This window comes from Chenopodium quinoa, unplaced genomic scaffold (assembly GCF_001683475.1).
Source record: "Chenopodium quinoa cultivar QQ74 unplaced genomic scaffold, ASM168347v1, whole genome shotgun sequence".
Taxonomy (NCBI): domain Eukaryota; kingdom Viridiplantae; phylum Streptophyta; class Magnoliopsida; order Caryophyllales; family Amaranthaceae; genus Chenopodium; species Chenopodium quinoa.
The window spans coordinates 1,292,744-1,355,777 of record NW_018742810.1 but is presented as its reverse complement, the minus strand read 5'-3'; the positions used below and the strand labels follow the sequence as shown (position 1 = coordinate 1,355,777).

Sequence of the window (63,034 nt, the reverse complement as noted above, 5' to 3'; positions counted from 1 at the left end):
TACCTCATAGTTTAAACTTAGTTCAAATCTTATAAGAACCATATTTTTAAACATGAAGTGAAAATTGGATTTAAATTAGGAAGTTGCCACATGGTTTAAACATATGGAGTAAAAAAATAAGGTGAGTGTCACGTGACGCCTAAACATGTTTAGCAACGCCTTTTAATATCTAGTTTTATTACAAAAGCTTTGTGGTGGTATTAACAGCCTGCATAATCATTATAATAATAAATAAAAATATTAAACAACGAGCGATGGTGATGATATGGAATAATAATTAAATAAGTAATGATAAATGGTGGTAATGAAAACAATTACGGAGTATATATGTAATATTTTGATGAAATTCTTATGTATATACCATCTAGGATTATAAAATCTTACTATTCCCTCCATTTTTTCATTAGTTTCGTTTTGATTCTTGACACTATTCATCAAATAAGATAATCTTCTAATTTATTCATAATATATTAGATATATAGGTCTGTTTTGTTCACCTTATTTTCACTTATTTCATGTGTTGATATGTAATAATAAGTTTAGATAAGTTCAGGTAAATTTATTAGATAAGTTCAGGTAAGATAAGATAAGTTCAGATAAGTAAAAATCAGGTAAATAGAATACACCCATAATATAGTTATGTAGGGTCTTTTTTGACTCGTCTCAATAAAAAAAATTATTAATATTTAATATTATAATTTTTACAAAAATGCAATGAAAGATATTAATGATCAAACAAGTGAATTGACAAATGAACAAGTCAAAATGAAACCAATTAAAAAGAACAGAGGGAAGACTATTCAAGTCATACAACTTTATAGTTTATATGCGGTATGTAGCTCAGGAGCTATAAGCCTAGGATCATAAAATTTTAATGAAGAAAATCACGTAAATGTTATGGGATGATGAACTTTCATTTACAAGTATTGAAAATAAGAATTCCTTATAATATTACACACAAATTTAATACGGAGTATCATTCTAAAAATTTTATGACAGCTTACAAAATACGAGTAGATTGTAAAAATTTGTGATCAAATCTTGTCTACATACATCCATCCATCAATATCATTGCATATACTTCATACTTCGTATATAATTTATCTTACTCTCATTGTGGCTATCTTCATCATACAAAAACAATAATGGAGACCACACTCAATTACCCAATTCCTTCTTTAATCACTACAATCATTCTAGTAATTGTATTGATTATATTGTGGAAAGCTGTAAATGGAGTTTGGTTAAGGCCCAAAAAAATGGAAAAGCTGCTAAGAAGGCAAGGTTTTAAGGGTAATCCCTACAAATTGATTGTTGGAGATGTAAAGGAGATCATAACCCAAACAAAAGCCGCATTGCGAAAACCTATTAGTTTGGAAGATGATCACCTGCCTCGAATTGTATGTTTTATTCATGATATTATTCAAAAGCATGGTAAGCAAAGTAATCATTTTTTTTTTTGGTTATAAACATTGCATAATTCTATACTTTTTTAAGTTTATATGTAAATTTTCGAAGATTCGATAAAACTGTGTGTTATTGTAGGTGAACAATGTTTTGCTTGGATGGGTCCGACTCCTTGGTTGATCATCACAAATGCAGAGAAGATAAAGGATGTGTTGATAAAATATGAAGATTTTCAGAAACCAAATCATCCATTCACCCAATTACTTATGGTAGGGTTGTTTGGCCTTGAAGGTGATACGTGGGTTAAACATAGAAGAATAATCAACCCGGCATTTCACATGGACAAACTGAAGGTAAGTTGTTTATATTATATCGATTGTATATTTGTAGTCGTGTTGCATTGATTGTTTATGAACTAGTGATGCTGACAATTTATTCTAGGTGGGGTAGTCTGACATAAGGAATAATATTATATTTTTTTATAGTTATCTTGATCATCTATCATTTGGTCACAATTTATAAATGTTGTACATGATTTTTTTTAATTTTTTTTTCGTCTGTTACTTTGAAATGAAGAGTATGTTCCATTTAATACACGAGAGTTGTAGCTTGATGACAACTTCTTGGGAAGAGATAATTTCGAAAGGTGGATCGAATTCAACAGAGATAGATGTATGGCCTTACCTTGAGAGTTTAACTGGTGATATAATTTCTAGAGTAGCCTTTGGCAGCAGTTATGAGAAAGGGAGAAGAATATGTGATTTGCAAAGAGAACAAGTCAATTTATCAATTGCTAGCCCACAAGCATCAAATTACATCCCCGGATGGAGGTATGACGTAGTACTCTTACTCCGTACATTATATATACAGTATATGAACATGTTCTGTTCACCTTATTTCCAGTTTTTCCAATGAATGATGATGATTTTTTAGATTTTTGCCAACAAAGAAGAATCGTCGAGTAAAAGAAATTTGCAAAGAGATAGAAGAATCGTTGACAGAAATAATAGATTCAAGGAAAAAGGAGATGGAAGCAGGGGTAGGCACCAAAGATGACCTTTTGGGCATACTACTAGAATCTAGTATGAGAGAAATTAAAGAAAATGGAAATGAAAAGGGAAAAGGTTTAACTACCAAAGAGGTTGTTGATGAATGCAAGATTTTCTACTTAGCTGGCTCAGAGACAACTTCTACTCTTATTGTTTGGGCACTCGTTCTGATGAGCAAACATCAAATTTGGCAAGAGCGAGCTCGGGCTGAGGTTTTGCAGCTGTTTGGCAAGGATGAAATCCCAACTTTCCAAGGATTGAGCCATCTCAAAATAGTAAGTTCATTCTCTAATCTTTCTATCTTCTTCTTAGAGGCTAGGCTTATTTATAAATGTTGTTGAATAAAGGAGTAATGATCGAGAAATTCCCTGTTTCTCACAGTGAGAAACGAAATTTGTTTCTCATGGGGGCATTTTCGTGAATAAATCAACAACTTTATTAACTTTTTTATTATTGTGGGCTCCGTAATTGATTAAAGTTGTTGGTTTATTTACAAAAATGTCATGTGAGAAACAAATTTTGTTTTGTTTCTCACTATGAGAAACTGAGGCTCTCTCGTAATGATCATGGTAGAGGCGACGAGCTTTATTAAATGATGAGGGTCCGATTGATTTGAATGTTTTTAATTGATTTGAACCCACTTATAAGAACACTAGATTTGTCAAATCACTAAACACAAATACACCTCTTTGTTGCAGGTAACTATGATTTTAAATGAAACTCTTAGACTTTACACGCCAGCTTATATGCTCTTACGCAAAGTTTACAAGGACACAAAGTTACAGGATGTGTTGGTTCCAGCAGGAACAGAAATTCTTTTGCCACTATGTATTATTCATCAAGATATAAATCTATGGGGTAGCGATGCTAAAGAATTTAATCCTGAAAGATTTGCTCAAGGTATTTCTACAGCAACCAAAGGCCAACCCATATATTATCCCTTCAGTACTGGTCCTCGATTTTGCATTGGCCAAAACTTGTCCTTGCTAGAGGCGAAATTAACATTAGCTATGATTTTGCAACGTTTCTCTTTCGCTGTCTCACCTACTTATATTCATGCACCTCATGGTACATTAACTGTAAGGCCTCAACATGGAGCCAACTTAATTTTAACCAAAATCTAGAATTGAAATAAATCAATCTTTGATCAATACAATGTATATGAGATAATGTATATGTAATAGCTCGCTCCTACCTTTGTTCGGATTTGATGGTCATAAAGGCTACATTTAATTTGCCTTATTTTAGTAACTTAATGCATATTTTAGATCATATTAGCAAACATAAGTTTATATTTAACTTTATCATTATTATGGCTAGATATCTTGAATTCCTTCATTTGAAATATTTTTTTCTAGTGAATTATCATATTCTGTAAAATCAAACACTCAAATAACAAAAATAAGTTCAAATCAAATTAGTTAACCAAAAATAAAATGAACTAAACAAAGCCTAAATGGCTAATTCAATCATATAATACCTACTTTACTTCATCATTACTTGGCATTTGGTGATATTTATTCCATTTACATTTAACGATTACAACACGTTACTAAGTATACCCACATTTACATATAATTCATTCCCCCCAAAATCATTAAATTAAGGAAAAATTTTGAATCCTTAATTCATCTCTTTTGAAAGTTCATGAACTTCATCCTTAATTCATCTCTTTTGAAAGTTCATGAATTTCATGCCATAAGCAAAGCCAAACACGAAGAAAAGGACCCAACCAAGATGTGCCACAACAATGTAAGGCAGGAATTCATACTCATAACCAAAGTATTCTTTCAGGAAAACCTTAACGGATATGTTGTTGCTACCTCCTGGCACAAGAAGAGTAGATTCGATGTCGCCAACTTGTGATGTCACGAGACCATATAATGTCAAGGAAACTGGGGAACCCCAGTAAAACCATCTCCACCAAATTGGTATTTGCTGCAATGAGACCAAATGTAACGCTCAAAGTTAGAAACTAAGGTAAGTGCTGATCGAGGCTGCATGCAACGAGCTGAACTCGGGTTTATTCTATACATGTTAACCTAATGCTTGTTGCCTAACATCTCCCTTAAGCTTAATAAACCAAGAATAAATATAGGTCATATTGAGTCAATTTATAACATGTAACTTCATGTAATTAACTATTCTTTGATGTAATGTTGTAACAATGTAACATGATTATAAGAGACCAATCACATAAAACTAGATGTTTATTAAGTAGACATTTCATAGATATCTATAAGTAGCAAGTGACATACCGGTCTAGGAATCAAAAAACCAGCAAATATGTTCCAAAAGCCGAGGAAGAAATTCATTATAATGGCGGAAATTTGATGACCCGGTGAAAGAGAAACGAGCATCATTCCATATAGTGTGAAGTAAAGGAAGCACATTAAGATGAAGAAGTAGAAGTACAGGAATTTCTCGATGTTCCTTTCAAATCCAATCATGCAGTAGAGGATAAGAGTGTAAACAAGAGTTTGTATCACATTGTAAATTCCCTCTATTGCAACCTGTATGATATGAAAACAAATCCGAATAAAATTTAAATTACACTATCAACGTGCAATTAATTTCAAACCAGAGCAAATACACTTGTATTTATCTCTAATGTGATACACCTTTGTTACATTACCTGAGCAAACGTATAGGGTAGCACCGAGTACATCCTTGCTGCTTTTTCGCGATAAAATATTGTCCTTTCGGTAGCAACAACAGCTTGCACAGCAGAAGTGTTAGTACCTCCAAGGAATAGTACAGCCGAATACATGGCACCTAGGAGATTCATCAAGTCTTGTTCTTTAGATCTGTTCCATGACAACAAATACGCGTCATATAAACTAAAATAATCTTGGGACAGTACGGATACTTCATGATCAATAATTAAGCTAGGTAAGAACATAAATAAACTCACATTTTGCCTCCTTGATTCCAGAACAAAACACCAAAGACAAGGCCTATGACAACAGTCATGACAAATCGAGCAAGATTGTATTCTGAGTTCCTCCAATAAGACCAATATTGCTTCCAGAAACAAGCCTTGAATTGAACTAGGTATGGTTGAGAGTATTCAGTTGGGAAGTAGAGATCATTAGAATTCGGTGCAGGAGTGCTAAGCTCTCTAATCAATTCTTGATTCCTCCTGCAAAAATGTATAATGTCTTGTTCTCATCATAAATTACTGAATTAATAGATAGTCATGCCTTGACATTTAAATTTGTAACTTACTGATAAAGCGGGGAGTTTGCATAATTATTTGCAAAATCAACATCTAGTTGAGACTCTACTTCAGGACTAGTGATATCAAGCACCCATGTTGCTGGATTATAACCATCTTTAATTTTTGGCACTCCGGAAATGGCCTACAATGGACCACATAGAAAATTAACCACCGAGTCATTAGTAAGATTCAAAGATCATCCAAGCAAAAGGCGCGATTCAAAGACAATACTCTAGTCCTATCTGCAAGTCATAGTCCATGTTCTGAGTTTAAATATCCAGAAATATACGGCTTATATAATAATGGATTATGATTGAATATCGTATGATGTCATTACTAATCTTAAGAAATAGGGAATAGGGAAGATTATATATTAAAAGGCAATGCAAGTGAATAGTTCGATCTTTGTGAAACAGGGGAGTAGAGCTACAACTACAAGTGCATCAAGTGAATAACGTACGTTCTTCAATGTATTTGATGAGCTCACAAGATTATAATAATGTTTTATGATTGGATATCGTATGATGTCTTTATTATACCTAGCAGATAGGGAGATGACACATAACTACTTCGTTTTGTCAAGACATTAAACTAAAGATGTTGATGCATGGTCGAAGTTAGGCATTAAAGATTAGAGGGGAGTAGAGCTAAAACTACAAGTGCATCAAGTAAATAACATACTTCAAAGTATTTAATTAGCTCACAAGAGTTGTGACCAATGGGTCCTGCATAGATTATCTGTCCTCCCCTTTTCATCAATAGAAGCTGCAATAATAATATACAAGTTACATGTATTATAAAAATTATTTACATGAAGAGAAAAAAGATATTTGTAGCTGTTTAATGAAATTGAAAACGAATGCTTATGCTTAAGTAATACCTCATCGAAGGCCTCAAAAATATCTATACTTGGCTGATGAATTGTGCAAACCACAGTTCGTCCAGTATCCACAGTATTTCTCACAGTGCGCATAACAATAGCCGCAGCTCTAGCATCAAGCCCGGATGTTGGTTCATCCATAAATATAATGGAGGGATTAGCAACTAACTCTACTGCTACTGTCAATCTTTTCCTTTGTTCTATTGAAAGGCCGCTCACCCCGGGAAGGCCAACTAGAGCATCCTTTAATGGTTTAAGCTCCACCAGATCCATTACTTCGTCAACAAACAGCTGTTATTGTTAAAATACGGGAAGTTTTAGCTCTTCTTAAGAAAAAACTAGTGTTCAAATTTTTCATTGCTTAGTTGATAAAAGGTAAAAAAGCTAACAATATAATGTTTGTTAAATTGTAATAGTACTTCCATAGTTAGTAATCAAAGAACGTGATCGATCTTTTATTTGTTAATGATAATGATTTAATGAAGTATGCGTAAAGGCAACAAACCTTTCTTGCTGTTATGTCCACTTCTGCAGAAAGACGAAGCCAAGCCGAGTATAAAAGGGATTCATAGACAGTTACGTGGGGTGAATGGATGTCATTTTGTTCACAATAACCACTAATCCGAGCAAAAGTTGCCTGATTTTTGGGGTACCCTGAGATCTTGATGCTTCCTTCGACATGGCCACCAGTTTTTCTTCCGGCGAGCACATCCATCAATGTGGTCTTCCCCGCACCACTTACACCAACTAGTGCTGTTAATATCCCCGGCCTTAAAGCACCACTAACATCACGTAACAACTGAAGACGATCTTCATTGTAACCTTGGCCTTTCATTTCCTGTTGAAGATTATTAAGTCATCAATATAATACTAGTACATCAATTTTCAATAACCAAGTTAAATGTTTTCAATTGAAATCCGAACTTACAGCAGACGTATCCACATAGTAATTTACATGGTTGAATGTCAGTGAAAGAGGTTGAAAATGCAAAACCATTCCTCTTTTTGGACCACCATTGACGAAAGAGCTAGTACTACTCTTTACAAGAGTAACCTCCTTTTGGATCTCATCATCATCATCATCATCTAACGGTATAGTTCTAGAATGACTAATAGCTGAAGAAACATTGTTATTAGTAAAGTTAGATAACAATATTATTGTACGTATTTTTGAAGTCAAGAAAAATGAAATCAAGGACTTACGATTTAAGTATGTCAATGACAGTATATAGAATAAGTTGAAGATGAGAAAAAATCCTAATAAAGCTCCTATGCAAATCCAAAACCAATATTGTTGTTTAAAAAAGCCTCTCGACGATAGTATGACTTTGCCAATGGTCTGTTCATTGATTCTTGAATCCATATTAGGCTGCGAATTAATACCGTAAACATAAGCATACAATAAACACATATACAGATTAAGTATATATCGTATGTACGTACCACATGAAAGATTAGATTGGTCATTTTAGGTGGTTCATTACGAGTATTACCTACGTTTCTTATTTTTTGCAACAAAAGAATTTTTCATGTCTCACAAATAATACCCCTTTATTACAAGTTTATAAGGTAGTCTCTAGAAAACAACATGATCATGAATGATTTATTAAGGAAAAGGAGGCAACAGAAAGTGCACTTACTGTGCTCCATCGTTTGTCAAGAAATTCATTGATAACTATAGCATTTTGTCCGTACATCATAGGCGAAAGGTAGTATGCCCATTTCATCCAAGGTGCAATGTCATCTGTAAAACACACACAATGTGAATTGCGGTAACAACAGATCATAACAAGTTCCCAATGCTAGGAAAATACGACGTAGAACATCCCATGAAGAATACGGAACTTGGAACGAAAGCAAAAAATTGAAAGCACGCATTGGTGAATTGATTACCTTTTGCAATAATGAATCCTCCTAGAACAAAAACAGACAGCAAGGTTAAGGTACAGATAGTACTAGCAATAACCATTGTCCTTCCAACGGCACCAAGCAAGCGAAAGAAGGACATTGCCATCAGATTTGTGCAGAAGAGTGCTAGCCACTGGCAAAAAAATCTGATAAAAATTGCACATAAACTTACTTTGGCTAAACACCACATAATTGATCATGGTTTTCATGATATAACAAAGCATGCATTTACGAAAAAAAAATTAAAAGCTCATGTCTACCTTACCTACTAATTGCTGGAGCAAAGCCAATTGTATAATAAGTGATGACAGTCCAAATAGTAGAATCAACGAATGACAGTGGTATTCGTAGGACACAAACAGGCAAGGCATAAGCCCAAGCAGGGTAGAAGAAAAGGTCCCTTTGTTTGTAAAAAACCGAAAGGCTAAGGACTGTCATAGGAAATTCAGCCATTCCATTAAACATCATATTCATGAGACTGAAAAATAAAGCTCCCAAGTATTTCCCTCCATCGGCCACTGTTTCATGATGCATTGTTGTCCTTAGAAACACCGTCATGGTAATCAATGACATGATTGTTAATTGAGTAGTTTTGAAGACGTACACAAAAGAATTCCTCTTCATCAACATCCACTCCCTTGCGAAACATGCCTTTAATAGTTTCCAACTGGAGGTACCATACAACTCTTTCGAAAGATCCGATTGCGTTGCTTTAGATTTAGAGTCATAAGGAATGCATAGATCCGATGCTAGTTTCTGCCCAATTCGGAAAGATTTGAAGGCTTGAGCAAACTCGTGAGCAGAAATATATTTATGTGAAGACTGGTGCTTAGGTGACCAGTATTGTGCTTGGTCTTTCTTTGAAGTAACCTCTAGCAAAAATTCAACGACTTCTTTTCTTTCCGGGCACTTGAATCCCATGTATTCAAAAAAATCCAGAACATCTTCACACGAACCTTGATAGACAATGTGACCTTCAATAAGAAGAATGATATCATCAAATAGGTCATACGTCTCAGGATTCGGTTGCAGAAGAGATATGACGATTGTTACATCCAACATATGAACTATATCTCTTAAATTCTTGCATATTCGAAAAGTAGTGGAGCTATCCAACCCGGTTGAAATTTCATCCATTAAGAACACTTTTGTTGGTCCAACCAACATTTCACCTACATTATAGTACAATCACCCAAATTAATCAAGCACTTTTGTCACATAAAATTTAGGAACATTCTTGATATCATAAAAATAAACGTAATTGAAGGTACACCCTGATATATATAAGTTTATATAGTTGAATGTGCATATATACCTAAGGTTAAACGTTTCTTCTCACCACCCGAGATGCCCCTCCTCATCTCATCACCCACCATGGTATCCGCGCATATATCCAATCCAAGTAACTATTAATAGATAAAAGATGGTATTTAATTTAGTGTACTGAGATTTTAAAAGCTAAATAAGTTTTTTAAAAGTAAGCCTTTTGGCCAGTAAAGATTACAAACCTTGAGGACATAATCAGTAATTAGACCACTTTCGTGACCTGGAATCGCTATGGCCTTCATGAAGACGTCAATATCAAGATCAGGTGTGATCCCTGATTGCTTCTCTTGTCTTAACAGCTCTTCCAACAACTTATACCGAGTTCCAACCCCTAAACATCGTCCTGAAAAATCGAGTGTCTCCCTTACTGTCATTTCTCCAAAGTGAAGATCATGTTGACTGATATAAGCACTCGTTCTATGGGGATTAATTTCTGTCAACTCATGCCCATTGTAGGTTATCATTCCAGTTACCTGTTGACAGTAGTTTACATAGTATGTATAGGATAATGTTGTTACCAACATCCATAAATAAACAATTTTAAAAAAAATACAGAAATGAAGTTCCTAGCTAGAAATACACGACAGAATCACGCATTTGTAATAAATGTTTATTTTAGCTTCCACTTTTGTCTGCTTATGTATATACACACAGCTCTAAGATTAAGATGTCAATTTCCTATGAACTTCATTTATCACATATCCATACCACACTTTATCAGTTTATTAAGGGAGTTATTAAGAATAATACTACACATGAAATATTATCAAACTCAGTGACGTGTACATAAAAAGATTTCGGATTGAAAATTAAAAACACCTTAAGGTCTTCATCTAGCTTCCCTGCGAGTGCTTGTAGTAATGTAGTTTTTCCAGAGTCTGGAGGTCCCAAAAGCAATGTCATCCTAACATTTAAACATCAATGCACAGTGAATTTAGTAACGAACATTAATATTTATAATTTAGTATGCATGGAAATAGTTTGATTTTTATGACTTATAATTTACTATGCAACTTTGATTATTGTATTAACAAAATTTATGAAAAATTGATCTCTTAAGTTAAACACTAAAATGAAAGACTAGGAAACTTATCTTGGTACACATTTGATTGATTTAGGCACATATTACCATAGGTGTGCCAAAATCATTTCTCTATGCACATTCTATAACACGAGTGAGTATGTTTTCATGATACATTAGCGAAAATAAACGAAGAAAAATTTCAAAACAAGAGTATACCTAGATGGTTTAACAATTCCACTGACATCTTGGAGTATCTTGATGGTCCTCTTCTTTGATGGGGTTAGTCGTATCAACCCAAGAATTGTCTGCCAATGTCGAAATTCAAAAAAAAAAAAAAAAAAAAAAAAAAACAGTTTTCTTACCAGGCCAGCTAAACAATTCACAGAGTATGTCACAAATAATGTTTTTGATAGTTAGTTATGCTATTTTTAATGTGTCTATTGCAGCAATATCAAAAACACATCAAACTTATTACTACAGTATAACTTTATAAGATATCAAGAGTCTTAATTTTTTGTCTAATTCTCTTGTCAATGACAATTCTTGTTATGGCCTATGTCAAAAAAAAAAACACTAAAATAAATTAATGATTAAATGTATAAATAAATTCTTGTCAATATGCCTTGATTTAAATTGGAAAAAAAAATGAAAAAGTCCTCTGTCCCACATAAAATTAATATTGACCTTACTACACTCCCTAATAATTGTTTCTTCTTTGATTGCATATCCATGCAAATTGCCTTTAATTTGCCTTGTTCAAAAATGTCCATGTACTAATAATTATAATTAAAAGAGGGGGATAAAGTGACAAATAATATCTATGTTGATTGAATCTAATGTACTTGACAAGACGACAATAAATATTATTACCTCTAGAAAATTCATAGAAGAATTAAGCAAAGTGGGCAAGGCTCTGCTTCCTACATGTACTTCTCCTTCCACGGACAGATGCTCGTATCTCAATTGAATATTTGGAATTTTAATTGCAGCCCTATAAATATCAATAAGAATCCAGATTATTGTATAAATTGCATGACGTAGAATATATATATATATATATATTAATTATTGAAAATTACAACAATTTTCCATAATTTTCACTATTATAAACTCTGGAATAATAAGTTAATGGTCAAAGATTACACGTACTAAAACCCGTAAGAAACTAAGTTCGTAGGTAATTAAACATTAACGCACCATAAATTAAAAGCATCAAAAAAATCATTATTTGAAACAAACTTTTACGGAATACAGTATTAAATTAGCCAATTCGTTCCTTCAAATCAATTGTCAATGTGATTTTTTTACAGGATTAAAGTTATTCCTACAAATTAGCAATAATAAAGCTATGGATGATGGTCCGTTGGTCCCAAACATTCCATTAATTCCAAGATGCCAACTCAGGATTAAAGTTAATCCTACAAATTAGCAATAATAAAGCAATGGATGATGGTCCGTTGGTCCCAAACATTCCATTAATTCCAAGATGCCAACTCAAATAATGAAAAGATAATTTACTTAGTCGTGTTCACTCTGTTAAATTTTTTTCCATGATAGGATATATAAACCGGTCTTGGACTTCAATCAAAAGCTTACTTCAACTATCACTTTTGGTTGATTTAGTCCTTTAACATGGTATTAAGAGGTCATCGTGACATTAAAATCACAGGTTCAAATCTCATTCATTCCTCATTCTCAAGTGGAATATTTAGCGTTGGGTATGAGTGGGACCCATACCACACCCACATTTCAAGCCCAACGGGCTTTCATGTGAGGGGGCGTGATAACATGCATAATCCGATCTAAAATTTCAACATCAACTTAAGCTTTTGGTCCCACAGAAAACCGATAAAAAAGAATAATGATGAAAAATACTACGTATAAAGCAGCCAATCGTGAAACAGCCAGAAATATTTCGTACGGAATGTGTGGTTTGTTATTATAAACTATAGATTTTTTTTTTTGTTGAGTTGTTAATATAAGCCACTCATCTCTTAATTACTCCCAAGTATGACAGTTACCTATGACCCTACCCTTAATTATATACAGGTGAGGCTACTCAATCTCAACTTCTCAAGTCTCACTCTATTCCGTGAAAAACTGAAAATCTTCCTATTAAGTACTCCACTTGATCATATTTTCATTTAGTTTAACATACGAAGTATTTGTCGATGTACATTTTAAAGTATTAAAATCTTTAATTACATTTTAGTAAATAAAAAAATCATATAAAAATTTGATATTTTTAAAGTATTTATCGATGGAATTAAACAAAACTCCATTTTCCCTAATCCCTAATCTTTTTCTTACACTTGTATATTAGAAAGAATTTAGAAGGTTTTCTTGTTAATATTGTCTAAATTTCAAATGAGAATAACATGTAAGATATAATAGAGTATTATTTACGTGGTTAAATTTTTCTAATTTTAATGCTTAATAATCTTTTCCCCAAGTGTATTGTAAGATTTGTGATCAATGTGAGTGATTCACATTGATTTAAAAAATAAATAAATAAATAAAAATTTAATCACTTTATTGCCATATACGCATGGATCAACTTTCAAGGTGAATTTGCTTTTTTTTTTTTAAAAAAAAATATAAGAAAAGTATAATGAACATTTTCACTTTTTAAGGGTCATGTGGTGTTTTCTTTCTTTTAAAAAAAATCTTGTAACTATAAACAAGTAAAATTGTCTGTGAGGTTTTCTTTAATCAAATTGCTTTGGTACTGATAATTTTTTATAATATGTATGTAATCGAAAATACTATGTATTAATGATCAAGTGATCAACGATGTACATCGACAAGAATGCACTAATGTCTTTTTCATTGAAAATTCTAATATAGTCTTATGACTTTTGATTACCATAATTTTCTTAAAATGAACGTTTGAGATTGTTTGTTTTTTTTATTTATCTTTAGTTAGTAATTTTAATTAAAAATTATTTTTTTAATTATTTTATATATTTTTTAATTTCTAAAATTTCAAAAATATTAAAAAATAATTTCTGGCAGATTTTTAAAAATTAAAAAATAATATTTAAAATTTTTAAAAATTATGATAGTCAAAAGTTATAAGACTACATTAGAATCATCTCTTTTTCATGTTTATGAGTATAAGCACAAGGTGTAAATAATAAGGAACAACCCAAAATAGAATACCAGGCAAATGAATTCATTGGACAAAGCGAGTAATAAAAATATGTAGTAAAACAAAAACTCACCGATCAATTCTATCTCTGAGTTTTCTGAGGAAATTCTCAGTATCTTCTTGAATACCTTTGAGGAGAGATTCAATCAAAACTTTTTTCTCTTGCTTCCCCAACTTTTGAAGATCAATCTCCTTAATATCAACTTTCCCATCATCAATCACTAGCCTCAACAACCCTTTTCTTATGCTTGTATAAGTAGGCAGCCGCTGTAAAGCAGCCCACCTCCGCTCCACCTCCACCTCCTCCGCCTCCACCGCCCCGGCCTCTTTCTCCGTCGTATCATTCATACTATCTACATCACAACCATTATCATCACAATAGTTGGAATACGATATACATAACCCTTGTTGGCAAAGATACTATTACTGAAAAGGTTAAAATTTAAATCATTTGATATACTACCTTTATTTCATATTATTTGCAACGATTTAACATAAAGTGTGAGTAAAAAATGTCTAATTATTGTAAATTATATGAAACGGAGATAGTAGAAAAATAAAAACTCAAATTGACAACCAGCAAATGAACAACTTGTATCAACACAATAACGTACCTGGATGGGTTACTCTCATTACAACTACTTTGTACTTCGTTAGCTAAAATGTTTTTTTTTTTTTTTTTTCTTGTTTGTTTGGAAATATCGAAAGAAAAGTTAATATTGATGGTGTGCGGTGCACAGCATTTATATAGTGACTCGGTGAGAAGAAGCGGCAAAACATGTCCAACGTCTATTAAAAAGCAAACTTAGTATGCACCAAAAAAAAAAAAAAAAAAAAAAGCAAACTTAGTTGCCAAAAAAAGAATTTTACTCCGTATTTTCTTAATGCCAACTAGTTCAATTGCTATTAATTAAAATTCAAAAAGCAAACTTTATGGTAGTTGACATAATAAATATAATCAATGACAAAAAAAAAAACCCAAAGTTTGGATCCATGGGATTATTCGATTAGGAGTATAGGGGTTACTCTGTTATGGCTATACGGGTTACTTTGTTAGTAGTATAGGGGTTATTGTGTCAGTGTTATAAGACTTATTTTGTTATTTAAAAGTTGTTCAATAAGTACAATAAGTAATAAGGGGTTATTTTATCAGTATAATACATGTTACTTAACTATTATTATAGAGATTAATCTATTCTTTTTACAAGCGGGCAAACGGAGTAGTCAACCGCACTGAACACGCACTAGCAAATTAATTCAATTTCTATAAAGAAGCAAACTTAGTTGCAAAAAAAGGAAAAAAAACACAAATAAAGTTTGGATCCACACTTAATATTACTTCATCCGTTTTTAATACTTACAACACTTTTTTAAAATGTAAATGTCACAATACTTACAACACACTATGATTAGAATTTTCTTTTTTTAAAAAAAAAAAATAAAAAAAGTTGTACTATTACCCTTATTTTAACCTCATGACCCACTTAAGTATACTACGAGTATTAACAACCTCTCAACCCCATTATTTTAAGTGTTTTAAAATCCACTTTTCTTCCATTTCTTAAATACCGTGAAATCCACTTTTCTTAAATACCGTAAAAAAGTGTGTTGTAAGTATTAAAAAAAAAGAGGAAGTACTACAGTATGAACCAATTGCTACTCCGTATTACTCCCTCCATATTTTTTTTTTGAATCTACACTTGTTATTTTTGTCCATTTTTTAAAAGCTACACTTTCTCTTTTGGAAACCTTTACAATTTAATAATATATCTTTATCCACTAGTGGTCCCTACTCACTTCTTTTTTGTAATAAAGATTGGTTCATAAATAAAAAAATCATACGACATCTACAAAGAGATTTAAATTTAATAAATACATGACAATTGAATCAAATAAAATCTTCCTTTCAGCAGAGCTACGATCGTTGTTGCAAATCGTACATTCTTCATACCCTCTTTTATATCGCTGTGATTTACAGCCTTTTTCGACGGGGGGGTCTATCGATTTGTTGTAGTCGTGAAGAAAATTTTCGTCTGATTCATCAATTGTAATCGAAGGATTAACCTCTTTTTCGATCCCGCATATATCTTTACCCATAAAACAACTTGTCCCATACTAAACTCAAAAAACAAATACAAAAACAAAACTAGAACAAAGCCCACCATAGGGGCACTTTCTACGCTCAAACCCACTATAGGGGTACTTACTACCTTCAAAAAGTGATGATTTATTGAATTCAATAACAAAAACATAAAAAAAATAAAGGAAAAGGGGAAATCAACACTATAGGGGGAAATTTGACTATTTCCGGCATATGAAACACTTTTTTTGAAAACCTTAAAGAGAAAAAATAGAGAGGAGACGACTAGAGTTTTGGTCCCCACTCACTCTTACAGTCTTACTTTATCATTTTTCACTCCTTCAATGGTCCCTACTTCCTCTCACACCGTTTTACTTTTCAATAAAATAATAACCCGGTATATTTTTCTTACAATTTTTTATTACTTTATCCACTCTGCTAACATTTTATTTTATTACACACATTTTATTTTATTACTCCTCTTAAAACTGCGTACAATTCTAACTCTAGCTTAAAAAAAATAATAATAAATAAATAATAAAAAAAAATTAAAAAAAAGAGGGAATAATAAAAGAAACTTAGTTGCCAAAAATACGAGTAGAATTTTAAAAAGCAAAGTTTGGATCCAAATTTAATACAAGTATAATATGGCCCAATTGCAATCCGTCATACCCATTGAACACATGGTTAACTAAAGCAGCATCATTAAAGTCCATTTTTGCAAGGAAAAGCAAACCTACATCTCGTATTCGTAACTGTAATACCAAGCTTTCGAATATCTATGTATGTTAGGCCTTAGAGGAGTTAGAGCCTAGTGGTAGAATATATTGGCAAAATAAATTAGTGTGTAATAATTTTCATATTAATATTAAGAGAATAACACATCTTTAATTCTTTATGATTTAATCATATCTTCTTCTCTTCTTTAAAAAAGTATTAGAAAATACTTATTAATAGTATGAGGACAATTATATCCTTAAAATATTTGTTTACCTATATGTCCATATTAATATGATGTTAATTGTATTTAAGTTTTTCCTTGTGTGATTTGTTAGTTTAACTCTTATGAATAGTGTTTGGACAATTATATCCTCTAATATGTTTATTTGCTTATTAAAAAATAAAAACTTTTAAGAATAGTGTGTGGATATTTATAAACCTAAAAATATGTATTTACATACTTTCCCTCATTATGTTGTCAACAACTGAAAGGGCTCTCAGGAATTGGCTAACTATAACGCGCACATCGTGTGCGTTAACCACCCTACTTATGTCAAAATTAGATATAGTGTAACATATTCCCATCAGTCCACTCCTAGGAAAATTGTTAAACAAATTACTACATCCGTTTCATATTTTTTACAACTTTAGAATATTTTATATCTCACAAATAATACCCCAAAGTTGCAAAAAATATAAAATGGAGGTAGTATTATATGTGGCTAGCCACATGATGTAAACATTTCACATATAATTAATTAATTAAGTAAAGGGGGTTACCAGACAATTGTCAAATGGGGTTACCTTAACGGGTAAGGGGTTATCATTAATAACATAATGGAAAAATAGGGTTACTTTTATAAATAAGTGCAGTTTTTTTATAGTAAAAATAAAATAAGGGGAGTTACTCGGGGTTACTTATTTTTTAATTTTTTCAAACAAAAATTTTAGGGATTAGTCGTCTAGTATACCCAAATACCCAACCCAAAAATATTTAATGAAATTGAGTGAGGATATTAAAGTAATTGTAGATGAACACTATAGCCTTCTCGATGGGCTCATATAATAGAGATATGTTCTCTCTTTAAACTCATAAAATTTATTCTTTCTCTAAGTTTATATGACTCTCCTATTTCACTCTCTAGATATATATAACCCATTTTCTCTTTCCTTTTTCACTTTCAAACTTTATTCACCATTTTGTGTATGATGAGAATTTATATTATAACTTTCAATTTTGATTTATTTTTACTCATTTTATTACATAATTATCGCAACACTTTAACTGACACAAATGTTAATTCATAACTTTGACTAACACATAAGCCAATACATAATTTTGACCATTAATATTTGTAATTATATATTATTAAGAAGTATAAAAAGTTAATATAATAAAAATATATATGAAAACTTATCCAAAAGTATTTTTCATGGCAACATATGTTTTTTATATATTGGTAAAAAGTATAGTCAAAGTAAGCATATGGACAGTACAAAAGTCAAACTATTGCAATTATTACGAAACAAAAGAAGTTTGATATTCTATACTTTTAAGTTTTTTTTATTCTTTTTTGTTTGGTGAGATTCAATAGTAAATGAGCAATTTAGGGTATAAATTTCTGATTTTATTTTCATATGCTTAATTGGTAAATTAAAGTTTTTTTTAACAAAATTTTATATGTGGTTGGCCACACCGTATGGCCGGGGTTACTTCTTTCATAAGTAACTCCTGACCGACTAAGTAACCCCTATAAGTAACCTCTAACTCACTGAGTAACCCCTATAAGTAACCCTTGACCGATTGAGTAACCTTGAATAAGTAACCTTTATAAGTAAAAAAACACCTCTTTTTTTTTTCCTTACGAGACTAAGATATCTTGTTTAAATATTGATGATTCTCAAGATTTCAACCCGTGAAACCACGAAAGAATATTTTGTGTAATTGATTCTATTCATTATTTATCAATAAATACTACATACAAAGAGAGAGTGAGGGATATCTCAGTTGGTTAAGTTTTCTTCCCGATTTCAGAGGATTCTAATATCGATTGCCATAAGCTAGCTAGCTAGGACTGTTCATTGATCCAAGACCGGACCGGACCGGACCAAAAACCGAAAAATTGAATTTCAAGAACCGAAAATCGGACCGATTAAGCTAGGACCAAACCCAGACCGGACTGAAAAAATTGGTCCAAAATCCGGTCTGGACCGATTTTAGAATTTTTATTAAATTTTAAATATTTTATGGAAAACTTGAAAAAAAAAAAAGGAAAAACACTATTTTAACGTCTTTTTTTGTATGTATAGTTCAAAAAACCTTATACGACTAAAGTTTTTCAAGTTTGTTAAGGATAATCTGAAGCATTATTAAAGATATTATGTATAATTTTAAGGAAAAAACCGGTCCGGTCCAAAATCGGTTTTTATACGGTTTTGGACCGACCGAAGACCGGAAAAATAAATTTCTCGACCCGGAGACCGGACCGATTAATTTGGTCCAGTCCGGGGTCAGTCCGGACCAGTGCGGTCCATTATTCCAGTTCGAACCAATATTTAAACACCTCTACCATCAGCCATGCACCCAAAAAAAAAAAAAACCTTATACAAGGAGAAGATTAGTGTTATTAAAGTATATGATGGACCTGGCCCATTTAGCATGTTATGGACATCTAGCGTTTTATGGACCATGAACAACAACGTATATAAATTCTCATTGTTTGATATCCATAGTATTATTCGACTATCAATGAAACTACTTTAAATTTCTCAATGAAACTACTTCTAAATTTCTCAATATTTACCATAATATCAGCTTCCATAATTTATGAGGGATTTTGGCACTATATGGTAAATATCATTTTTAAAAAAGAAAAATTGTCGGGAATAATCCCATCTTAGGGTGTCCGCTAAAAATAATCTCACCTTTGGATTATTTTTAAATAATCCCACCTTTATACCCAATCAGATCCCAAGTGACCGATTACCTGTTAAAATGGTAAAAAAAAAAAAAAAAAAAATAAATAAAAAAATTGAGTTTAAAGTACACGTGTCACCATACAATTTGTCTAAAATTTAAAAAATCTGAATAAAAAAAAAAGGCAATCAGCCAGCCACCCCTCCACCAGCTCCAGCCACCGCAACACTCGATTGCCGAATTGCAGCAACCATCATATCGGAGCTCGCGTCGTCGTCGCCATTGTGGGTGGTCTGGGCGGCCGAAATCGAGGCAAGGGAGAGTGACGATGGAGGCTGGAATCGTGGCGGGGGAATGTGAGGGAGGCCGAACTCGAGCCGGGGAATGGGGAGGAAGGCCGGAATCGGGACGGGGGAAGGGGAGAGCTGCCGGAATCAAAATGGGGGAAGGGTAGGGGAGCCGGGATTGGGGCGGAGAAAGGGTTTTCTAGGGTTGGGGGATGGTTGGTTCTAATGTGTTTTCGTGACGGTGGTAGGGAGGTTGGTGGTTCGAGGGAGGGGGAGGGGGAAGGGGGCGTCGGCACTTGGGGAGGTGGTCTGGGCGGTCGACGCTGGGGGGCAGGGGACCATTAGCAAGGCCGGCAGGAACGGACGGCGGGAAGGGTGGCTGGGGCTGGTGGGTGTTTTTTTCAATTAATCAATTAATTTTTTTTTACCAATCACAGGCCGACACGTGTCAGGTAACTTGTTATAATAATTTAGTTGACGGATTGGGACCATTGGGAGCAGATTGGGTATAAAGATGGGATTATTTAAAAATAATCCAAAGGTGGGATTATTTTTAGAGGATGCCCCAAAGGTGGGATTATTCCCGGCAATTTTTCCTTTTGAAAATTATCCTCATAAATTATAGAAGCTGATTTTGGCAAACCTAATATTGATATTGACATACCTCTATGTATAAGGTACATAGAAAATTGTGCTCCAATAAGAGGTGCGCCTAAATTACTTTTTGGTGTGCCAAAATCACTTCCCTAAATTGTACTCGAGCTAGCCCAGGTTTCTCACCAACGTTTATCAAGGGGTAAAGTTGTCAATTCTAGTAAATACTGAAGGGTATATGCGTAAATTCCGTTGCACCATCGCTACCCTCATAAGTAACGTCGTTAGATGTCGTCTGCTTCATACCTATTGCTGGTCTATTAAACTACAATACATAAAGCTTCAACAATCATGAAGGAACACGGCGGTGAAGATGTTCAACAATGGAGGAAGATCGGGGGCGAAGATGTTCAACAATGGTGGAATTCAAAGAAAACCCTAAGAAAAAGTATGGAAATAAGGAGAATGTTCAACCCCAAAGGGTGGGGTGTTTGTCATGAATAGAGGAAGGTTATGGAGCTCAAAAATGGAGGAAAATTATGAGCCTCAAAAATGGAAGAAGAAAACAGGGACCAGTCACCAGATGGTGTTAGATTTGGTGAAATTACTGTGAACTTATAAAACTGTCCACAAAATGATAGAAAATATTTTTTTAATGTGGTAGCACCTATTTCAAGACTCTTTATTTACCAACTTGCCATTCGATAAACTTTCCTTATTTATCTAGGGGAGAAACTTGGATTTTCTCATTATACTCCAATCTATATAATAAATCAAGGTTACAAATAATATATATGATATCGACAAATAAATCTAGCCCTCTTTCAATTCTTTGTTCGCCGGCAGGCAGTTATTCTCCAGTCTAGCCAATGTTGGTGTTTCATTGACAGCCTGCTTATGCACCTCATCAACAGGTTCATAACACCAACTACAAAACATATAAAACAAGACATTGAAGAAGCATATTGCAGCAATAAGCCAATAAAAATAGTCATATCGACCTTTGTTGATGTTGCTTGAAACCCAACTTTCCTTGCCTCTTTTTGTTGTAATATCATTCACCAAGTTCAATATTAGGCTAGATAATAGCCCTGCAACACCCATCCCAACTCCGAAGAGGCATGTTGCTATGCTTGACATGCTCTTGGGCATTTCGGTGTAATAAAACTCGTTTTGCCCTATCGCGTTGAAGGCCTCAGCTAAGCCACTTAAGCAATTTTGGGGTACTAGCCAAAAGGCAGACATAAGGATTGCATGCCTATTGTTACTTGCCAACGCTTCACTAGTGGCTCGTTTTCTTCGTATGTTTTCCACAATTCCGGCTACAAACATTGACATGAATGCACAAAAGAGTCCGATCCCCATCCTTAACTTTACACTTAGGCTAATAGGTTTGCCATTGATCCTTGATGCCAGGGGAAGGAGTACGCGATCATAGATAGGAATCCATAGCACTATGACCATGATTTGAAACGTAATAAAAGAAGCCGCTGGAACTTCAAACTTTGAGCCTAGGTGCCTATCCATAGATAAAGCTTGGACCACACCAAATGAACTCTGGTTCGCGTGTATGGACATTAAGACCCCAGTCGACCATATGGGAAGGACTCTTATAAGAGCCTTTAGCTCTTCAACTTCCTCTACCGTGCATAAATTCCATGGGTTTTTCGCTATTCCATCAGACCCAATGTCGCGGTAGACATCTTGAATGATACAAGCTTTATTCAAGCACCTATAAAATGATATACTAGTATTAGATAGAAGCATGTTTAGTTGTTTATTCCATAGCACAAATTAAAACTCATTATATTGGCCTAACAACTAGTATGAATATTACATTGCAAGATGCTAAGATATATAAAACACTAGGTTAATTAGATACTTATGTACCTAGGTTAACATATAAAAGTCGAAACAATATTAAACAGAACTTAATTAAACACACTTATAAGATTGAAACATACCTTATTCTATCTCTTGGGGAAGTTATTGTCGAATTTTTCTTAAGATAATAGTAATCCGCATTTGATCCTGGAGGTGGCAGAGTAATTTTTCTGTTTCGAAAAGCAACAATTGCAACTCTAACAAGGCTAATAAAGAGATTACTCTTAACCTTATTCATCACATAAAGAGGAGTAGCAAGCAAGAGGCAGATGGTCGATAAGAGCATAAGAATAATTGGTATGCCGAACCCAATTTTCCAACCCAAGTGATCTTGAATGTACACTATTACTGTCATAGCAATTACTACAGAAAAGCAACCACATGCATAGTACCAGCTGAAAAAGAGTTCCAAAATCTTTTTATTCTTAGGATTATCTCTTCGGTCTACTTGATCAGCGCCGAAAGCTAGAGAACAAGGCCTTACACCACCAGCACCAATTGACATGATGAGAAAGGCAAACACTAGGATGGCATATTGCCCTGATGTTGGGGATTTGCAGTCATGGGCTAAGGAGTCGCACGGCGGAGGCTTTGCATTTGGGATCATTGTTGTTAGCCAGAGTAGAGTCATCCCCTGCATTAAGGAAATTTCTTACAATTAATACATCACATATGTATAGGTACGTTATAAGGCTAAATTTTCTCCAATGTCGTTACTCTAGTATATATTGCAAGATTATTTCAACAATCGAGGGGTATGAAATTTGGACCAGCAGTAACCTTCTTGCCACGTTGGTTTGATACTATGTCAAATGATCACCAATTCAACCAAGAAATTAAGCTCATAATTGAAGGCCCATGATTATATGCTCTTTCAAGTACATTAATTAAACAATAGCAATATAAATAAATAATAATAAAATTGATTGGTTTTGATTTATTGACATACTTTATATTTACCAAAAATGTTGATTCATGTGCCACAACATGTCAACATGGCCTAATTTTACATATTTATGTTTTGCAGCAGCTTGGTCCCCCAATAACATTTACAAAAGTAATTCATAACCAAATATATAGCTACATTCCTCATTTATTTCTAAGGAAGCCCCAATTTATCATCTTGATAGACAAAAATTGCTTATTTAGTGGTATTTCTGTAAATAAATCTCAATTAGCATAATATTTTCGTAAATAAATCAACATTTATGGGATTCATATTTAATAAAAAAATTATTAATTTATTTACGAAAATGCCATTAAATAAAAGTTTTTTTTGTTTATAATGATGATAAACTTGTATTACCCCTTCATTACTTCTCTGTTTCTAGCTGCTTTTGCATGGTATATGAATTCACGTAGTGCAGAAAAGATCATATCTTATGACTCTTTTAAAGTTCTGGCTGGTGGGTTATCGATATTGTCAAATAATTTGGACTGTTTTGGAAAAATGTTCTTGTTCAAATATAATTTGTTACGCATAAGTTATTAAGTTGTACAATCACATTTTCAAGGAGTTATTAAGCTATAAACCTATGTGATGCTATCTTGGTTCGTATCGAGTTACCATGTTGTATGTTGAGTACTCCGTAGTTAAATTTGATGGGGCAATCAATTTTGTTAGATGTAACTTTAAAATGGTAGGTGGATCAGAGTACGTATGAAAATAAAATTTTCTAATTTGAATAGAAATGAGCATATATTTTGCCAAAATTATGCAAATAAACTACTCATAGCAGAATTGTTGCCAGATAAACTTGCTTTTTTAAATACAAAGAAAGCAACAAACTTTGACTTTAGGCCCTATTTTGTAACCATTAATTGTTGGCTAGTTTAATTTACTTGACTTGTTTAAACACCTTTTGTTTTCATAAAGAAAGCAAAATGCCTGTTTTAGGTTTTTAACCAAGTGTCTAGCATTGATTTTGTTACATACAGTTATTACTCCATTCGTTTGTATACTTATTCTGTAAACTTCAATGATAATAAACCTTTGTCTGTAATTATTACAATTATGTAAATTAAGACAGTATTAGACATATGAGCATTATTGGTGAGTACATTATCAATATCTAATTGTTAAAAGACCATCTGACTAATAATGTATTTACCAAGTTGAATTAAATTAGATCTCATAAACTAGTTTAGATTCCCTCTTAATTTTAATAGCCAAAAAATTCTAAATGATACTAATATTATAAATAAAAGAGAGAGTAATGGTTAAAAAAAATGTCTTTAATACCGTTCAAAAAGCAAATACCAAGAATTAAGCTTATTAAGAGTGTAAGGGAAAGGGTGATGAAATCAATAATGGAAGGGAGCAGGTGAAATCAACAGTGGACTACTCGTATTAGTTTGCTTGATATATAAGATGACAAAAGAAAAAAGGCAAAAATAAAAAAACACTAAAATATTAAAGTAAACAGAGGGAGAATCATTGGCAATATCGATAAGCTAAGAGGCAAAATGAGACTGCATACCATATTACCATATAAAACTTAAATGAGGATCATGGAGTAGAGGAAACCGTCCCTCCATCTCTCACATGAGTAATTTGGGATCGATTCTCACCCCTTCCCTCCTGTGAAGAAAGGGCACCCCCATATTTTACCGTGTGTATATATATATATGTACAACACTGATATCTAAAATCTTTTAGTGATAGCTTATAGAATAAAAAAACAAAACAATTATTTAGAGAAAGATAGAGTATAAAATTAAATAAATATATAGCGAATAATATCCATGAATATCAATATCTAAAATTAAATATAAGTAAAGAATTCGATATTAAATATTAATAGAATTACCAAGAGACTGAAGACGGAACCCAGAGCAATGGTAAGGAATCGACCCAGATAAGAATCAGCCACAAAAGCACCAATAAGAGGAAAAAAATTGGTAGCAGCTGACCAAAAGTATATCAAATTTTGGCCTTTTGCTAAACTCATCTTGTAATCCTTCATCAAATATACGATCATGTTTGGTAATAACCCATAACTTGCTACCTTTTCAAATGACTCGTTTGCTGTATGTGTCACAATTCCAACATTTTAAGTGTGTTAGTTATTGAAATTAATAGTCACGATGAAAGCGTAATTCGTGATGAGTTAATATATAGTCACGATAACAGTGTAATCCGTCATTAATTTAAAAAAAGAAACATGCATGCAACAACAAGTATAAATTTACCTATGATGAATGGCATGGTAATGAAGCTACTCTTTTTCCATTTGGATGGTTGTTGTTGTTGTTCTTGGTGATCATCTTGTTGCCCGTTAATGTTCCTTTCTTCATCACTTGCCCCCATTTTAGAGAGAGAGAGAGAGAGAGAGAGAAGGAATAAATTAAACTTAGTTGAATTTGATTGTTTGGTAAGGGAATCGATTGAGCTATATATGTAGTCATTATCAAGACCAAAAAATATATATAGTCATGAATCTCGTGACAATTTAATAGCATAAATAATCAAACAAAGAGTACAAGGCTAATAGTCAACGTTTATGTAATTGAGTACTTCCTATGTCTCTTATTTTTTCGCTCTATAGTAAATTTTTATGTCAAATTTTGAAAATTTTTATTTGTCCATAGATTCCCTTGAATTGATAAGAGATAATATAGTCATGTGGATTTATTTCATTGTATATATTATTAATATTAAATTTTTATTATTTTTACACAGATGAAAGTAAATAAACATATATACGTTTTAAAACGTGTTTTAGAGACCGTAAAAAATCAAATTAAGCAAAAATATAAGGATAGAGGGAGTATGTAATAACAAACAGTGGTGGATCTTAGACCAAATATAAAGAGTTTGCTAGTTTTAAATCTATAAATTGATTTTATGACCACTATACCATGAAGCTTTTTTATAGATTTTTTAGGCAACGCATCTTTTTTATCTAATGACCTGAAAACGTCTAGAGAGGGGAAGTTGTTAATTTGCAAGCCCTAACAAAGATTCGTCTCTGCTTACAAGTTACGACGATAAGACACTAATATATACTTGTATGTAGGGGTGGGACTTCGGTCTGGCAGTTCGGTTTGACCTCGGTTTGAGTCGGTTTCGGTTTGGAGCGGTTCGGATTGAAACGGTTTAGTTTAGCTGGCGAGTCGGTTTGGTTCGGTTTGGGTTAGTCACGGCTCGGTTTGGTTTCGGTTTATTTCTTTGCGGTTTAAATTCGGTTTGGGTCATAAGCGGGTCGGTTTATAAACGATTCGGATTATGTCGGTTCGGTTTGATACGGGGTGGTTTAAGGGGCGGGTTTACCCGGGTCAATGTCAGTTCGGTTTACAAACGGTTTGGATCAAGCCGGTTTGGTTTGAAATGGGTCGGTTTAGGGGCGGATTTACCCGGGTCAATATCGGTTCGGTTTATAAACGGTGCGAATCATGTCGGTTCAGTTTGAAATGGTCCGGTTTAGTAGAGGGTTTACACAGTTCAATTGGTTCGGTTTATGAACGGTTTGGATCATGTCGGTTCGGTTTATAAGCGGTTTGGGTCATGAATTGAATTCATAATTGTTTTAAAGATCGCGTCATGACCATGATTTAATGAGTTGATACTTATAATACGATAAGTCGATAATTAAGAATGTACAAATATTCAATTAGATTGATCAACAAGTGTTTTAAACTTTTAAGTTTTAATAATCAGATACGTAAATATGTTTATCGATTGTAGATTTGTAGTACATACCAATAATTCAATGAGGCAATGATACTTATGATAGTATGATAATGATACCAACCATACATTCGTACGATATGATATACATAATAATTAATCTATAATTACATATACATAAACAATATCGTATTGAATCAATTTCCATTTCCAAACATTGCATTTCTTATAAATTATAACTTACACGAGATTAAATGGATTCGTTATTTAGTTTGTTACTTTATTTAGATTACTAACTCAAACAACTTAATAAGTTAAATGGACGAAATCACGAAATCATGACCATGATTTAATGAGTTGATACTTATAATACGATAAATCGATAATTAAGAATGTACAAGTATTCAATTAGATTGATCAACAAGTGTTTTAAACTTTTAAGTTTTAATGATCAGATATGTAAATAACTAAATATGTTTATCGATTATAGTACATACCAATAATTCAATGAGGCAATGATACTTATGATAGTATGATAATGATACCAACCGTACATTCGTACGATATGATATACACCATATACATAATAATATAATTACATATACATTAACAATATCGTATTGAATCAATTTCCATTTCCAAACATTGCATTTCTTATAAATTATAACTTACACGAGATTAAATGGATTCGTTATTTAGTTTGTTACTTTATTTAGATTACTAACTCAAACAACTTAATAAGTTAAATGGACGAAATCACGAAATCACTAATTAAAGTGGTGATGAAAGCATTATGCAATACTAATGTACGAATAGTCAAATATACAACGGTTAGATTGAATGCCCATGAAAAACAATGGTTAGATTTTCATTACTTTATTAGTTATTAGTATTATTACTTATTAAGTTATTATTAGTTTTATAGTTTATTATATATACTAATATACAATCACAGACTCACAGATGTCAGATATTGTCATATTGATGAGAATTAAGCCATTAACTCATTAAGTCATTAACTATGTCGTATTGAATCAATTTCAATTTTGAAACATTTGCGTTTCTTACAATTTATAACTTATAAGTAATAAACTAATAATAATAATAATAATAATAATAATAATAATAATAATAGTAATAATAATAATAATAATAATTATAATAATATTATAATAATAGTAGTAGTAAACTAGTAATAATAATAATATTAACAAATAATTATACTAACAATAATAATAATAATAATAATAATAAATAATTAAAAAAAACGGTCAAAAAGACCTAGAAAAGCACAAAGAAAATCTAGACCGTTAGATCTAGATGAATATTCTAGAATCTACAAAAAAAAATAAAAAAAAAATGAACGGTTAGATCTAACTTAGATGTTGAGATTGAATATGGACGGTTAGATCAACTGAAGTAAAACCTAAACCTAGAAAAAAAACCCACTCTCACTCTCTCAACCATTCTCATTCACTCATTCAGCCGTTTCTCTCTCAATCTCACAATCTGTCATAGTTTCTCTCTCTAACTTCTCAGTTTCTCACTCTTTCGTTCTGAAATTCTCAAGAATCTCAAGCTCAATTTCGTTTCATTTGTGTTTTGGATCTACATTTCTGATTTCTAGCTTTACATTCTCGTTTTTTTTGTTAATTTTTGTTGTTTTCGTTTTGATTTTTTTCGTTTTTGTTCCGGTTTGTTTATTTAGGGTTTTTGTTTTCGTTTCATTTGTGTTTTGGATCTACATTTCTGATTTCTCGCTTTACATTCTCGTTTTTTTGTTAATTTTTGTTGTTTTCGTTTTGATTTTTTTCGTTTTTGTTTCGGTTTGTTTATTTAGGGTTTTTGTTTTCGTTTCATTTTTGTTTTGGATCTAAGTTCTGATTTCTAATTTCTGATTTCAAATCTTCCTCTCCTTCAAGCCGTCAAACCCTAAGGTAATTTTTTTGTTAATTTATTCGATTTTTTTCGTTTTCGTTTCGGTTTTTTTTTTTTTATTTCAAGTTCTGATAATCTACATTCTTGATTTTTTCTTTTGATCTCCAGTTCAGGTAGTTCTCCATCTTCAAATCTCCTTCAAGCCGTCAAAGGTAATTACTTTTTCCTTTTTGTTTTTTTTAATACAGTTTTTCTGTTTTTGTATTTGATTATTGTTGTTGTTCTTGCTTGAATATAGTCGAAATATGCCTAAAATGAGTAAAATCTGTTGTTGATTGTATTTTTGTTTTTTACGGGAAAATGGTAGATTTGTGCTGTTTTGTTGTTTATTATGCTCGATTTAAAAGTAATGATGATGGGTTGTTCAGATTATGTGATTATTATTGTTGGAATACATGCATTGTTTATTTATTGGGATTTTAGCTTTATATTTTTAACCCATATTGTTGGAATACAAGCATTGTATATGATTGGCTTAAAGTTAGTACTTAAAATGTACACATATGTGACTGTATCGTATATAACTTTCTATATTCTGTTAGGATATATGTTGTAATAACGTTTGTTGTATAATTCTGAATTTTGAAACATTGACTAGTGCAAATAAAATTCTGAAATATGAACTATCTATTTAGTTGAATTTTGGTATTGAGTGAATAGGATTCACTGTCGTGACTTCAGTGTCAGTCACATGAGACAATGCATGCTTAATTGCTCACTATTAGTAGAATCTGTCACTTAATTTGGTACTTATAAGTTATAAATGCTGTTTTTTTTTATTTCAGTCATGTCTCGCGAGTATGATGAATTTGACTATGAGAGGCAATCAAATTTAGATACTGTTAGCTCTCAAGCTGCCTCTGTCTCGGTTGATGATGCTAGTAATACCGGCACTATCAATCCTTCTGTTAATAAACGTCAAAGAACCGCAGGTATATGGAAGCATTACACTTTTTTTGTAAAGACGATAGGTAATGAAAATGTAGATTATGCTCGTTGTAAATTGTGTGGCAAAGAATATAAAGCACCTGGTAAAGCGGGTACTTCAACTTGTAGAGCTCATATTAATGCATGTTTGGAAAAGCATGGTCTCCAGTCCGGTAACGAATCACAATTTGACCAAAAAACTTATTTACAAAAGTTTGCCCTTGTCATTTATTTTCAGACTTGCTGGCAGTATTTCTTAAGTTTTTGTTAAAATAACCATTGCTCGGTGATGTAAATCTGAGAGCAATTTTAAAAAACAAAAGCTATAATTTTGAAGTTGCTTGAACTTGTTATGAGCTGCTGCCTGCTGGTAGTGCTTTTGCCTTTTGGTTGTTGTCTCTGCTGAGTTGTTATTGCCTATATTGTTGCCTGCATGAGCTGGTTCCTGCCTCCTGCCAGCTTGAGGTGCTGTGTTGCTGCCTTTTGTGTTATGAATTTATGATAAGTTTTGTTGCTGCTGTTTCTTATGCTTGCTGTTTTAATTTTTCTTGAATCATCGTTGCCCTTGTCATTTATGTTGAGACTTCAATATATATGTACTTGCTGGCAGCATTTTTCAAGTTTTAAGTTAAAACAGCCATTGCTCAGTGATGATACGATAAACGTAAATCTGAGAGCAATTTTGAAAAACAAAAATAAGTTCCTGCTGAGTCCCTTCTGCTTATATTATTCCTTGCTTCGGATAAGTTGCTGATCTGTTATTGCGTGTGCTGGTTCCTGCTTGTTGCTGCTATTTCCTCTGCTCTTGGGTGCTGGGCTGCTGCTTCAAGATTCTGCTTCAAGAATCTGTTCCCAAATCACTCACATTCTCACTCCTCCCTTCATCTTATCATGTATCATTTTTTGCAACCCTAAACTTGATGATGTTTCAGTTGATAAATCTGAAATCTAATCTGGGTAGTAGTGATAGTAGTTTCATTATGTATTGGTATATGTATTGTGAATTTTAATCAATGAAAATGGTGACTTTTTTTAATTGCTTGTTGATATTACTCTAATTTTAATGTTATTTATCTCCAATCTTATGTTATCTTATTGGATGATCATGAATATCAAGGAACAATGAAGATAATTTGGGTGGACTTTATTACTGGAATGAAAAGATACAAATGATATATCTTGTAATTAAAATAAATAAGTAATCTAAAACGATATTAATAATGTCGTTGGCCTAGATCTAGGTGATATAAACCTTTGTATAAACCTAAGCCGTTTGATTAGATCTACATTTATTAACATTAATTATTTAATTGTATTTACTATTTAGCCATTTAGGTTGTAAATAATTCAATTTGAATTAAGCAGTTTGTAATTGGATAAGTTTAAACAGGTTGCGATTCGAAAACAGTTCGATTTTAACGGTTTAACGGGTTATGGCAGTTCTGTTTAGACGGTTAGCGGATTATAACGGTTCGGTTTATACGCGCGGTTTAAACGGTTTCGGTTCATAAACGGGTCGGTTTAAACAGTTAGCGGATTACAAATGGTTCGGTTTAAACGGTTTTTTTTTCGGTTTAAACGGTTTCGGTTTATAAACGGTTCGGGTCATTAACGGGTTTATAAACCATTCGGTTCGGTTTCGTTTCGGTTCGGATTTGCGCAGTTTGGTTTGTTATCGGTTTACGGTCCGTAACGGGTTGACATTGAGCGGTTCAATTCGGTTTCGGTTTGATATTGAACGGTTCAGTTCGGTTTTCGGTTTACATTTATCGGTTTATAAACGGATCGGTCCGTGATGGTTCGGTTCGGTAACGGGCGGTTTCACGGTTCGGTTTGAAAAGTCCCACCCCTACTTGTATGAATTGATGAACAAGTTCACTTTTTTGGGAAAAAAAACAAGTTCACTTTTCATTTACAGTGGATGTACTACAACATTTTTAAGAAAAGGGAGAGTTCTTTGGGATGAATTCTCTACCTATAATAATTTGAGTCATAAATGATTCTAATAACACGCGTTGGTATTAAATCATAGTTTAGATAGTATTATAGTGATAGCAAAATATTTATTCAGTAGTACCAACAAATGCAAAAATGTTTTGTTGGTATCAATATGATTTCTTGTTGATATTTAGATGATACCATATAAACACAATTTAATACGAATGCCAATTTTTAAATGAGCTGGACCCACGAGCAAATTACGAAAAAGCCCCCATTTGAGTCTTCAATGTCTCAAATTATTTGAGGCAGAGAATTTCCCATTCTTTATTACAAGTCCCAAGTAGTGATTAGAAAAGTGAAAATGAATAAAAAGATAAACGAGTTAGTTTGAAGAAGGACAAATCGGTAACTTAGTTTGAATACGTCCTAAACAATAATTGTTGTAATAATTGTAAAACTTTCTAGGTTAAAAGTGTGGTAATAATAATATAAAAAAGGGTGAAATATCAATTATTAAGACAAATTTTGAGGGGGGGGGGGGGGGGGAAACAAATCCATACTCTAACCTGTATAATTTTAAACAATTTTAGTCAGCGTGTTTATAGCAGTGTTTGTTTCATGTACATGTGAATATGTGATGGCCTCTTCCCACTTAACATTCTTTATTTAGTGTTTTTCTTAAAAGCCAATTTTGCCGACAAAATTTTATTTTCAGTAGTGCAGTTTTGTGAACTTTCACATTTGTTGTAAAGATATTCATTTCATTTTGAATATATCTCGAATGCACATGTTTAATTAAGATAATTAGAAAATTAGAAAAGTACTCCAAAAATCTAAATAAGAATCCAACTAACACCAAGAGAATCGGTTGAAAATTTTGTTTGTGGTGCTTGTCAAATCATGTAGAGGATCGAATTCACATCTTTTTCTTTACCCTTTTTAAACTCTGAGAATTTGAGATAGCTTTTTTTATTTTGAAAAAAAAAAAGAATACTACGAAAAGACAAGATGTAAACGGAATTTAATATCTAGTTTTTTTTTTTTTTTTTTTTTTTTTTAGAGAAAAATTTAATTTCTAGTATCGATACCACCTTTTAAGACTTTAATCAATTACTTTAATCATTTAGTGTTAAAAATACCTTGCTATCTTCTCTTCTTTTACTTACACTATCTCGCAAGTTTTATTTTATTTATTTATTTATTTTTTTTATCTTTCTCTTATGTATAACCATGTGCTACATTAATGAATTGGTCGAAATTATTGTTGGTGCTACATTAATGAATTGGTCGAAATTATTGTTGGTTATACTGGTTAAATAGCTACTAATTAATTATCATTCAATTGGTTGCTTTTACCTAGTGTTTTAGTTTAAACTTTTCAACATATTGGACTAACATCTTTGTTCTTAACTCATTAGATTTTGATATATACATATTGTTTAAAACTACTGATATAAATTATTTTAATTAATGTGTAATGCTCACATCGCATGCATAGAAAAGTTAGTAATATATAAATATATATACGAAGTAAAAGCTTAAATATTTTCATAAATAAATTACTGTAATACTACAATTTCATCCCAAAAGAAAATAAATTAAGTTCTTCACTAAAAAAGTACTGTAATATTACCATTTCACCCTAGCACCCCCAAAAATAAATAATTTAACTCTTTAATGCTGGCAGCAGCAACATGTAGCAGTGGGCAGCAACATTAGCAGCAGCGGCGGCAGCAACATTAGCAGCAGCGGTGGCGGCAGCAGTATTAGCTGTAGCGCCAGGAGTGGCAGCAGCAGTATTAGTTCGTTGTAGCGACAGCAGCATTAACATGCAGCAGAGCTCATGTCAAGCGCATACCTCAACCTATCCAAGGTTCATTAAAGAATGGTTGAGTCGGAGCATCCAACTGAATTGAGACAAGAAAGGGAAAAAAATCACAGATAATACTCATATTAGTAACTCCAAATCTAGCAACATGCAGAAGATACTTAGAATATCATAATGAAAAACACACACTGACTATATGCTAACAAATGCAATCATAGGCACTTAGATACTCACAACTATAACAGAGCAAGTGTCATGATTAGTTAAATGACCCAGGAAAGGATAAAAGTAGAACAGAAAGAAAACTCTAGCATACCTTGTGCCATGGAAGGGAACTTAAATTCTTTAAGGAAAGGGAAGCAAACAAAATAGGTAGAATGTGTACGGATCCACATCAACTTGTACTTGTTACGCTCATTAGCAAGTAAATTGCCTCCATTTGGTTTGGTGATTTCAGAAGGAATTTAAGGCAATTAGTAAATATGTTCACCTAATTATTATGAGTTTAATTATACTATCAAGAAGGGAGGGGAAGTGAGAAGAAACAATCTTGCCTCCATTTAATTTGGTGATTTCAGTAGGAATTTAAGGCAATTTAGTAAACATGTTCACCTAATTATTATGAGTTTAATTAAACTATCAAGAAGGGAGAGAAAGTAAGAAGAAACAATTACTAATAAGCAAATCGAACAAGACAATTTTCATGTACATCGAAATGAATTATAGAAAACACGTCAGAAATAAACCAACCTCATTGGACTGCCTACGGCGTTTGATCTTATTCACGGATCCAACAAGTCAGAAATTTCTGCAGTTGTTAATATTTTGCTGATAAGTCGCCTAGATGTGTAAAATTTGCCACATCCAATGCAGATCAATGTATGTATGTGCACTTATGCTGCACATAAAATTCTGTATAAGAGTACTTAAGAGTAATTTAATAAAGTGATCAGTGATGGAAAGGACTCTAGTTTTATAAAATGTAAAGGAAGTCATTACAAAGAGATAAATTTGACTCGTTGGAAGCAACATAGACATTGATAATTGATATCTATGCAGTATGAAATAGAAAGCATAGACTTGCTTTAAAAAATCAAACTCAATCAATTTCACGGATTTGTTCACTTGCCATTGTTCATTTTAAAACTAGTTCTGATGGAATATGAGACTTCTCAGGAGGGTGAAACCCCAAAAGATTTGGTTTAGTTAGAGATTAAGAGATGAATATGAGATAGAAATTAAAAATGAAAGTGAATTCAAATATTCCACATCCAACTTGTCAAAGAGGTTAGTTATAGCCTGATACAAATATAAGACTTGGTGAATACCTACTTCCACTCCACGATTTTGTGCATACAGTCTATGCTGGTAATATTTCTGCTAGCACTATATCTGGCAATTAATGTGGGATCAAATTCAAAAACCACAGAGGGATCAATCAATACCTTTGGTGAACTTGGGTTTCTTTCTACTTTCCTTTTCTTGAAACTCTCTCTCAAAGTCCCAGCTGCTTCACTCAGCTTCTGATATAATAAGAGGGAGTCTCTTCCTTTGGCATCACGTGCCGCCATTATGCTGATCTATTTAGTTTCTAAAACACACAATTGAATGGTTCAGTATCCATGATCACAAATATAAATGTCCTACAGCCTGTAGGTCTATTGAGTTTCTAAAACTCCTCACAAAAGGCTAATCGAATAATGTGCGAATGTTATACAAATGTCACAACTTAATTTTCTACTAGTGCATTAGCCAACATTAGGGTATATGTGTTCTACATTCCAAAATAGAGCCCATTTCATCAAGTTTTAGCCTTACCTACTCCAATTTTAGCCATTTACACTACCATTGACTCAAGTTTAGCTGGTTAGACAATATTTGGGTAAATGTATGTACCTCAATCCTTCTACCACTTGCGCTAGAACAATTAAACCTGTCTTGAATCATGATCGGTAATCAAATTATGCTTCAATTAGCTAATTACCAAAACTTTAACACACTTCACTAGCCTATAAAGCAAAACCATCTTACATAAATCAAACACCAAATTGAGCATATACAACAAAATCATGTAAAAAAAATAAAAAAGAAAGGCACAATGAAAGCGACACTCACTCACAACCAGGCGAACCAACCAGTAAAACACAAAACACACAACTCCCTTCACTAGCCTAACATGATGCATAGCTCTAACACCTCACACACAAGCTGCCAACTCCACCTCCTGCAAGATAGCAGCGAATACTTATAGACAATCCAAACGCACCACACAACACCCTCGTCATCTGTACTTGGGCACAAGACTCGCTGCGCCAACAGTCACATTGCTCCCGGTACCTAGTACTAGGCAAAGCAGTTGTAAGGACAGCAGAACACAAGTCTTGCTCCCCTAATGACGACCACGTTGACATCGCATTATCGCAACAAACTCAAAATCAACAACTAAAAGCCAATCATACATCAAATAAAACAGAAAAATCAGCCCATACAACTCACAAGTACACAACACAAGTTACAACACTTAATCAGTCAATCATGATCAACAAGGAAAAGCGGCCACATGCTATGTCGTATCAATTCAATAATGGCAACAAGATGAGTTTACTACTCCAGTAAAGTCCCTAGCATTTGTTATTATATTACCACTAACATAACAAGAAAATAAAAGATATGATAGAATAAAAGAAAGTAAAAAAAAAAAAAGTATAACCCATTTCAAAGATAATAAAGTAAATCAAACTAAGTGGTCTTACAAAAAGAGCAGGAAACGCAATCTAATTAGCCAACTATACATATAATTTCACCCCAAAATTGGCAAAACCATTATAAGAACAAAATTCAATACCAAAATTACAAACCCTAGAAATTTCTAAAATAATCCTATAATGAAATTGAAAGTAAAATGTGAAAGCTAACCTTGCAACGAGCTGCTTGAATGGAAGAGAGAAAGCTAAGAAGCCTATTCAATGGAGAATTCAGAGCTGAGAACTCGGAGTAAGCGTCGACGGAGGGGAAGAGAGAACTAAAAAGCCTATTCAATGGATCATTGTTTTCAAATGCAGCCCGTTTCAAAAGATGACTCGGCCCGATCTTTTAATAAAACCCGTGTTTTTTCTTTGGTACATTTAACAAATTTTAGGGGATGTTTGGTTCGTTACATTGAAATGGATTGATTGTACTCTCATACTAGAGAGGTATATATTTAACAAATTTTCTAGTAGTGTTGGAATTAGACAGTATTAAATGTAGGGCGGCTCAAAAAATGATAGGTTCAGTGTTGAATTTTGGACAACCTAAATTTTTATTCTTAGTTAAAATTTAGCTCGATCCAAATGACCGAGATAGCGGGTTTGAACACGCTGTTGATTTTTTGCTTGAAGTACTCTAGTGGATTTGTCTATGAATTTAATGGGCAAACTTTTTTAGTCAAGGCTAGGCCTGCCTATGATCAGCTCTACTTGATACCATACTACCATGCATACAAGAAGCAATAGTAAAAAAAAAAAAATAATAAATAAATTATTTTGACTCTATAGGGTTATCTAACGCCTCGGGACGTTCGTTAGCTAATTTAATGCATTTTTAATTATTTTTTCTTTTGGAAAGGTAAATTAGTTGACCATTTATTAAATTAGCTAATTTAATGCATTTTTAATTATTATCAATGTTATTTTATAAATTACAAAAAAATTTGCTCTTATCTAACGTCCGGGACGTTCGTTAGTAGGATCGTAATTAAAATAATATTTGACAAGAGGGGACATTAACTTAATTATATAGTACAGGGTATGTAGTTGCAAAGCACGAAAAAGACATATTAGTATTTGACTCAAAATGTTATACAAATTCATATAGAATATGTATGGTCATGCTCTAATATATTCAAACGGCCTGTGCAAACCATAAAAATTGTCCGTTAGCAGGATTGTAATTAAAATAATTTTTGACTAAGAGGGGACATTAACTTAATTATATAGTACGGGGTATGTAGTTGCAAAGCACGAAAAAGACATATTAGTGACTCAAAATGTTATACAAATTCATAAGCATATGGATGGTCATGCTCTAATATATTCAAACGGCCGGTGTAAACCATAAAAATTTAACACCATTAATTATATGAGGAGTTGAACAATTTTGGTCCAATCTTAGTACGAATTATAAATCCTTGACAAACTAACTTTTAATTTGTCATCGAGCTACATTTGACTGAATATTAGTTATACATATACATATTAATTATATACTATCAACTTCAAGATGTTGAACTAATTAATTAGGTGAATTTAGAAGGAAATTAAAATCTAAGTCATGGGTTGAAGTAGTATTATTGGTAGATTGTGGTGCTGTAGACTGATTTAGATGATCAAGTCCAAGTTCATTTTCCAAGTATACTAACCACCACCAACTTCCATCACCTTGCTTTACATTTTCATTCTTGTTGTCATTCTCATATATTATTGGTGTGTCAACATCTTTGAATTGGACTTCATTATTGTCTCCATGTAACAAGTCCCATAAGTCCAAATTAGGCTCGAAGGGAATTTCAATTAGCTCGTCTAGTGAAATATTTTCGATGTTCTTGCCCACACACGCGCTTGTTTCATCCTTATTAGGATGCTCGACATTTTCGATCATTTGATGGTCCGAACATGAGGCTTGTGAGTTGGAAGAGGTAGATGATGAGCTTGAATACTCGATCGTGTCGTTGTTTGTGATAGTTTGTTGAGTGAGGACTTGTTTATAGCAATGTTGATTGTTGTCACTTCCATCAATAGTAATTTCATTAGGAGTATTTGTTGAGGAGGATGCGTTACATGATATTGGAGAATCATTGCTCGAACGTTTCTCTTTGAGGCGTTTCTTTAAGTGAGTATTCCATACATTTTTAATCTCATTGTCAGTTCTTCCCGGGAAATGAGATGCTATCTTCGACCATCTGAATAATATAAACATCGACTGATCAATACTCACTTAGAAATTTAGATTAGCATGTAAATCTCACGAAAAATGTTTCAAATTATGCATCGGTATGGTTTAAATAATTACTTGTTTCCTAACGTTTCATGTAGCTTGATTATGACTTCCTCTTCTTGAGGAGTGAAATCACCGCGTTTTAGATCTGGTCGAAGGTAATTAACCCACCTTAATCGACAACTTTTTCCACATCGTGCTAATCCTAAACACACACATATATAAGATGATTATCATTTATGGCATATTATTATAATTAGACAAGCAAACTAGTTAACTTAAATGAGATGATTACAAAATCAATTATTTTAAAAACTATTATAACAACATTGATGTAATTAGGTTTAACTCATACTCTTTATGACTTTATTTTATATATGCTTATGATGTCATTAATTGAATGATTAATTAATTAATTAATTAATTTGTACGTGGAAGAGTTATTTTCTATATTAGTTTGGGTGGGGAAATCACTCAACAACCTTGACAAAGACCGTAGGGTTGGAATGTTTTACTCCACTTAAAATGTATTGCTTCGTAAATTTCTTTGACTTCGTTTACCTATAAAAGTATTTGGTCCCTTTGAAGACAATCATTCTATTGGTTGGTTAAGTTCTTTGACTAAGTGACCAAGCAACTTATTTTCAACCCACCACCATATATTAATTATTATAAGGCCGGTTCACACGTGTGAAAAAAATTTAATTGACTTCATTTTTATTTATATGAGAGATAATTTAGGGCATTTAAAAGCAGAAGTGATCACTACTTAGTACTATTTGAAATACATATTTTCTTTGTTTTTTTTCTATTTTTTTGGATCATAAAACAAGTCAAAAGTACCCCTCCCTTTTTATTCTTATTCGAAGTAAATAATTAACCAATGAGATCTTCACTTTATGGCAAAGACTAAAAGTATATATACGATATATCATTGCTGTTTCGATTCTCTCCACTTCTTTTGTAATTATGACTCATTTTAAAAGTAAATTATACGGAGTATAAAATAGTAGCCAAAAAAAATCTACATGTATACTTGTGTGTTTTTAATCAAATTCCTACTTCCTTTATTTATTTATTCCTTTATTTATATTTTTGTTCAATAGTGTCTTTTATACTATTCATAAATCTTGCTTTGTTCATAATCATATACTTATACATATAAATATTAGTGATATTATGTAACAAGGTATTGGATTTATCACAATTAATATATATTTTAATATATTATTGATATTTTTTTCTTATAAATAAATAGGGATATTTCAAAATCAAACAGTACGTGATAGTCATACTACATAAAAAAGGATGCATAAGACTAATTAGAAAATGCAATCGCTATATTGAAATACCTTGTTAATTAGAAATAGACAAATCACAGTATCATAGTTTGTAGACAAATTCAACTTTCATAAAAGTCTATTAAACTTATAAGAGGATGCACTGTTTGGAGTATTTATTATATATGATCATGATTCGATCATGTCATCACATAAATACTTTAGTACGGATATCATTAAAATCGTAAGTACATATAAGCTTATAAATGAATGTTTTGCTTATTATATCAATTGAATGGCTTTTTGAATTGCGATATAACTGAGATACACTAGTAGCTAAAATTGCATTATTCAAGAATTGTAATGTCTACCCAACTCTCGTTGTTGGGAAAAAAGTCAATAAAAGCAACATTTTAAACACATGATATAATGATTAATAGGCATTATAATCTAAGATTCAATATGGTAAACTTAATCATTCTAAAGATCTAGAATAGCATTTAGAATTCCAAAAATGGAAAAAATAATCGTTAAGATTTGATGAATCTAAGACAATATTTTAACTATGATGATGTTTTGTAATCATAAACCTAGCAACTTTTTTGCACGCACCAAAAACATACATATAAGTTTATAAGTATATAAACTTAGCAACTTTTCACTAAATGTTCAGATCATATTGTGATATCTTCTTCCCCCTAGATGTTGTATGAACAATTATCCTTTAATAATACCGACCTGTATGTAAAAATTATACATTTTGTAATATACTAAGGATTATTGCTTGATTGTTGTCTTTTGAAGATGATCATTATATTGCAAGTGTAACAAAGCAACTACAATCACATACATATGCTATATTATGTCTTAAAAACTATTAAACCAACTCATTAATTTCAATAAAAAGAGAATAATGATTGAGAAGAAAAACCTGCAAGTTTAGGAAGAGCTCGCCAATTATTATGACCATATTTCTGAATGAAGGAGATGAGCTTAAAATCCTCAGCTTGGGACCACGGTCCCTTTTTTACACCCGCTTTGTCACAACACGGCTTTCTTCCTTTACCCATATTAATTCCTTAATTTGTTTCCTAATTAACAATTAAATTCTAACTAATTAATTAATATCCAAAAACTATTTAAAAAGAGTAATATATATATATATATATATATATATATATATATATATATATATTTATTTATTTATTTATTTATTTTATTTTTTCAATTATTGGAAGAGTGGAATTTGTGGATTAAGTAGGAAGTGATGAGAAAAATGATATGCAAGTATTTATAAGGGAAGAGGAGTGAGAGAAGATGATGACATTACATGCATTTGCTTACGCTAACGTAGTAGTAATATTATTCACTCTTACCAAACTTTTTGGACTTTACTTACTTACTTTACCTTTGAATTTATGCTATATTAACTTTTGTTTATTTGATTAGAGGGTAACTATTAGTCCTAATTAATTAGACTATTGGTGATCAATTATTTGATTAATTAAGTATTGGTATGATACGTGATGATTTTCTTAATTGAAACTTTATTTTATATTTACAAGTGAGTTTAGTAGTTTACTACTTCATCATCTGCAAGTTGTTCTTACGTCATGCTTATCTAAATTGATGTGTGTGCTGATGTAATGAAGATGATAAATAAGTTTACATAGAAAACAACAGTAGCAGTAGATTTTAATTTTTAACTAGATAGAAGCTCTTGCGATGTACGGTTTTTTCATCTAAGATTTTTAATTATTTGATTTATTGTATTTAATAATTTTAGACAAAATTACAAAAGTTTAAATTTTTTTTTTTATTTTACTCTAATTTATAATGAATTTATTAAATATAAATAAAGTGTATATATGATTTTTTTTTCCATTATATAAAATGTTTAATGTGAAATGATAAATTTTTAACAACTTAAATCCTAAATCATTATTCATTGTTTTACCATATCTTTTATTTCAATAGAATCACCAACCTCGTCCACAACCAACCTACTACATCAATGGATAAATTGAACTGTGAAATGTTAGCCAAACTGAAATTGATATAAATTAAATCTTTACATTTATATAAAATAAATCAATAGATTTACCAATAAATGAGAAATTGTTGCGATATAAAATCAAATCTATGCATTGGAATTTTTTCATCATCTCCAAAAATAACCAAAGTCATTCATATATTAAGTATACAACATCTAATCATATGTCATTACATAAACAAATAATCATTAAGTATCCTAAATAATTACAATGTAACTAATAATTACAAATATAAATTTAAGCATAAGATTTTAAAAATTATCCGGACATTGATGACCTAAAACTAACACAAAATTCGCTTGATGGGGTTTTGTACTGATACGAAATTTTATTTGTGTCGTATGATGTGTTAGCTCTGCATGTAAAAAAACATTTAGTAAATAAAACATAAACATATAATCGTTGAGTATCCCAAATTAATACAATGTAAGTAATAATTAGAAATACTAATTTAAACATAGGATTTTAAAAATTAAGCTAAAAATTACCCGGCCATTGATGACCAAAAATTAACTCAAAATTACTAACACAAAATTCGCTTGATGGAGTTTTTTATTGATACAAAATTTTGTTTGTAACATATGATGTGTCAATTTATAATGGCAGGTATCACAAATTTTAATTTAATTATAATTAACGAACAATTTGTATTTCTTATCATAAATACTATCAAAATTTATCTTATAACGATAGGTATCAAACTTTATTATAAGCGTTTATCATTTAAATATTATTTAGTATTTTTTTTTGGATTTCTGATACTCGTAGTATTGAATTAATAAATTTATCTTTTCCTATATTTTTACTTTATTTTTTTCATTAAAATAATTTAATTCGTGGATTATAATCTACGTTGCAATAAATTTTTGGTATATCAAATCTAATTCGTTACTTTTATCTAGATGGCGACATAATTTTTTAATTCAAAAATAAAATACAAATATTTCTTCTTATTGGTCGAAATAAGTATATTTCTTACGTGACGCTCCGAATGCTCTCCAAAAACGCCTACTTTTTATTCTTTACTTTTATCTAGATTGGCGATGCACGATTTTTTTATACATAAATATCATGAAAAGATTATTTTCTTAATATAACCCTATAATGTTTTATTATTGTGCTTGTTAGAAAACGGATAATTTGTTTTATTTTTATGCAACTTATAATGCGACCTTAATTTACTAATGTTAGTACTATGAAAATTATAAGTATGATAGATATTAGAATTAAATCATAATCTTGTTCGTATTTTTTTAACCTATGATTTGTTTGTATAACGAAAACACGTTGTTCCATTATACATACGTAGTATATACTTATAGAATCACTATTTTTCTTTCAGAAACAATAACTTAGACCACCATTATTCTTTTATTCCGTATCAACTTTATACAATGAAAAATTAATAAAGTAAACCCAAAAAACTACAGGGTTAAAATAAAGACAATGGGAGTAATAGTAAAAGATATGACTTTACAAATTTTTAGATAGTTAAATGAAATATATATATATATATATATATATATATATATATATATATATATATATATATATATATATATATATATACACACTACCAAGAGTGTTGCATTACTAAAATTAATCTAATTGAATAAAATTAAATCTTTATTATGAAATTTCATTATCATATGTCCTTAATAATAGAGTTATATGTATAAACTATTACAATGATTTTTACAATAATAATATAACTGATTGAAGCTGAACTGAACTGAATATTTTATGAGAGAAGGAAATTAGGAACTGAACTAAACTGAACTAAAAATAAGCTGAAGAGAACAGGCCCTTACTTTTCCAATCCACACATTTCTCTTTTGGATTTATAAGTGCTTGAAGAAATTTCTTTGAATTGGCGCATGGACATAATCCCTTCAAATACAGAATAATTAATATTAAGTTACAATTAAATTGTTTAACAAAATTTAATACGATAAGTAACATAATTAGATTAGGTAAAATAAAACAAAACATATATATAATAAAATAATGAATAACAATCAATTTATTTTGTTTACCATCAGAAAGCCTTGATATACTTACATTATTTCCAATATTTTTTGTTAATCAATGAATTAGACTTGAAAAAAATTCACACCATGAAAAAGTGTAGATTAATAATATTCACATGTTTGTGTTTTTTGTGTAGTATATATATATATTGTCTATTTACAATTGAAAAAAAAAATCAAAATTTTATTTTTGAGAGGATGTATACAAATCTTTAATATCATCCTATCTTATATATTTGTGGAGTAGCAAATATATGTCTTATAAAAAAATTTATCTAATCATGAAATGGGTTGCTAGATAAGATAAAAATTGAACATTATATTATTTTTTTTTTTTTGAAGAATATTGATAAAGACTGAACGTTATTGTTATTTTTTTAAAAAAAAAATTAAAGAATATTAGTTAATTATTAATAATTTATATTTCTTTTAAAATGTTTTTTAAAAAAAAAAAATTGATTGAACGTTTTCTTAAAAACAAAATGAATTTATAGTGTTTGTATATAATAATTGTATAATTTATAGTTTTTTTTTTTAATTTGAATCCTAATATCAAAAGATCATCTTTTAAAAAAGATCATTTTTAGTTTTAGAATAATTTACATCTTAATAAATCATTATTCGTTGTTTTACTTACGTGGCAAAAATTTTAAATTTCATTCGTCTCTTTTTTTTATGTGGCGAGTGAATTTTTAATTCTAAAATAAAAAAAAATTGATTGAACATTTTCTTAAAAACAAAATGAACATATATTTTCCTTTTTCAAATATTTAATTTTAAAGTGTTTGTATATAATAATTGTATAATTTATAGTTTTTTTTTAAATTTAAATTCTAATATCAAAAGATCATCTTTTAAAAAAGATCATTTTTAGTTTTAGAATAATTTAAATATTAATAAATCATTATTCGTTGTTTTTACCTACGTGGCAACATTTTTAAATTTCATTCGTCACTTTTTTATGTGGCGACTGAATTTCTAATTCTAAAATAAAATACAAATCTAACTTAATTGGTCGAAATAATACCTTTGCTTATGTGGCGCGCCAAATGCTCTCGAAAAATATCTACTTTATTTATATAATATATTAGATTATCAAAGGATTTTGCCATTTTGATTATTGTGGCCCTTGTATTGCTCAACGAGTTATGGGTACGTATCATATATTTCTCTCATTTCAATATAATTGCACCATTTTTAGATAATACATTCTTAAAGAAAGGGGAAAGAAAAATTAAAAGACAATATTGTCTTTTTGTACTTCGTTTATATCAAATAAGAAAACATATCACGTCGCTTAAAATAATTTATTGATTATTGTTTTTTACCTTTGTTTTTCTCATACACAGCCTTTAGAGCTGTTTTAATTTTCTTTTCTTACATTAATTACATACGTAGTAAATCATCGTATATCATTGTAGGACTATTTCAAGCAATATCTTTATGATTTTGAAATAATATAAAAATATACATTAAGTTCACTTTTATAATGCAGAGTAGATTCTGTCATAAATATTAATTGTTAAGTTGTAATTAATTTCTATAGACATTTAAATTAAAACAATGAAGGTTAAAACTTCAATTTCAAAGAATATATTGATATAGAAACATGTAGCCATGTAGGAGAGAATAGTATATACGAAGTATTATTTAAATAAAATAGGTTTGCGAGGTCAATTACTTGTTTGAAATCTCAACTGTAAATTGTAAATGTAACAGTGACTGAAGATGTTGACTATTTATCAACTGCATGCTTATAATTCAGTCTTCTCCCACACAGAAATAGAAAGTGGTTAACATATTGGATTTTATTCATTCGTCAACAATTTTGTACCAATTTTCCAACGGAATTTTTTATAAAACAAAGAATGTCTACTATGGATATATATAAGTAGGTATTTTTCCATAATCTATGAATGGTTAAAAATCAAAAGTATCTTAATAACACAAAAAAAATGTAATACTAGATCAGCAAATTATGGAGTACTATTTTGTTAGTTTATGAAATTGTTTAATACTTGTTGTCCAGGAACTCCAATTTTGTTTAATACTTAGCTGTAGTCCAACCTCTCCTATTTGTCGATTTTTGTACAAGTGATTCATTGGCAGGCAGAGTCTAAATAAGATAGTTGTAGCCCTGATATTTCACAAGACTCGTTACTGCCTAGAAAAACACATTAAAAGTAGGTTGAAACCACAACACGTTAGTACCCTTTTAATTATTTTTGAAATTCATTAAAAGCATCTATGTAATACTCATTACACTACTCAATGATACAATTTGACCACGTAAGAAATCTACATTTAACTTTCCAAATATCTACGAAAATGTTATATTAAACATTTGGAAAATCTCCCACGAATAGCCACCAAAAATACTTCTACTATAACATCTCCCACAAAACCAACATACCTACAAACCTAATAATCCCAGGCCAATAGTCGCGTTTTTGTGACTGAGATTTGGACCATCAAAGTCACCATATACAGAGTACAGGAATATACTTCCATAATAATCTAATGTAAAACAACATACATCTCAACCAATGCAATTTTCTTAAGACGCATCATAGAATTTCCTTGCTTGAAGCAAACAAACTAATTTAACTTCTTCACACAACAAAAAATTAGAATATCATAGTCTTAGCTGATATTGAGGTGACATTAAAAAAATTGTACGACTTGACATAAACTTAGTCACTTTACCCTCAAGGTTAGATCGGAATTTTCAGGACAAAATTGTATTTGGCCTAAAAGCATGATTAATAAGTGGAGCAGAAGTTTATTACATTTTCACATTGAAAGTCTAAAGTATTTGTTGAATCTGCAATTTATACATACTGCAGATGACATCAGACATTTTGTATGTACACAGGAACAGGTAACACCTAATTAAAGTTATCATTCATTCATAATTATATACATTCCCTATATTTCAAACAGACTCATTTTTCCTCATCTTTGCAAAGAGTTTCAAGTCTGACCTGTTAGCATCGTTCAAATATTCTGTAAAGCTTCTCCAGTGAGGCCACCTGTAATTTCACGGACGATGTAGATTTTCGAAGAAATTTATTGCACGGAAAGAAAACATTAATGTTTCCTTCGTCCCTAAACAATATGCCACATTCTATCTTCAACTATTCTAAAATAATAGGGCACTTACTAAGTTACTTCTTTCTATGTCAAGTTAAAATTTGAAGTTTCCTAGACCAGTTGATTACCCTTATTAAGAGCCAATTTCGGCTTGACATTAATAGAATGAATCTGGATAGTAATGGTATTTTATTTCGTTCCTTAAAAAAAATCCTTAATTAAATGTGGCCTATTATTTAAGGACAAGGGAGTACTGAAATCTCGTTCATGTAAAAGGGAAAAATTTAACATGAGTTCGAATGCACTTGTTACCTGTACGAAGGTCCCATCTTTAGCCATTGAATTAGGGGGTTTAAGAAAGAGTCGCATAGCAGGAACTAGGATGTGCTGCACAGACCACTCACGTTGTGCCCAAGCTGTCTCTGCTTCTGCAAGTAGTTCATGTTCAATCTCAGCGTCCTTAACCTCATTAGGAGCTGTAGAAAACAGAAATTAAATTCAGCGAAAAACTCTGCATAGAGTTGAGCTTGTTCAAGATGGTATTAAATTTAACTTTTATCAACTGAGACAAGATTAATGAGGAGATGAATACCAGATCTGTTCATATCTTCATCAATAGATATCACGGCAGGTTGAGATTTTCTTCTATAGTGTTGTAAGCCATCACCTGCTGGATTTGGCAAAATAGGCGGATGCATGGCATAGAAATTTGCAAGAGCGGCTGAGATTGTTTGAAAGCAAACTTTCTCATCCTCCCAGTCAACCTATGAAGAGGAGGAAAAATCAGAGGACTAAATACTCTCATTGGCTAACCATCATTAGGGAAAAGGAAAAGGGACAGAAAAACAGTAGGGTTATGCCATCACACGGGATGAAAGTAGAATCAGAAATTATATGAAAAAATTAAGGATTGCAGCTGATAACAATGAGCAAGAAAATTACATCATTGCCAAGACAAAGAGCAAATTCAGGAACACGATCCATGTCAGGTGTGTACTGATCAAGTATGACAGGAAGCCTGGACAAATTCCCTTGTGGATCTATGTAAATGCAGAAATACTCCTCCAGCATTTCGGATTTTCCCTTGAGTAGCTCAGTGTTCATCTGTAGACCAATTATTCAAAATAAATCACATCAAAAGCAGTTTATCAAATGGTGTAAGTGGACCACCCGTAACCATATTACAAGACCTATGGTTTTAAAGCCACATGAAGCTTTATCACTGAGCAAGGGAAACCTAAAGTATGGATTTGTTCAGAGATGATGATGTAATAAATATAAGCAACATAACATGTAAATGTGGAAGAATCAAGGACATGAAGGTATCTGATTAGGTTAATTTGCAGTAAAATAAAGTAGCTAACACTAGCCTAGGTCTCAAGCAGGGGGAGCAAGAGTACAGGACTTTCTTAGGAGAACTGGACAAAGGAAAAGTAATAACCTCAGCAATTTTCTTCTTCAAATCATCATCCTCACTGTCATCTGCATCCATATCTTCCTCTTTGAGTGCCAGCATTATTAACTCAGGGAGAGGAGCAGGGTCACTCAATTGTATAGCATTGAAATGAGCAAAACGACGCAGGACTTGCTGATACATGAGTTCTTTGCTGGGCAGAAAAAGGGGTAAAAGTAACAAGCAAAGTAAGTCAGATGAGATCAGTAAAAATTGATGCTTAGATTTATATGGTACTCACACAAACTAAAGAACAGGCCTACTGACAACAAGGAGGATGACAAAACCAACAATAGTCGTTATTCCATCCAAAATGCTGCTGCAATTTAAACTCCAGATATTGCAGGATCATCAATTCAATGATTCTACAAGCCCTATGATGGACCAGCAGTAGACTTAAAGTACTATCCTAATCTTACTAATTCTCTTTACAATGTAGACCAGAGTCCAGAACTTTAGAAGTATAAGATAAATGTGGAGACAAATGGCCAATTGGCAATCAGACAGCTGCTTATTCTTACCATGAATCCAAAAGATTTAGTGTTAAGAGCGTAAAAGAGCCAATATTGATACCTCAAGTTTACTACATTTGCCAGGTAAAGATGAGTCTTGTACTGTACCAATGCAAAAACATCATCCGCCATTCCAACATAAGTGCAGCCTCTGACAATATCAAGCAGGCCTGGAAGAAATGCAAATTGATGAGCTAAACAAATTATAAATATGAAAAGAAACCTAAGGCTAAATTGAAAATTGCTTCAAAGTTATAACAGTATATATAGGGGTTGGGGGAGAACTCACCAGAATGAGAGCTATTATCAATTTCCTCAACAAGCTCCTGAATGCTGGTAAGATCTGCACTCTCCTTGGGATTTCTCCTTTGTCTAATAATTGAAGACCTACAATATTCAATTTGCTTCTTTATCATTAGATATATTACAACCACATCAATCCTAAGAGATTCTACATTGTTTATTATTCACCCGATACTGCACTCAAACAAATTCTTGCTAACACCAAATTAAATATCTTGCAATAGGGATAAACAATCCGATCTTGGGTATGATCTAAAAAATAAAGAAATTACAAGAAAACAAAAGATGTCATGCTGAGGATTGTAACACTTAGAACAAAGCTTGATGACACAAGGCAGCAACATAACATAGTCACAAAAACCATAACAAAATAACAAACCTGTTATAATATGGCGAACATGCAATTAAAGACTTATGAGGTGCGATAAATCAGTTGAAAATTAGAAGAAAAAGGAAAAAAAAAAAAAAAAAAAACTTATGTGGTGCAAAAATTCAGTAAAGAAAAAGGACTTACGACTACTACAAGGTGCGATATCTGAACAGCAGTAGCAAAGACAGCATTAAAGAGCAAGACATACTAAAAACCATATTAATTTACTTTACAATACGGAAGCTTAGAGGAAAAATATCACAAATGAGTTGTATTTATCTCATAAGAGTAAACTGCCACTCGGTTTCAATTTTAATCTCTCAGTTGGCTAACAATTTGAGTGTGTGTAAAGGAGATGGGGGTTTCTCTGCACCTCATTGATGTGAGAGCTTTAATGGGGTGCACTTAATAAAAAGTTTATGGGAAAATAAAGGTTGTGCAACTAGGCGCGCCTCATTGTGCCTCACCAAAACCGACTTGCCTAGACCAAAAAAGACGCATGGCCCATGTCACCTTGCAGCTCAGGCGTGCTTTTATCCACTAGATTTAACAACATATTAATAAATTCACTAAATTATTCAGTAGAACACATTAATTATAGTATTATACTGAGTTCTACTTCCTTCACCATGAAATTTGAATGCTTTGGACATTAGCATCCTCCTAATCTCACTTTCCTATCACTTCCAAAAGAAAAACTATCCCTTGCACGCAGGTCAGCAAGATATACGCCATTCAGAAATCTTAGGAGAGTTGTAGAAACACTCTTAAACTCCAACCTGTCACAAATATTAGAATATGATTTGCTCTTTTGTCAACATTACCAACTACAAACTTTGTATGAAGCAAATATCCTAGCTAGTGGAAGCAATAACCAGTTCAAAGAGCAAGTTATAACTGCTGAGAGTAAGGAATTGCGGTGTAGTTTTTAAAACAACCAGCACCCACCAACCAAGACAAAAAGATGACGACTTAAGAATCACACTTACAAAGGAGATTGATGGTTAATAATTATAACAATGTTGCATCTATGAAAGTCCCACCTTACAGAATTCAAGCTAGCATTTCGTTCAAGCTGAGTAGAAGGCTTAACTTGCATATATGCATGCAACCTTCCTGCTGGATCTAATGCATCAGTTCTAACCATCTTTTGCACGGGAATCTTCTGCGACTTCGATGCTGCAGTTGCACCAGGGGGTAGAGCATCAAAACGTCACAAATAAATAAATAAAGACAAAATGTTGTTACTACTTGATGCATGATTGCATCAATTGAGTGTCTGTCAGTATTGGTCATACAGAATTCTAATAGCTATCATCTCTTATTGCTCCAACAATGAAGAAGATCTGTTTACTTCAGCTTCCTCAATCAATAAAGGCATTACAGACTATGCTATTACAGTTTTTTTGGATGCATGTTGACCACTTCATATAAATTTCAAATCTTGTCATTCTCCTCCTTACAGACTTATCAAGAGACTTTATTTTTTTTTGCAAAAGCCTCACTTTTCTCTATTTTTCTTTAAGAAAAACTCAATTATTCCAACAAACCAAAAATTGCTGGAGAGAAGGTCAAGGAATTTTTTTTTTTTAAAGCTGGTGAAGTTTAGCAACTTTCAGTTCTAGGATGCATAAGCTGTATCAAGTGCAACTTTTAAGGAAAGCTGAGATTTAATCGTGATAATTTATCCATACCAGAAGCTGGAGGACTAGAAAGGGAATCTTTGCTTGTTCCTACAGGAATTGAAGGGGGGGGCTGCATCACCTGATTCACACATCCAAAAAAACAGCGAGTACAAAAATTAAGAGTATAGTGATTGTTTCTTTTAGTTGAAGGGGAAAATTTTATAAACTATAATCAAGGACAACATGGAAGGAATAAGGTGCCTTTACATAACACAAACGAGGCTAAGAAATTCGAGTCCTATTAAAAAGCCTTTCTCTATAGCATGATCCTCTTATGATCAACACTTAATTATTTTATATACCTCTGTTCCAGTTAAATTTCATTGGAAAAAACATGGCAACAGGTCAGAAGATCCATATCGATTTATTATCAATAAATCCCTATGTTTATGAAATTTCCATCTTGGTAATTGATGTCATTCAAGCCAGCATGCATGCACATTATATATGAAAAGGGAGATCCAATGTCATGATTGAACCACTACGTTAATAACGAAACTGTTACGACTTCATTAAGAAAAGTGAAGGATTAGATAAAGGGGAATACCTTTTATATACCGATTTTTACAAACAACTACAAAGTACCTATTAAGAATGTATGTTCAATGAACACTACCATTTCACAATTTTTGACAATTTCAAATCTAAGTATGGCTTACTAAACCAGACCCTATGCGTGGAAACAAGACAGAAACAGGAGACTACTGGACTACTGGTTTCGTGAGCCATACTTAACTTTTGAAAATCTCAAAAAGTAAATAATTGTCATATACTCACATAAGAGCTCTTATTAAGCAAATTGTCTCCCAAGATAGTAATTTTAATAAATTTCTTTAAAAGGTAATTGTTTGTAACATACTAGCATGTGATACATAAATGGTAGTTTTCCTCCATATTTTCTTGAATACACAATTAAATTTTAAAAATAACTTCGAAAACATGTTTGGACAAATGTCAGCTTAATTTGGCTTATTTTAACTTATTTCAACTTAACGCAAATCAATTTATCTGAACTTGAAATATTTTGTCTGAACTAATTTGTCTGGAATAAGTTAGAAAAGGTTGAGAAAAACACACCCTTAGCATATCCGCTAATCTATAGAAGTCTGAAAGCAAGGACAGTTGAGATCCCAAGATTTCAACATGAACTAGAGATTGCAAACAAATGCAAGAAACCCTACTTTGCAGGTTAAGTAGATAAGTAAGCTAACTTTCCTCAGAATTCAATGGAAATTCTAGAGAGAATCAGATATTGTAAAATTAGGATAAAAGGATGCCAAGAAGGTTAGAGGCAATCTAAGAGACATTAGGGATTGTTTTTTTGAACAAAACTCAGCATTGTGCATATTTTCCAAGTAAAACAGACACACACACACACACACACATACACACACAAAAAAATTAAACAAAAAAATAATAATAAAATAAAATAGCTGTTAAATGCCCTATAATATATAAATTAAAGATTTGATGCTGTTGTTGTAGATGCAAAATATTTTACCTGTTCTTCAAATACTCTTGTCTCATTGGAGTTTGTCAATTGCAGTTCCACTTCTGACTGTATCTTCTCAATTATAACTTCCTGATTCAAAAGGCTTACCTGCCAATTAATCAACCAAGAAAATATTATCTACCAAAAATGGTAACAGAACTAACAAGGGTCTTGTGAGACAGACATCTAAAAAAAATGCTATAGGTCAACAGATGGACAATGCCAAATTTTTGTAACCTAATGGCAGCAACATTGAAACGTATATATTAAGAAGTTTTTATTACATATAAGAGTAATATGACAATCAGAGACATTAATTGTCTATCAAAAGTTTATCTTCCTTGTGGAAGAAAACAAAGCACATATTATGAGAGTAATAAATAATTCTAATAGTAAAACACAGACAACTCAAGCAATAGAATATAAACTGGAAACTTCAGGCCACAAAAAAAAAAAAAAAAAAAAAGAGGTTGCAATCACGAACTTCAAAGCGCTCAACAACAAATCAAAGCATTTGAAGATTACAAGCTACCTAAAATTATTTCTCACCTCACGTTTTGTTGGATGTATGTTCACATCAACATGCTCAGGTGGTAATGTAATTGACATGTATACAAAAGGTTTTGATGCTCTGGGCAGAGTTGCAGCATATACAATTTCGATAGCCCTTTTCAAAGCAGAGCACTCAACCAATCGATCTGGAAGATATTCCAATAAATGGTCAATGACGTTTTGAAGCTAAAACAAATGCACCCATGTTGCCAGCATTAACTTCAACCACTGACACTTTAGTAAAAGTAAGTTATAGATGATTATACAATATATAATTGAAAATGTTTCCTTTTCCACAACATTTAGAAACAGAGGGAAGTGAGGGATGTATCTTGACCACTTAAAGATCAGTACCCAATTATAGGTGTTATTTACACGGAACATACCATTAATAAAAAGCACCATAGTTATCTTCTTGGCCACGTAATTGGAATTGGAGATGAAACCTTTCATCTTAAACACTGAGTTAGATGGATCATCATCTGAGGCTTCTATCTTTATTAGATTACGGGCAACAGATACACCATAAACAGCTCTGATTGCATCAGTTCTAGAAGATGTGGCAACACTATGAATATCAGCTCTTGCAGCCCCATGCTAGATAAAAAAGGAGCACAAATAATGAGTTTTAGATCAGGTTGGCTCCTGAAGAAATATAGTAGATGAAATGGAGGACTATAACCACAAAGACTAACCTTTCTACAAGAAAAGCCCACATTTATGTGATGAATTGCAAACCGACTTAGCAAGTCAACAATCTTTGGATAATCATCATTAGAGTTCTGAAGTGTTTTCTTCCGTGCTGTCATATTATAGAAAAGATTTTCGATCTACATTCAACAGAAAGATGTTCAATTCAAGATCCAAACTCACCTAAAACATCAGATCTTAGTAACGTATTTGTCCATTTAGCCTCTTTTAAGATGGTGAGAAAATAAGGATAAACTAGAAAAAGAAAGTTAACCAAACAATACAAACCTATTCACATTACAATAGTTGAATTCAATTCTGTTAGTTCCTTGTATTACTTACTTCAAAAGGCCAAATTTTTGCTTGATCATTTACTCAATAGTTATTTGCAACAAAAGATTGCATTGAAGGGCAGGTTTAAATTCACTGGGACATACTTCAATTGCTAAACTAAAGAGCAAATTAAAGTCAGTCTTTCTTTAATACCAACAACTCACTTTCAATGGCATGCCACCAATCAATCTGACCAACTAAACAAACAAATACGGCTCGTACCATGATCTGAGTCCCTTTCACAGCAGCACAAGGTTTAGGCTCATTCTCCATAACACCATCTCTATAAGACACCCTGAAACAAACAGTAAACCCTCATTAGAACCAATTCCTAACTTAGTAACTTTATATCTCTCAGAGGCATTTCATCAAACACTAGGTGCTCACAATAAATTCCCACCAAAATTACCTGAATCCATACAATTGGCCTGGGGTTATAGTAGTCACCGTCACATGACCTACATAAGTCATGCTTGCCAAAGCCTCACCTCTAAACCCCATCGATGTAATCGACTGCAAATCCTCGAATTTCGACAATTTCGACGTCGTATGCCGTTCACAAAGTATCGGCAAATCCTCAAACTAAACAAATCAAACTTAGGGTTAATCATCAATACATAGATTACACCACAAAATCATAAAATTTCTGGATAATTTTAATTTTACCCTAATTCCGTGACCATCGTCGGAGACTTGAATGAGTTTGAGACCACCATCTTTAACAACGACATTAATGGAGGAAGAATGAGCATCGAGGCTGTTCTCGACGAGCTCTTTAATGGCGGAAACTGGACGTTGGATGACTTCGCCGGCGGCGATGCGGTTGATGACAGATTCATCTAAACGATGGATTTTAGGGGGTTCTTTGGTTGTAGTAGGAATGATTTCATCATCTTCATCTAGTTCAATGGGTATTGGTTCGTCTCTTTTCTCCATTGCTGTAGTTGCTAAGAGGAGAGAGAATGAGCGAGTAGTTCAAGCTTCAAGACTATGGCGGTTATAATGGCTGCTTACGTTTTTCCCGCCAAGTTTACTTAACATAATTTCTCCCTTCCCCGTTATGTATAGTGGCTATTGTTTTGACTAAAACTATAAAGTAAACGGATGAAGTAGTAATTGACTAATTGACAAATGCTAATGGATATCCCGAGGTGTTACATAAAATGACCATTAATTATATCAACTGACGCATAATTTTGGCATGTAATCTCGAATTAATATCATTTTAGGAAATATTTTAATAAATGGTTACCGAACGTCTTGGGGCATTCGTTAGCAAATCCTTAGTAATTTGCTAAAATAAAATGACCGCATTTAGTAAATTAAAATAACGTAGTGAGTAATATTTGATTTGCATTGATTCGTCGAAATACATTTGTAATAATTAATATTTTCTCCTACAATCCTACAAATATAGAGTAATTATTATTATATTATTTTTTTAAAAGGTAAGATTATAGCCTTTACCAAGTTGGCAAGGTGGATCCCCTCACAAGAGTTGCTCTCCTTAAATAATACTTGGTCTAGTGGTAAAGATTGTCATCTCACAACCATGAGATTCCACTATAAGTAACTTGGGAGTAGAAGATTTCCTTACCCTTCCCCTTACTTCCAAGGGGCCTTTATTGCTAATCCGAATCGAGTTGACTTGTAAAAAGCATCGGTTCGATAACACCTTCTTACCAAAAACACAAAAACTACCATATCAATACTTGAACAGAACACACCTAAATATATAGACTTTATTCTTTATATTTTGTAGCAAATATAAGTATTCTATTCGATTTGCAGCTCAACCAATCATAATTTCATCAACCCTCCTAGTAAGGAACACCCTAAAGGATGATCCAAGACAAACTAGATACATTGAGGATTGTCAATCCTCAATCTGTTCAAATCAGTCACTGGCATAGCAACATGCGCGGTTAAGTTTGCAGCATGTTGAGCCCTTTGAAAAGCCCTTGACAAACAACAGTATTTACCCCTTCCCTGACATTTATATAGCCTGCATAGAGTGAATATACGTATATAGCATATAGCATATAGCCATATTACATATTACAAAGTACAAACATATTGTGTATTTGGACCTTGTATGTTTACTTATGGAACCGATATATGAGTAATACAATCTAAGCTTATTTCTCAATCAAATCAAGAGTTGATTGTCAAGCACTGCTAGACTTTTGTGATTTCTTATAATCTAGACATAACAGGCAAGGTTTCCCTTGTTGCATTTTTTAAAAAAGCCATCTTAACTTTGATACTTTTTTCTCCTGTCTTCCTCTTCACACAGATAGATTTCGTAGGCGTACATTAATGGGATACCGCTTCTGTGTTCCAGTTAAGGGAAAAAAGACTAGCTTATCCTCCTCTGCAGCCTCCCAACTGTTGAGAAACCACACCATGTAAGACATCAAGGGTAATGATATTAATACGTATATGCCAATGCCAATGCCTTGCCTGTATTTTGTAATGAGGCGGTGAAGGAAGATGGATATTGATACCCTAGAAAGCTCATAGCCAGGGCACAACCTTGGGCCTCCCCCGAATGGAATGAAAACATTAGCAGGGGTCATTTCTGCATCACCCTGTTCATATGACAAAAAACATGTCATCAACCCAGGAAAAAAAAAAACTTTGTATTAATGATCTAGATTTACATCTAAATACTCGGTATCTGTATATATCAATGCAATGAATACACTAACAGTACTAATTACAAGTTACATCATTACTTACTACAAGCAGGTACTACTATATCTGTTTCTTAATGCAAAGTATAAGGCCTCCGCATTATATCTGGTTGAAAAGTAATAATACATTCACTCCAGGTGTATTGAAACTATTGATATAGCATACTAGAAGTCATATAAGCTACAGAGTATACATTTTTTATCTTATTAAAAGAAATAAGGAGATTGTAAATATAAAAAATGACCAAAATAATCAAATTCTAACCAAAAAAAAAAAAGGAAATCTAGGTAACAATTAGAGCAGAGGATTTTTGATGAATAACCTGCCATCTCCAAGGGTTGAATGACCCAGCATCCTTAAAGTATTCATCATTCATATGTACGCCCCTAAGTGCTGCGAATACTTTCCATCCCTTTGGTATTGTATAGCCTGTTAACATAATGACCCAGAGGCAGAAATATATTGCTCAACTACTACGATTTAAGATAATTGCCTATAAATGTCATAAATTATAGTATGAGATGTAATATAACATGAGACTGAATATGTCACCCCTTTTTCAGTCTCTCCATAATCAACAAGTTAATTATAAAAGTCACCCTTATGCGTAGTATTTAATATTCATCTTAAACAAAACATAATCTTTGGAATTTCACTAGAAAGATAAGGATCAAGTAAACATATAAACTTGTAGAAATACCGTTCATTTGGATATCTGATAGGGTTCGCCTAAATATGCCTCCAACAATATTAGAAATTCGCAAAGTTTCACTAATAACCTGGAGATATAATCATATATACAGGGATTAGAATATTGTTAGCCTAATACTACACAGCTTAAAGTATCTAGGAAAATTAGATTGTTAGAAAACTTCACGCTATCAAAACTATAGATATAAAGAGAAGATTAACATACAGCATTGCAAATTTATGCAAGTTTGAAATAGGTTACTAAACTAAGTACCATATATAAATTAAGATGACTTACACATTGAGTGAATGACATTGATTTGTAATCATTCCAAACCAACGGCTCACTATCACCCTTCTGATCTCTGATCTTTTCTTGTTCTTCCTGTTGTATAATTACAACGCATTTAATTTCTTATGCAATGTATTAATAATTGCCAACAGCCTAGAGCATATTAGGAAAAACCATCAAAGACTTTAAACATGCATAAGGGGAAATTTTACTAGAAAAGACATAATTCAATCAATCAATCAAAGCCTTAATCTCATAAGTGGGGTAGAATAAGGCATAATTGTACGGAGAAAAACAAAGTCATATTGGAGTGCCTTCAGTATAACATATTTTAGTTATCTATGAAATATAGCCTTTGTGCATATATAATTCATGCAAAAGACCAGAGTATTGTACTCATTTATTCATAACTAGGCGTGTAGCATCTCAGCAAAAACCCCAATTGGCCTTGTATGTGGCAGCACTCTTGTTCAATATAGACCTAATTGAAGGCTGTTGAATACATAGTGATATCTACTGCAATTTCCAGTAGCCTTTTCCTACCAGTTTTCGGCTTAATGCTATTGCCTATCTTAATATTTTTGAAACATAAATTGTAAAAGTGGCTGTAACATGGTAAAATTGCTTCACTAACAGTGGCGCTAAAGCTACAATCAGTACATTATAAGAAAAAATCAACAAGATCAAGATAAATGGAGGCAGGTAGCTTTTACAAGTTTCTTATACCTTTCTCAGGTTAATACAATATGAGTACAAAGCATACTACTACGTACAAATTGTCTTAAGTTAATGGGGGAGAAAATAAAGAGAGATTGATTACCTTGAGTTGGGCAAGAGCAAGTGGAGATTCAGTTAAAAATTTGACTGCTAAAGTCATTGCTGAGGAGGTGGTCTCAAAGCCTGCCAACATCAAAGACACCAGCAAATCTACTATCATCTCATCAGAATATTCATCATCAGCTTTCTCGTCCAGAATAGCCCCCAATATGTCGCTCTTTCTCTCCCCTTCCTCCCTAGCACTTCTTCTCTCCTTTACCACCAACGTCAAGGCTTCTACCACTTTTGTCTTAGCCTTCAACCACATAGTGACCATCCAATTAACATATGATATTGTCCAAATTTTAGAGATGTAGGAAAGTAATTCCCAAGTCATGATTGATGATATACCTACTCATAATATAATTTTCAATACAATTTTTCATAGATCGGCATAAATTAGCTTATATTCATCAAACAAAGAATTAAATCAAATTCAATTGAAGATCATATGCAAAATATTGATTTTAAGATCAGAAAATTAGGGGAAGTACTTTAACTGCTCGTTTGTAAGAGATAGAGAAGAAAGGCAGGGGAATGCTCCAGAAGCCTTCAACAATAAGAAGGAATTCTTTTCTAAGGCTCTCTGTCCATTCACAAGGGTCATAGCTCAATAAAAGCTTTATTGTTAATGCGAATGTAACCTGCATTCATGCAAAAGAAAATGATGGAATTTAGTATACACTAATTTGAACCTCAGGGATACAGAAACTGCAAAGATATAACGAATTAAAGTTTAACTGAGTAGCATAGTTTGTATCTCCTTAATTTAACATGTACAGGTTTTGTGTAATTTCTCTGTTATTTTTAAATTGCAACGTATGCACACAGTTATTAAGTGTTAAAAAGATGGAAAAACTTGCCTTCTTAGTTTCCTCCAGAAGTAAAAGTTTGGGAGACCAGGAGTCCATATAAAACAGCATCAAACGATCCATATCAAGCAAAAGACGGCCACGAGTAAGAGCAGATTTAGTAAAATTGACAGTAAGAGAGTGCATTTTCTTATGCAAATTTCCCTTCATTAAAAGCAGCGAATATTTCCCATGCAAATAGGCAATCATACTTGGGTAACTACTCTCAAATAACTTGTCTTCATTGTTAAGAATAAAACGATTGACCTCAGGATCAACACTGTAGATTGTGGGCTCACCAAACAGGTGGGTCAAGAAGATGGGCCCAAAACGGCCCACACGTTCATCTGTGAAAGGCTCAGGGTTATCGGATTTGAAGGCCGATATCAGTTGGAGGGTCTCCCCGATAAAGGGGAGACCCATTTTGCCAGGAGGGAGGGTATTGGGCCGTCGACGATACAGAGTGAAGAGTAGGAAGAGGAGGGAGAGAAGAGAGATGAACAAGGTGATCGTGACAATTAATGAGAACTCCATAGGAGAGCAAACTAGTGTGTGGTAGCTGAGCTAGACTGAAGAGCATTTGACAGAACTTAGGATATTATTATACTCACCTTAAAAAAATATCCATTTAATCATTGCACAATATATGTGGTCCGCTTACCTAGTTAATTTTCATATTAAAAAATATATATATATATTGAAATATATTTTCTATGAACTAAAATTTAAATTTCCATTGTATTTTGAGCACTTGAGCTAATATTTTTGTTGTGGATCAAAATGAGCCAAAAAATTATACATGATCGATCCACAATATAATTCAACATGAAGATATAAGTATCACAATTATTTAATGTACCGCCACAATACAAATTACTAAGTATATATATGCTATCTTTATTTTATTTTTTTATTTTTTGGAACAAATTCTATATGCTATCTAAGTTATCCTGATTACCATGATTGGATAGTGTTTTTTTTTTTTTTTTTTTTTTTTTTTTTGGAACACAATGATCGGATAGCTTTATCTCACGAGTCATATTCTAATTGCTTTTTGAATTCTCGATACTTACAAATTTATTAATAATTTAATCATTTAAAATATCTACTGTTTTCTACTTGATCCAAGAATTTATGTATAATATCTCACTTTCTCAAATACACAATTTAGTCCTTTATCATTTCTATAATTCATTAGATGAATATCAAGTGTTGACACAGTCAAATATAGAGGAAAGCTGAGACAAGCTTGTAAGATTATATCCATACCCAAAGCTGAAGGAGCAGAATGGAAATCTTTGCTTATTACTAAAGGAGCTGAGGACGGTTGCACCACCTGCCTCATGCATCCAAATATGAGAGGTACAGAAAATTGAGGAAATAAATGATCAATTATTTTTCTTTATAAGAAAATATGAAAAGGAGGACAACACAGATGAACAAGATGTCTAAACGAGGCAAATCATAACATTAGCCAAAAATTCTGGTCCAATTAAAAAAGCCTACTCCAAATTAAACTTCCTGGAAAAACATGGCAACAGGCCAGAAGAATGGTACTTCATACGAAGTATATATTTATCATCAATAAACCCCCATGTTTATGAACTTTTCATCTTGGCAGATAATGCCATCATTCAAGATTACAAACCAAGAATACATGCATCTATCATTAGAGGAGGGAAACTCTATACTATAGCCAAACCATGCGTTGTACAGCAATAAGCAAATCATATTTTGGCGTCTTCATTAAGAAGTAAAGGATTAGAATAAATAAGAAAATTACCTTCTAAATACCACTTTCTGACAAACAACAAACTGTCAATAAAGTTTGTTTTAAAAAATACCTAACAAAAAATAAGTGTCCAATGTACACTACCATTTCACGAATTTTATATGTAAACACTTTATTGTGGCTCAGTGAGTCAGGCCGTAGAGGAGAACTGGCTTTGTGAGCCATACTTACTGTTTGAAGGTCAAGAAAACTATCAATCAGTAGTGTTTATTAGTCAACTTAAGATAGATACTCCAAAAATATATAAAAGGTACTTGTCGTTTATGTAAAAATATGTATAAGGTAGAGTTCCACACATTTTTCTTGTATAAAAACATTAAATTTGAGTCAAACGGAGTGGAGCAAATAGACAGGAAGATTTTGCTTTGGAGTTTGTGCTTAGTAACTTAGTGAGCAAGCACAGGCAACTGCTGTAATCCTTAATGTAATGAAAGGTTTGCAGCTCCTGGTAACATGGTAACATATATGTACCTTCTCTTCGAATATTCTTGCGAATCTTACCTCATTGGAATTTGATGATTGAAGTTTTACTTTGAATGTATCTTATCAACTATAACTTCCTGATTCAAAACTCAAAAGGCTTACCTGTCAAAAAAAAACCAATCAAGAAAATGTTATCTACCACTATGGAAACTGAACCAACAGGGATCATAAGCTGTTAGACAGAAATCTAAAATATATGCAGGAGATCAATAGAAGGACACAGCCGAATTTTATAATCCAGTTGCAGCCACTTTGAAAAGATTATGTACATTCAGAAGCTTAAATGCATCATTTTAGTGATGGGCGAAGGAACTGATCATCTATCATAAGTTGGTCTTTCTTGTGAAAGAGAACAGAGCACATGTTATGAAAATAATATGATGATTCTAGTTGTAAAACACAGACAACGCAACATGAGGAACAAAAGCATATATTGGAAACTGAAGAAGGCCACAAAAAATGGTTAAGCAATCTGCAATCCTTATCAAAGGGCCCAATAACAATTTAATGCAAGTGAAATTATGAGCTACAGCTTCCTAAAATGTCTTTCTTACCTTTCTTCTTGTTGAATATATGTTCATATCAACATGCTCTGATGGCAACGTAGAGTTGCAGTATAGACAATTTCAGTAGCCCTTTTCAAAGCATAGCACTCGGAAGACCAATCTAGAAGAAAATCCAATAAATAGTTTATGTTGTGAAATTATAACAAATAAATCCCTTCTGCTAGCAACAAAAAATCAAGCAACGACACAATGATAAGATTGACACAATTAATGAACATTGTTTACCTTTTCCATAATATCTAGAACAAATAAGGGGAAAGAGGGGAGTATCTGAACCAATGACAAAATCAATATACCCTTACAGGCATTATATGC

The 63,034-nt window shown here is 32.2% G+C and overlaps 6 protein-coding genes and 1 long non-coding RNA gene across 8 annotated transcripts; 1 reads left to right on the top strand and 6 right to left on the bottom strand.

Annotated features, from left to right (window-relative positions):
• The first annotated feature begins 833 nt into the window (after nt 1-833).
• Nucleotides 834-3,740, top strand: LOC110725242 (cytochrome P450 CYP72A219-like). The gene is made up of 5 exons (XM_021904731.1): nt 834-1,434; nt 1,546-1,760; nt 1,984-2,237; nt 2,341-2,731; nt 3,155-3,740. The coding sequence occupies exons 1-5, from the start codon at nt 1,146-1,148 to the stop codon at nt 3,578-3,580; spliced, it is 1,575 nt and encodes a 524-aa protein (XP_021760423.1). The 5' UTR covers nt 834-1,145; the 3' UTR covers nt 3,581-3,740.
• A 180-nt stretch (nt 3,741-3,920) lies between these two features.
• LOC110725241 (ABC transporter G family member 34-like) lies at nt 3,921-14,762 on the bottom strand. Of its 2 annotated transcripts, none has more exons than XM_021904729.1 (20): nt 14,580-14,762; nt 14,039-14,318; nt 11,685-11,805; nt 11,031-11,119; nt 10,610-10,694; nt 9,973-10,263; nt 9,780-9,870; nt 8,730-9,636; nt 8,450-8,610; nt 8,197-8,300; nt 7,760-7,925; nt 7,485-7,672; nt 7,062-7,394; nt 6,557-6,847; nt 6,358-6,441; nt 5,685-5,818; nt 5,371-5,598; nt 5,092-5,263; nt 4,715-4,969; nt 3,921-4,394 (listed from the first exon to the last, which is right to left on the bottom strand). In XM_021904729.1, exons 1-20 carry the CDS (start codon nt 14,596-14,598, stop codon nt 4,122-4,124), a joined length of 4,272 nt encoding a protein of 1,423 aa, XP_021760421.1. In that variant the 5' UTR covers nt 14,599-14,762; the 3' UTR covers nt 3,921-4,121. The 2 variants fall into 2 exon arrangements, with proteins under 2 accessions (XP_021760421.1, XP_021760422.1); XM_021904730.1 differs by having other exon boundaries at nt 4,047-4,394; nt 14,039-14,314.
• A 6,522-nt stretch (nt 14,763-21,284) lies between these two features.
• On the bottom strand, nt 21,285-25,895 carry LOC110725240 (protein NRT1/ PTR FAMILY 1.2-like). The gene is made up of 4 exons (XM_021904728.1): nt 25,640-25,895; nt 25,258-25,475; nt 22,528-23,081; nt 21,285-22,295 (listed from the first exon to the last, which is right to left on the bottom strand). Exons 1-4 carry the CDS (start codon nt 25,755-25,757, stop codon nt 21,377-21,379), a joined length of 1,809 nt encoding a protein of 602 aa, XP_021760420.1. The 5' UTR covers nt 25,758-25,895; the 3' UTR covers nt 21,285-21,376.
• Nucleotides 25,896-33,379: 7,484 nt separating this feature from the next.
• Nucleotides 33,380-37,194, bottom strand: LOC110725239. Its single transcript, XR_002512147.1, has 4 exons — nt 36,628-37,194; nt 35,157-35,302; nt 34,462-34,609; nt 33,380-33,790 (listed from the first exon to the last, which is right to left on the bottom strand). It is a non-coding gene; the product is annotated as an uncharacterized LOC110725239 (long non-coding RNA).
• A 556-nt stretch (nt 37,195-37,750) lies between these two features.
• Nucleotides 37,751-41,112, bottom strand: LOC110725238 (transcription factor MYB63-like). The gene is made up of 3 exons (XM_021904727.1): nt 40,897-41,112; nt 38,761-38,890; nt 37,751-38,650 (listed from the first exon to the last, which is right to left on the bottom strand). The coding sequence occupies exons 1-3, from the start codon at nt 41,033-41,035 to the stop codon at nt 37,984-37,986; spliced, it is 936 nt and encodes a 311-aa protein (XP_021760419.1). The 5' UTR covers nt 41,036-41,112; the 3' UTR covers nt 37,751-37,983.
• A 5,610-nt stretch (nt 41,113-46,722) lies between these two features.
• LOC110725237 (DNA mismatch repair protein MLH1-like) lies at nt 46,723-55,597 on the bottom strand. Its single transcript, XM_021904726.1, has 16 exons — nt 55,199-55,597; nt 54,942-55,114; nt 54,755-54,827; nt 54,205-54,339; nt 53,896-54,106; nt 53,507-53,655; nt 52,967-53,065; nt 51,475-51,544; nt 50,824-50,959; nt 49,397-49,494; nt 49,169-49,277; nt 48,584-48,749; nt 48,085-48,246; nt 47,735-47,906; nt 47,455-47,618; nt 46,723-47,081 (listed from the first exon to the last, which is right to left on the bottom strand). Exons 1-16 carry the CDS (start codon nt 55,466-55,468, stop codon nt 47,037-47,039), a joined length of 2,232 nt encoding a protein of 743 aa, XP_021760418.1. The 5' UTR covers nt 55,469-55,597; the 3' UTR covers nt 46,723-47,036.
• Nucleotides 55,598-56,542: 945 nt separating this feature from the next.
• Nucleotides 56,543-60,565, bottom strand: LOC110725236 (cytochrome P450 90A1-like). Its single transcript, XM_021904725.1, has 8 exons — nt 59,891-60,565; nt 59,522-59,671; nt 59,032-59,283; nt 58,218-58,304; nt 57,930-58,008; nt 57,552-57,658; nt 56,996-57,123; nt 56,543-56,920 (listed from the first exon to the last, which is right to left on the bottom strand). The coding sequence occupies exons 1-8, from the start codon at nt 60,410-60,412 to the stop codon at nt 56,821-56,823; spliced, it is 1,425 nt and encodes a 474-aa protein (XP_021760417.1). The 5' UTR covers nt 60,413-60,565; the 3' UTR covers nt 56,543-56,820.
• Nucleotides 60,566-63,034: the final 2,469 nt, after the last annotated feature.

Coding starts and splice junctions, on each gene's coding strand:
- LOC110725242 (XM_021904731.1), top strand. CDS start 1,146: ATGGAGACCACACTCAATTACCCAATTCCTTCTTTAATCACTACAATC. Junction 1,435..1,545: donor TGATATTATTCAAAAGCATG/GTAAGCAAAGTA, acceptor GTGTTATTGTAG/GTGAACAATGTTTTGCTTGG. Junction 2,238..2,340: donor AATTACATCCCCGGATGGAG/GTATGACGTAGT, acceptor ATGATTTTTTAG/ATTTTTGCCAACAAAGAAGA.
- LOC110725241 (XM_021904729.1), bottom strand. Junction 7,395..7,484: donor ACTATGTGGATACGTCTGCT/GTAAGTTCGGAT, acceptor AATCTTCAACAG/GAAATGAAAGGCCAAGGTTA. Junction 6,848..7,061: donor TGGACATAACAGCAAGAAAG/GTTTGTTGCCTT, acceptor TAACAATAACAG/CTGTTTGTTGACGAAGTAAT.
- LOC110725240 (XM_021904728.1), bottom strand. CDS start 25,757: ATGGGGGCAAGTGATGAAGAAAGGAACATTAACGGGCAACAAGATGAT. Junction 25,476..25,639: donor TACCATGCCATTCATCATAG/GTAAATTTATAC, acceptor TGACACATACAG/CAAACGAGTCATTTGAAAAG. Junction 22,296..22,527: donor TCCCCAAGAGATAGAATAAG/GTATGTTTCAAT, acceptor ATCATTTTATAG/GTGCTTGAATAAAGCTTGTA.
- LOC110725238 (XM_021904727.1), bottom strand. CDS start 41,035: ATGGGTAAAGGAAGAAAGCCGTGTTGTGACAAAGCGGGTGTAAAAAAG. Junction 38,891..40,896: donor AGCTCTTCCTAAACTTGCAG/GTTTTTCTTCTC, acceptor GTGTGTGTTTAG/GATTAGCACGATGTGGAAAA. Junction 38,651..38,760: donor CATGAAACGTTAGGAAACAA/GTAATTATTTAA, acceptor TATATTATTCAG/ATGGTCGAAGATAGCATCTC.
- LOC110725237 (XM_021904726.1), bottom strand. CDS start 55,468: ATGGAGAAAAGAGACGAACCAATACCCATTGAACTAGATGAAGATGAT. Junction 54,107..54,204: donor TGGGCTTTTCTTGTAGAAAG/GTTAGTCTTTGT, acceptor TTTTTTATCTAG/CATGGGGCTGCAAGAGCTGA. Junction 47,619..47,734: donor TGAAGATATGAACAGATCTG/GTATTCATCTCC, acceptor TGTTTTCTACAG/CTCCTAATGAGGTTAAGGAC.
- LOC110725236 (XM_021904725.1), bottom strand. CDS start 60,412: ATGGAGTTCTCATTAATTGTCACGATCACCTTGTTCATCTCTCTTCTC. Junction 57,659..57,929: donor ATCAGATATCCAAATGAACG/GTATTTCTACAA, acceptor TTATGTTAACAG/GCTATACAATACCAAAGGGA. Junction 56,921..56,995: donor CGCCTCATTACAAAATACAG/GCAAGGCATTGG, acceptor GTTTCTCAACAG/TTGGGAGGCTGCAGAGGAGG.